This window comes from Sinocyclocheilus grahami, unplaced genomic scaffold (genome assembly GCF_001515645.1).
Source record: "Sinocyclocheilus grahami isolate Dianchi unplaced genomic scaffold, SAMN03320097.WGS_v1.1 scaffold2002.1, whole genome shotgun sequence".
NCBI classification, from domain to species: domain Eukaryota; kingdom Metazoa; phylum Chordata; class Actinopteri; order Cypriniformes; family Cyprinidae; genus Sinocyclocheilus; species Sinocyclocheilus grahami.
Window position 1 is genome coordinate 1 of NW_015507181.1, and position 68,114 is coordinate 68,114.

General features: G+C 39.0%; 2 pseudogenes; one reads left to right on the forward strand and one right to left on the reverse strand.

The window, feature by feature from the left end:
• Positions 1–16,930: 16,930 nt before the first annotated feature.
• LOC107573669 (granzyme-like protein 1) lies at positions 16,931–24,263 on the reverse strand (annotated as a pseudogene).
• Positions 24,264–36,643: 12,380 nt separating this feature from the next.
• LOC107573668 (putative nuclease HARBI1) lies at positions 36,644–40,644 on the forward strand (annotated as a pseudogene).
• The last annotated feature ends 27,470 nt before the right edge of the window (positions 40,645–68,114 follow it).

The window sequence follows — 68,114 nt, forward strand, 5'->3', positions numbered from 1 at the left end:
TGAGATAACTAAGTGGTAATATAGTGGAGTTTCATCCTCCCCATCATCTTTACCTTTGACTCCTGGCTGTGAGGCAGTTGTGTTCAATGTCGCTGTCACTGGAGAAAAAACAAACACAAAAATACACACTCAACAGTACTGCGTGCATGCCATTGGAGAGCTTACTTTTTTTTTTTTGAAGAGGTAACGTCTCAGGTTACTCACATAACCTTGGTTGCCTGAGAGGAGGGAATGAGACATTACGTCATACTTGACACTACGGGGAAATGCCCCTTTCTCTTAAATGCTGAAGCTTGATTGAGTAACGCTCTTGTGCTCGCAATAATCAATAGCGCTCAAGTGCAGGAAGGCCAGCACCTACTGTATATATGGCTGGCGTTTAGTACTATTTATTTTCTTCACAATGCTCTGAGCACTAAGGATAGGAACCAAACTGGCATCAAGCGAGGACCTTACACAAAGCTGATTATCAGCACATGCTTCCCAACCGAATGCCCCTCAATACCTTTGTGAAAAGACCACTCTGACCTTTAGCATTGAGGGCAAGCTGCCTGCATCCAGTCAGTCTTGCAAAAGTGACAGGATCACCGGTATGTCACAAGTATCTGGGACTTCATTCTCGGCTGTACACAATGCTGAGAACACTCTGCATTTGAAAGCATACAAAGCTGCTCACTCTTCTCTGATTTTCTGAAGTACTAGCAGCAGAATCTTGGCTGGAGGAAAATCTTCTTTTTTTTTCTTCTCGGTCCTGCTGCTTCACAGCACATCTCTCTCCACGGGAACGCTTGAGAGAGAAAAGAACAGAGGGAAGCGAAAATTGCTGTATCATATGAGGATGCAGTGTCCACTCCCCATGAACTACAGCATCTCTGGACAGCATGTCCGCTCCACAGTTCAACCTGCCCGGCACATGAACAGTTTGTATAGAAAGCAGCTGTTGGTCCACCCATAGAAGCAAACACTCAGGTTAGCTTCGGCAGCATGTGTGAACACACACCTCCCTGACGATTGATGTAAGCCATCACCGCCGTCTTTGTCCAGTCGAATGAGAACATGATGGTCTCTCACAAACTGCAGAAAGTGCTGCAGAGCCAAGTGAACAGCCTTCATTTCCAGGTGGTTTATGTGCCACTGCTTTTGAGCTGTGGACCAATCACTGAAAACTGGTCTGCTGTTGCATAGAATTTCCCAGCCATGCAGAGATGCATCTGTAGTGACCATCTTCTTTCTGATCACTCAGCCCACATTGATCCCTTGATCATACATTGTCCTGTCTCTCCAAGGGAGCAGCCTGTCGTGACACTCACTCATCACTACGATGTGCATCCTGCCATCTTTCCACGCTCTGAACGGAACATGATCTTTCAGCCAAAGTTGCAGCAGCCTCATTTGCAGAAATCCTAAATGGCAAACAGAGGTTGCGGCTTTCATCAATCCTAGCAGTCTCATAGGTCTCACCATAGAGTGCGTGTCCAGCGTCGTCCAGGTAATTCATAATATGCATCCTGTTGAGTCTCAGGGGCGTAAGTGCTGCGTTCATGCACTTCGAGAACATGTAAGGGGTTAACGCCAGTCCAAATGGCAGAACTCTGAATTGATACACGACTACTTTGAATGCGAATCTCAGAAATTGCCTGTGACAAGGGGCTATTTGGATATGAAAATACATGTCGCCCCCTTGGAATCATAAGGTTCTATCTGCATTCTGATCGGTTTTGAGATATTGAGCTTCAAAGTTTTTGCATTCCATATAGTAAAAGTGATATGGGGAAAACGTCTTTTTCATACATGAAAATGACAGAGACCCTAAATGTATTCTAAATGTACAGTATAAAAATCCTCTCAAATTTGTAAATGGGGATTTTTGGAACAGGTTAAATGCAGATAGAAACTTCTACTTCTAAAAAGTCATTTTCCCCTTGGAATTATAAGGTTCTATCTTGCAAAGCATTAATTGAAGCAACAGTTTTCAAGAAATACAAACAGTTTACTTGTAATTTGTTTTAAAACATAAAATTAATGTTGTAACAATGTGGCGACATGTATGAGAAAGATAAATGTAATGCTTTCTATGACATTAATCTCATATTTTTGGACGAACTATTTTTTTTCTTGTTCAACTAAAGCATAAAAGGCAATGCAAAATATTTTTAGGCAGGAATGTGGTGGGTAATCAAACACATCACTGCAGGAACAGTTTAACAACTACTGTAATACATCTGACCAGGACTTTATTCCACAGAAATTGGGATCTGTCTCTCTAGAGACCAGTATGGCCGAGATAACATGTTAATGTTTATTGTTGTAATTAAGACCCCATCAATTAAATTATTGACCATTTGACCAAGGCTTAATAATGCAGAATTTAAGACTTTAAACTGCAAGAAAACACAATGCTTTATCAAAGTTGTTTCACAAAGTTTAACCCTTAAATGCATGAATGTTTCGCCAATCATTACATATCGGATCCTATATCGACCTGGACCTATAGCCTATATAACATGGATGGATCTTTAACTGCTGCAATAGCATAAAACTCTCCTGCTATTTTAATAACAATTACAAAATAATAAAATAAAGCATATTCCATTTCCTTTTTAAATTTGGAAGGGTTCAATTTGAGCAGATGATTTTACCTTTACTGTCATCGTCAGAGTGCACTTATTCAGCATCTGGCTCATATTCGCGATCTTAACCATATTCTCAAAACTATCGTTTTCAACATCTTCAAAAAGAACATTTTGATCACTATTCACCACATCCATCATCAAATGACAGTGACATTTATATTCCATTGCATACAGTAATTACTCTGGCAAAAATGTAACTGACTTGAATGGCTTTACTGCAAAGATATTTTGTTTTATGCCTGTGGTAATTATGAGTGAAACATCACGTCGTCATTGTCTATGAAACAGGGACACTCTGAGGGATAAAGGTGAATTGTATTTATTGAGTTATCAGATATTTAATTATTGTTGTAAAAATATATATAAAAAATATATACTTACACTAGGCTATTATGGCCTACCTCCGGTCGCTAGCGACCCTATACACTAAAATGTCAGAATCAGAAAACAGACTTTATTTTAACCTCATTTCTTGTTTGATTGTTTAATGAATAGATTGAAGAATATTAAGAAGGCTGATGTGTAACTTTAAAAAATGAATGAGGGGAGGGTATAAGGTCGCTACCAAGGTAGCCTATAAGTGCGTTCGACTTCGTGCAGCACTGCGCGGATCGATCGCAATCTGACTTGAAGCAGTGCATGCTATCACGTGTGTTTCGGGTTTATTCTAACCTTTTCAATTCCAATAATAGCCACAAATCTGTGTTTTTAGAACAGTAAAAGCTTTTTTACTGTAGTCGCAATGTTATATTGAGTCACGTTTATCATAAAACCGATGGAAGCATATACTCCCCCACTTTATTAGTATTTAAATAGTATATATTTACGTTGAACTTTATTCTTGAACAGATGGTGATGTATTAAGCAGTATATAATCATATCTGTTGCTCATGAAAACGTTTCTGAAACGTCTGTATATTTGACTATCACTTCATCTGTGATGGAGTATGCAAACACCACGTGAGCGTCACTAATGAGAGCAGAAAGTGTCCGGCTTGACAGCTCCGTTTTCAACTCCACCCCCGACTGCAAGCAGCTGCTCTCGTTGACTGCCGTCTGTAGCCGTGGTTCAAGTCGAACGCACCTTATGTGTTTAAGGGATAATAAACATTGAAAAATGTTTCACTATATATTATTAAAATATTTTACATTTAAAATATTTAACATTTAATCTTTCCTGATGTCACGGAGCAGTCCAGTGACATGACAAAGAAAGCTGATACTGCTTGGTCCTTTTGTGTGCATGCGAAGTGCCAATTGGCTCACAGATAGAACCTTGTAGAACCAAGTTAGAGTTCGACCTTTTATTTAGAAAACAAAAAGGTTCTATCTACAAAGTCCCAAAATGTACAGAATTAAAAAAACATCACATAATGTAAATAAACTTGTCACAGAATAAGAATATGTGAATAACTTAATTTTGACAAAAATTTCAGATGGAATTGGACATTTAGGAATAGGAATTATATCACTATAAACCAGTCCTTAGGTTGAATACGCACAAGGATCTATTTTACAGTTGTTGTTTTTTGAACGAGCATTTCTCTAGGGTGTGATTCAGCAGTCTCAGTTCCAAAATTGGACGTATGCTGCCGTCCTTTTTGGGGACGAGGAAATAGCGGCTGTACTGCCTGCGTTTTGCTCTGACACCTCCGACATAACCACACCATTGAAAAGGGGCGGACTGCATGAAAATTGCAGTGAAGAACTGGTAGAACAGCACACAAACACATACTGTATCTTTTCCCACCTCAACTGGCAAAGGGGCTTGAGGCACAACTCAAACTCTTTTTAGGTTTGCTGTTTCAGTGGTTCCTCTGCACATGAACTAAATGGCAGCCTCGTTCTCTGCACCTGGTTGTCAGGAGCTCAGCTTGGCCTCCGCTGGGCACCTGGGCAGACAGGGAACTTGCTTAATGGGGAAACATTATTTCCTGGTGAATTTCTGCTGCTCCAGTGGCTCTGGATTGTGGCACGTCGCTGCAGACGGAGAAAAAGGATGGCTGGGACGCCTGGCTGGTCTCTGAGCTGATGACCACCTTGAATGAAGATGGTCTCGGATTGCTTCGGCAAAAAGTGCGTCATCATTTTTGACTGTTTTTGGGCTTCCGTGAACTTTTCGAAGAAAGCACCAACAGCATCACCAAAAAGACCTTTAGGACTCACCGGAGCATCGAACAGTGGGGATTTGTCAGAATTGCGCATATCTGTAGGGTAAGCCAAAGTTGACGTTGGAGCGCAACTAAACTGGCCATAGATCAACCAACTATGTAATTTTCAGCAGATTTAAAGATTTAAACACCATACAAATAAGGAAAAACAAAATGGGAGGACTTTGCTATAAAATTAACTGCAACCAGGGGTGTTAAAGGGTCATATGATGCTGCTAAAAAGAACATTATTTTGTGTATTTGGTGTAATTAAATGTATTTATGCGGTTTAAAGTTTAAAAAACACATTATTTTCCACATACTGTACATTATTATTTCTCCGCTATGCCCCGCCTTTCTGAAACGCGTAGATTTTTACAAAGGTCATCGGTCTGAAAAGCGAAGTGTGCTGTGATTGGCCAGCTATCCAGTGCGTTGTGATTGGCCGAATACCTCAAGCATGTGGCAGAAATGTTACGCCCCTCACCATACTGTTGATGCCGGAGCGACGAGACAAAACATTAAAACCCATTACAAACGAGGCATTTGTTGCATCCAGTGGGGACATAATTACTGATTATAATGACTTATACTGTCTTTTTACGCGTTGAATTGCATTGCATCGCGCCGTGTAAACATAAAACCCTGTCTGCATTTGTGATTGGAGAAATGACAAACAACAAATGCTACTCTACACTGCCCATGTCCTCTTTTGGAAGACCAAACAAAGTAGTTTCGCTTTCACAATTAAAAACACTGCGGCCTAGCGTGAGTGAAAGCCGCGGCTTAGCGTGAGCTGAGGCCGGGCTAGAGTGAGTAAAGGCGGCGGGGTCGAGAACGGCGCGCCCGGCGGATTCGACGAATGAGCGGCAACCACATGTGACGACCCCGGGCTTCGTCCACGGTGAAAGCCGATCCGGCGATCCACGGCACTAAGTTGATGTATTCCCTCAGCGACCAGCACAGATCAGCTCTAGGCATGACGAAGCGGATATCGTCCTCTTTTGGAAGACCAAACAAAGTAGTTTCACTTTCACAATGAAGCACACAGTCTCTCCACGGCATGGCGGCAGCGGCAACAATACTACAGTGAGAATAAAAGTTACACCTTCTTTCTTTGCGTGAACATTTGGGCGGTGTTATGCAAATCTTCCCACATAGTGAGGTAGACATGTGGGGGCATGTTAGAACGAGCTGTTTTAGGTAGGTGTGGCTAACTCTTAACTTTTATAAAGAATATATCTTTGGATTTGAGACTTTAGTCTTTGCAACTTTACAGATCTTCTTTATGCAGCAAGAGCTTGTAACACTCCAAAGAGAAAGGAAAAATTGAAATCGCATCATATGACTTTGCAAGCCTGGCAAAAAGGAAGGGCACTGCAGAGGATGGCAATTAAAAAAACAGGTGGTTGGTCCAATGACTCTCCTCTTCTCACAGCAGAGGAAGAAAAGGCCTTGTCATGGAGGTATTGTATTGTATTGAACTCCATGGAGGAGTAGGGATGCCTCAACCTGAGCCTGAGTCAGGTCCCTTATGCTCAGAGGAACTACCAGTTTCACCTGCCATCTCCCAGCACCAACCATCACCTAGTCCTCCAAACAGACCTCTCAGAACTCAGCCTCCATTTTCAGTTGTCCAGACCGCAGCCACAACACCTCAGCAGTTTGAGAATATCTGTGGTTGTAGTCAGGACTTAGTGCAGCAGGAGAGATCTCTTGAAAGACATTCGACAATGTCTTAAAGAGGCTAATAAGAGGAACAACAATTTTCAACAGCAGCTCATTCCATAAATCAATAAAACCATGTTGATTCAATGTTTTTGATGTCCATGTGTTTGTTGAAACACCCAAGGCCTAAGGCCCTATGAATCACTATAAGAATTCTTATGAGTTCGTCCAAGTGTTTCTGAAGTGAATTACATAAATTCATTTAAACAATAAAATAGTAATAAAGTAAAGTACAATCAAAACCTTATATTATATTATAACCTTATATCACATTGCACTTGAGTAAAGTTAAAGGTGCAATCTGCCGGTTGTCCTGCAGGTGTCTTCTTACGATGCATTTAGGGATTTACGATTACTCCAGAGCACTCGTAAATCTACGATGATTTTCAAGTGCTTCTTAAGTTACGATGCTTTTGGGAAACGGACTGTTATACTAAGATCAGTCATACAATCGTTTTTATGATCTACTTAGGCTTGATGCTTTTAGGAAATGCAGCTCAGGACCGGGTTTCCCGATAACGATGTATCTTAGCGCTTAAGAGCTCTCTCTGCGCGCAAGGTTACGAACGCTCGCCACAATTCCATGTGTGTTTCCCAAAAATGCACTTAACTTGAACACATGAGAACGCATTCTACGTGCTACTTAAGAGTTGCTGTCCATTTGCAAAGTGCTAAAATATAACCTTATATGGAGATATGTTGGACCAATGACTCTCCCCTTCTCACAGCAGAAGAAGAAAAGGCCTGGTTAATACTTGGCACAAGTGCTTCAGATGGCATTAGTGATGGTATTGACATTCATTGGAGGAGTAGGGGTAACTCAACCTGAGCCTGAGTCAGGTCCTTCATGTTCAGAGGAACTATCAGTTTCACCTGCCATCTCCCAGCACCTACCATCTCCTAGTCCTCCAAACAACCCTCCCAGGCCTCAGCCTCCATCTTCTGTTGTCCAGACTGCAGCCACAACACCTCAGCAGTTTGATAATGTCTGTACTTGTAGTCAGGACTTAGTGTAGCTGGAGAGGGAGAAACTAGATGCCTTAAAAGACATTAGACAATGCCTTAAAGAAGCCAACCAGAGGGACAACAATTTTTAAGAGAAGCTAATTGAGCTCAAGAAGGCCAAGCTGGCCTTAGAAGAGAGGAGACTTGCACTAAAGGAGATGACATTTGCAAGGCCCTCCATTTCTGTGCCAATTATCTTGCCAGAAGAGTCAGGTAATAGGATTATTTTTCAATGGGGGATTCATTAAGTTTCTGTAATTTCTTGTGCAATATGAAATGTTTTCTATATGTAGTTATGACTCAGCCCACTGTACAATGTCTTTTGTAGGTCCTGGGGAACTGAATAACCAAAATTAATAAAACTATGTAGTGGCAATGTTTTTGATGTCCATGTGTTTGGTGAACCACACAAGGCTTATACCCCTATGAAATACTATTAAAAAATCTTATGAGTTCTTCCAAGTGTTTCTGAAGTAAATGGCCAATGAATGATTCATTATTTTCAGACATAAGCATTTAAGTTTTAATATTATTAATATATAAATCTATATATTGAGGGTGACAGTAGCACACATAAATGTACTTCATCTAACCAATACATTTCTACAGGTACAGAAAAAAAGTTTATTGCAGACATGTTTTACCAGCACTGTTCTATGTATACATTTTAATAAGACGCACATTTTTTTTATCATTATGAACATTACAAATATAGGATAGATTCAACGAAGATGTAATCTATACAATTTCTAAGCATGTAACGCCTTCACTTTCTTCAAGGCAGGGCCTAATGTGATTACTGAAATTGATAATAGGCAGCGGGATATGTGAACATTATCGCAACCTGATAACCTTCTCATGGTTCCTTCAAGTAAGTTAGGATAGTATATAGAGTTTACACCTCACTAGACTTGCAAAGGAAATCATGGCTGCACTACAGTGTGTTCTTCAGTTGAGGGTCAGAGAAAGACAAAGACAGCGACAACCACAAAGTAGATTGGTGACTTAAATGCCTTCATAAAACAGCATCAAAACCCCTTGGATACCTTTTATGACATGGGTATAATAGGGAGATACCGTCTGCTAAGAGGACAATAGTCCAACTGCTGAATAGCATTGGACCTCAACTGATGCGTGCCACCAGGAGAAATTTTGCTTTGTCACCTAAAGTCCAACTGCTAGCAGCCTTGAGATTTTATGCAAAAGGCAGTTTTCTCCAGGTACTTGGTGATGGGCTTGGACTAAGTAAGGCAACAGTGTCAAGAGCTGTTCAAGCGGTCACCAATGCATTAGTTCCACTTGCTGCAGAACACATTAAATTTCCAGCATCAAGACAGGTCATCACAGAAATACAACAACATTTATTATCGCATCGTCACATCCCATCCCATCCCAGATGGCATGCGGATGTGGGCCACTTAAGGCACTGAAACGGCACTGGTGGCCTTCTTATTGCCCGTACAAAATGCATGTAAGCCTGAAGTGGCCCTCATGTAAAATAGCAAAAATGACCCAAATTGATCAAATCACATGTGGACCTCTGTAGGCAAAGATGTGGTGTTCACGGCAATGTGTAATTAGGGGTGCGCCGATCCGATATTCAGGATCGGTATTGCTCCGATACTGGCATTTTCTGCTGGATCGGGGTATCGGTCAGACGAGACCGATTCAAATCCGATATAGTGCGTATTCTGTGTTCTTGTTAAGCCCCACGAAAGGCACAAAAACATTATAAAGCACCATAAAGTTTCCGTGCATTATACACTGAACAAAATTATGAACGCAACACTTTCGTTTTTGCCCCCATTTTTCATGAGCTGAACTCAAAGATCTAAGACTTTTTCTATGTACTGTGGCGTGTATCCCGAGTCCAGATTAGCGTCGCCCTGGAAACGCCGCTGCCACACTGATCACCGACGCACAACACCTGTGCGCGATGAGTGGCGCACCTGGAGCTCGTTCCCGCTGGCCTTAAAAGCCAGGAGAAGAGACACCAGCGGGAGAGCACCCCAGAGCTCCAGGCGGCATTAACTATTGCTCTCCTTATTTCACAGAGTCTGAAGGCACCCAGGGAGAGGGATCTGCACCATGGCACTTCACCCCACGAGCACCACTCTGAGACGGGCACCGAGCACCAGTCATCAAGGGCACGTGTGATCACCCTCCGTTTCTATGTACACAAAAGGCCTATTTCTCTCAAATATTGTTCACAAATCTGTCTAAATCTGTGTTAGTGAGCACTTCTCCTTTGCCGAGATAATCCATCCACCTCACAGTTGTGGCATATCAAGATGCTGATTAGACAGCATGATTATTGCACAGGTGTGCCTTAGGCTGGCCACAATAAAAGGCCACTCTAAAATGTGCAGTTTTACTGTCCTGGGGGGTCTGAAAACCAGTCAGTATCTGGTGTGACCACCATAACGCAGTACAACACATCTCCTTCACATAGAGTTGATCAGGTTGTTGATTGTGGCCTGTGGAATGTTGGTCCACTCCTCTTCAATGGCTGTGCGAAGCTGCTGGATATTGGCAGGAACTGGAACACACTGTCGTATACGCCGATCCAGAGCATCCCAAACATGCTCAATTGGTGACATGTCCAGTGAGTATGCTGGCCATGCAAGAACTGGGATGTTTTCAGCTTCCAGGAATTGTGTACAGATCCTTGCAACATGGGGCCGTGCATTAGCATGCCAGAGCGAATTGTAGAGGTTATGAAGAACACGGGGGTTAAAGCAAAAAAAAAAAGAACTGAACTTTTTTCCGGGGGCGGGGCAGCACATGCAAAGCATGCAATGACTGTGGCAACTTTAATATTTGAAAGCATACTATGGCAAAGTTATTGCTTTCTTTATTCAAACTGATTTTTTTTTTATGAATATATGGTTGACCTGAAGAATGAACTTGGAAAATTATGAGCTATATCACCGCTTATCGACACTAGGGGTGTGACAATACACTTAGCTCACGAGATGAGACAAAATACAGATGCTTGGTTCACTAGAACGTGACAATATTTTAATACTATTTTAAATTAATTTTCAATGACAAAATATTTGTCTTTTAATTACAAAAAGTAAAACCATGCTAATCTAGGGCTGTAACTAATGATTATTTTGGTAATCAAGTAATCTACTGATTATTTTGACAATTGAATAATCTGATATTTTTTTTAGTAACAAACAGACTTAAGTGAAAGCCAGGCTTTAGTATGAATATTTATATATAAACTAACGATGAGGCAATAATAATTGGCTCAAATAAAATATCTAAACCAAGAAATTGAACAACACTGTTAAAATACATAATATAATATGCCTATACATAATATGAACATAACCAACTTAAGTACATTATGTATTAAAACAAATACCTGCAGAGGGCGCCAACGGCCTGGTGACGTTTCACTTTACAGCGTGTTTAAATTATGTTTAAATCCATTTAATTTTAATATTTGACCACATGCAGAAACTTTTATTTTGAAATCGCGATGTACAATACATGGCATATTTAGACACAGGTTGATGTATTCTCCTGTGTTGGCAAAGGTTTATAAATGATTTACGTTCACAATGTTTTTTTTGTAAATGTAGGACTATTTTTTTCTGCAGCCAAACACTGCACGCCGGAGATCCGGCATGGTGCCGGAGAACTTTAAGCCCTGAGAACAAGGGTCAACACTGTAAATATTGACTCATTATATATATATTTTTGCCAATAAAAGCCTTTAAAGCTTATGATATGCTTATCATTGTTTTTCAATATACCATAGAAACATGTGGAAAAATAATCTACAAATACTGAAGTAGCAAACTTTGCAAAACACAAAATTTATGTCACCGACAAAACTTTTGGCCATGACTGTACATGACTGTTACATATGTTTACTGAATATTTTTCAATTTTGATGGAAATGACAAAGCCATTTAATTTGATTCATACCACAACTTAAAATTAAGTCAACTGAACTTGTATTGAACCTTGAAAATTTTTTTGGTGTAGCCATTTAAGAAAATTTGGATCACTTTGGATTTATATGACTGATTGTGGAGCAAATCATTTCATGGACTTTATGGAAACTCAACGGATATATGCTTCATGCTTCACCGTGAGTAATGGGATTTGAATGAAAGACGCTGTTGCTCTCAATGCTTTGCTTGTTGAAGATTAGTTTGTTTAAAGACTTGTAAGACAAGTAAAAGAAAGAAAGAAAGAAAGAAAGAAAAAAAAGGGTGTGGTACTGAATTGGACGGCAGAAATGGAGTGGGTCAGACATAATTTGACAATTTGACCAGTTTTGTTTTGTGGAAAGTATTTTTATTATATATATATATTTATTTATTTATTTATTTATTTTGAATGAATGAATGAATGAATGAATTTCGTTTTGTATAATTTGTATCTTAATTTGAATTGATGTTTTTTTGATCAATTATTGAATCAAATAAATAAATAAATAAGACGAGAACGCATTGTGGAATGAAGTGCGTGACGAAATGCAAACCCAATACATGCTTCCACAGCCTTGAGAAAAGGCCAAAACAGGATCATTCCTCCTGAACAAATCTGCCGAAATTTGAATGGACTGAACACACTCTGGGAGCAACAATATTAAGACATTTTTAGGAATTGCTAGAGGTGTGCAGTGCAAAACACGGGAGGAAGATAATAGATTATAATAATTAATGATATAGTGGAGAACTTACCTGGTGTTTGTCCATTGATTATTTCACCTGCCAAATACAGAATATACACATAATGCTTTAATAACTGGAAAGCATAGTTAGTTTACTTATTTAAATGTTTGATTCTAATGTCAAATTCTTGGTCACAATTCTGTATTGCTAGAGCTATAAACCCCTCACCATTAATGAGCAGCAGTAAAGACACGCACAATGAGATTAAAAACCTCATTATGAGAAACTGCCCCTCCTGCACCTGCACATTTATAAGAACACACATACGCACACACACACACACACACACACACACACACACACACACACATGTATAGACATTATAAATAAACTTTACAATAAAAGATAAAAAGTCAATTAAGAAGCAAACATATTATAGAATAAATATTATAAAAAAACATAAAACATTAATGTACACACACATTTTTGCTAAAAGTGCAAATACAATCTTCGGAACAAGCATTGGTGTATTTACACAAAGAGAATTGCTATTTTAGAAACATTAAAAGCAGGTGGTTTGAATAACAGAAAAGTTTTTTTTACCTGAGAAAAATGCAGAGCAGAGCAAACTCAGGGAGATTCTCTCTTCAGCGGCTTTACCAGAATACAGGGATGCTGAACTGCAGGTGTCATAATCTGATCAGCACCTCAGCACCTTTATTTATACATGTGGGCAGACCATGACTGAAACTAAACGTATCACTCAACAATACCTTAAAACCAGTTTTTCCTTTCCACACCTATATGTTTGTCATTTAATCAGTGTCACCTTTAGTCACTTGTGTTTACATAGCATGTTATACAATACAGATTGTTTCAAAGCAGCTTTACAGGAATAAACAGGAAAGTCATGATTCAGTGATGCAATCAGAGATGAATTCTGCTGTAAAGCAGCTCTAAAAAGGAAATACTGTCATTGAATCAACACTGAACTGACCTCAGCTGAACAGTTTATTTTAATAACTGTGTAAAGATCACCAAATATGAAATTACTTCAATTCACAGAAATTATAAAGCAGCTCTGTAGAGAAAACCTTGGGAGAAACTAGGCTCAGTTGGGGGGGCCAGAGTTTCCTCTGGCCAAACAAACCAACATGGTATGGTGACTTAAAGATCCCATATTTTACACCTTTCTGGAGTTTTATTTTAGGTTTTGATGTCCTTAAGAATATATATTTGCAGTATAAGTACCAAAACCACCTCAATATATTTTTACAGCTCCTCTCTCAGGAGCTCTGCTGAGAACAGGTCGTTTTTGGCCTGTGTACTTAAAGAATGCAGAATTGAATCATTAATCGAATCGCATCAAATTTAATTGTGAATCGCATCGAATCAAATCATTCTGAATTTGCAAAAATCGTTCTTGTATTTGCAGAAAGGGGTTTCCCAAGGTTGCTGATTGGCTGGAAGTTCAGTGGTCATTCATAGTGAAGTATTGGGCGTTGACTGAAGTTGCGGTGTTGTGGGCTGGTTGAAGTTTAAGACGGGCACTCGAGGTCGGACTCGGAGACACGGCGTTGTGGCAAAACTTAACTCAGAACATGAAACGGAATTTTCAAATTCAAGAATTTAAGTGATTAGAACATTATAGACTAATGTGTGGGTTACATACATGCTATGAAGTTATACAATGAACTGAAATTCATTTATAAGTCCTTTTAAGATGATTTTAGATGCATCTGCATATGTAAATGACAGTATGTCATTCTGTGAACGCGAGGGTGTGCTTTATGAGGAATAAAAATGTAAAAAGGTCTAGAAGGAGCCTGGTCTTTGCCCTGGGTGGGGGAAACCAGTCCGAGGAAGTATGTAGCTCATGATTTCTACCATGGATTTACATGTGATGGTCAGGCTGTGCATCTCTTTGTCCATCAGTCTTGGTTACTTGCCCCAAAATTTACAATCTCCTTCCTGAGTCGGGATTATCAATAAGTGTTCTTTTGTGTTAATGCTGCAAGCTGTCCAAACTGTGGAGTTGGTTGGTTAGGCTTGCTTCAGACTGGCTGGCGCTAGGATCTGGGAAGATTTATGATGCTGTCTTGTTATTCAGGCAAGTGAAAACAATACTAAGACCATCTTTCTTGATTGAGCGTAATTTTTTTCGGTGGGAGTCAGAGCTCTTGAAGTGAAGGCAACAGGCTGTCCTTTTTGCTTAAGACGGCACCCAAGACCACTTTGGCTAGAGTCACTTTGTACTGTGACAGGCTTAGTAACATCATAATTAGGGCTGCACGATAAATCGCATGCGATATTTAAAGGGGTCATATGATGCGATTTCAAGTTTTCCTTTCTCTTTGGAGTGTTACAAGCTGATTGTGCATAGGTAAGATTCCTGAAGTTGCAAAGACTAAAGTCTCAAAACCAAAGAGATATTCTTTATCAAAGGTTGTTCACTGACAAGCTGCGCAAAACCACAATCATATTTTGCACAGCTTGTCAGTGAACAACGGCTCTGTGTAGTTAATGCTGCTCCATGTGAAAGCCCGCAGGTGATGGAGATTTACCGCTGATTACAGAATGTCTTTACTGACAAGATGCGTTAAATATCGCATGCGATTTATCGTGCAGCCCTAATCATAATAACACAACACAGGCATTGATGTGGCCAAGGATTAAAGCTTGCCTACTGCAGTCTCATGTTTGGGCAGCCAGTGCCAAGGGGTGTCTTTGTCTAGCAAGCGCCACAGTGGCTCGCAAACACTCGAAAAGTGAGGAATGAGCGTGGCTAAATAATTAGCAAACCTGATGAGACGCTGTACAACTTTTGCATCCATAGGTTTGGGCATGTCCATGATAGCCCTTTCTTTCTCTGGGTTGGGCTTCATGCCAGTAAATGAAAGAATATGACCATGGAAGTGAACTTCAGTGACCTTTAATTGCAATTATTTTAATATAAGTTGTGGCTTGACCTCTGCAATGCTCCAACAGGGCCTGAAGTTTGAAATCATGATCATTCTTAACTTGCTGGTCCATGTCACCACATCCAACAACAAAAATATTATCTGCAATGGGCTCAATTCCCTTTAGACCTGGTAATAGTTCATGCTGCTTCTGTTGATACAGCTTTAGCCACCGTTTCCTACTCCACAGGGTCTAGAATGTGGTCATGAAGCTGCTCTCCTGGTCCAGCTTGCACTGTAAGAAGGCATGTTTGGCATCACCCAAGGTGAAAATCCTTGCTTTAGGAAGTTTGTATATCACAACTTCCAAAGGTGGCATTGTATGGTGAGAGTGTTTCAGATCTTTGTTCAGGAACTTTAAGTCCAAACAAATTCAAGGTAAATTTTTTCTTTTCAATTTGTTGCTGATCCAATCAGCTCTGTAACAAGATGCAAGACCCTCTGCCTGATACACAGCATTCAGTTGGGCTTTGATAGCTGCTTTCATAGGAACATTCTGGAGGGCACACTGTACTGGTGAAACATTGGGATCCAGCTCAAAATAGACCTCACCAGGCAGAGATTCCACAGGCAAGCTGAACACATCACTGTATTTGTCAATTAATTATGAAACAAAAATATTTCCCTCTTATGTGCACTGTGCTGAATGTCTCTGTGAAACTTCATAGACACATTCTGGGGACACCCAAAACCAATATTACATATTGTAAAAAGGGGCATAATAGGTGCCCTTTAAATCTGTCACAGGGGTGGTTGGATTTATTCATGCACGTTAAAAATATTTATCAAAAGTTTCTTTCTTTTCACATTCTTATTTACAGTATTATCATAATAGGCTGTATATTAACGTATTGGGAGAAAACCGGTAGTTGAAATCAGACATTGAGCAGTCCTGTATAGCCAAAATGGCATGATCCTCGTTTAGTAACACCTCTGAAAATATTCAACTGTGAGATTGGTAGTCAAATCAGGCTCATCCTATCAAATCTTTGACTTCGACAAGTGTGCATATTGTAAAACATTACTTTAATAATATTGTTTACAATGTTCAGCCCTGGTCCTTTGTCTGGTCATGTTCATGCTCTGGCTGTTACATGTTTGGTTTCCTTCTGTTCATAGTTTCTGTCGTTTTGGTTCCTGTTAATTCCTTCAATAAAGCTCATCTGCATTTAGATCCTCTCGCCTTCATTTTCGAATACCATCAAGCATCAACGAAATTTCACTGACATGACCGCCCCTTTACCAACTGTAGCTGTTTTCACATTCAGTGACCCAGTTAAAAAAAAATGCATATTAATGTCTTTGCATTATGTAACAAAATACCAAACCAAGAGGATGTCATGCTTACTTGCCTATATTGTTTATTTATGTATTTATTTGAGCCCAAAAACACTTTATTACACAAAACTAAATTTTCGGTTATCATTTTATAGGTATATTGTCCAAAAGAAAGACAAATATGTCTGGACACTTTCTTGTGTAGAAATGTTAGGCCTAGTGTCATTGCAAATGCTACTTGGTGTGATATTCTGCATCTAATGCAATGACATTCATTCAGTTTTAAACACTTCAGTGTCAGAAAGTCTCCAAACACATTTTACACATTTTATGAACACTGTAGAAAGAAAAGCATTGATAAGTTTAGACATTTCACTTCAGTTTCTATGCTGACAATCATGATTATCATTATCAAGCATTTATTTGACTTCTATACTATTGTGGCCACTTCAATTTTAGTTACTTGAATCCTTATCAGTAGACTACTATTATTTTATAGTGCTGCAATAATAAGCACCACTTACAATTGATGCGTGACACATAGTTTGTTTATTGAACATTTAAACAAATACTTCATTCTGTTTCATTGCAAACATCACTCAACATTTGCAATAATGGAACAGATCCATTGAATATGGAGAAATCTTTATATAAACTACAGGTCGTTCATGACTATTGCAGATTTTTGGGTCACCAAAGGAAGTGACACCGACTGCAGTGTCTTTACAAACCAAAGGACCTCCTCCATCCTCCTGTGAAGGAACACAGATCAACACATGAATGAAATGATACAGTACTTCTCACTAACGATTGTCTCAATTCAATAATGTTTTTACATACACTGCAGCTTCCTCCATTGTCGTCGACACAAATCATCTCTGAGGCTGAGAATTTGTCTTTCCATTTATTTTTGCATTCAGTGTTTTTCATGATCTTCACATCTGCTTCCATGAGACGAAAACTCTTTTTCCCTTTAAAACTCAGTCTTGCCCAGCCGGCAACACTGCAAACAGTATCGGCTTCAATGTCTTTCTTTGTTCGTAAAGGATATTTTCATGACATACTTGGTTTGTTCGACTTCTTTCTCTAGCTGTAATACAAAAACATTATCATCATTAAAAGACAGTCTGACTAATCGTTTAATAACAGTGATTTGAACTGCTGTTACCCTCAAAAGCATAATTTCGTTCTGCAAAGTGTACATGTTGAAGTTTGGATGCATGTGGTAGGACTTCACACCAATGCGGACAGACCCTTTATTCTGTCTTAGGTCATGTGCACCAACCACAGCTGTTAGTTTCTCATTCCTGTGTAAGAAAGTCATATTAGTATAATGAACAATACCATCATTATAGAAGTTTTTTTTTGAATTACGATATTATTATTAATAACTTTAATAATTGCAGTTCAGACTAAATTGAAGTCTTACTTCCAGCAATGTGCAGCGGTCATAACAAATCTATCAGAAATGAGGAATCCACTACAGATATGTCGCCAGTTCTTCTGAAGTGAAACCATGAAAGGTCTGGAATGGGGTTTTGCTTCTGTGCCGTTCACTATACCAACATCCACATGAGCTGAAAAAGAGAGACTGCTGTCAGTCAGCTTATTCAGCAGATACCAATTAATATAATATGCTGTTATATAGTCAGTCTCACCAGTGAAGGTCAGGTGTGGCAGCAGAGAGGCCAGCAGGAGCAGAAAGATGGTCATCATGAAGACAATCAGTGAGCTCTTACTGGCGAACACTATATAAATATAAGGATGGGTGGAGAATTTGAGCTGCCTGTAAGCCTTTTTTTCTCAGCTTGTGGTGTCAATAACACTGATAGTAAGAAGATATTATTTGTGTTACTTGTCATCTGCATCAACTGTTATGTGAAACTACAAAATATAAGATTTTTAAAATCTTTAAAATATTTTGCATCATTAAAATCGTTTGCATCTTGGCCAGGTCACTTTTGTAAAATAGATTTTTAATCTCAGAAAGTTTTACCTGATTAAATAAAGGACAAATAAATAAGAGATGCATGTGTATGTAGATTTCGCTGTCAGAATATGAAAATTGAGACTTTGTGTATTGATTTGTTTAATTTGGAAATTAATTTGGTTGTGATCAACGTTATGCTGCTGACTGAGCTCAACTTGAACCCTAACCCTGAGCTACATTATAAGTAAACTATAGGTCAGGAATAGGCTATGTTGTTCCTGCCGCTGTCCTGCAGAGTTTAGCTCAAACCCCAAAAAAAGAACATGAGAAAAAAAAACTCACTTGCCTGTAGCCTTAGTAATCCTGAAGACATTGATTAGCTTGTTCAGGTGTGTTTGATTAGGGTTGGAGCTAAACTCTGCAGGACAGCGGCACTCCAGGAACAACATTGCCTATCTCTGCTATAGGTAATACACAATGGACATTTTTGCCCACAAAATGACACTGAGCGCAGGTTCGGCTACACAAGGAGCTTAAAATATCATCTTGTTGTGATGTTGGGTGCCAGAATTTACGTAATACAGCCTCAAATTAGAAATTTGATCGCATATCTGCTGCCACCGCCAGACAAAAAACCGACAACAGCTGTGGTTAAACGCCATAAAACGAACAGACTGGACAGAACCGATCGTGCTCTCATTTGCAGTGCACACTTCTTATCAGAAAAGGTTCAATAAAGTATTGTCTTGTTGTTATGGGTGCGTCTACGGATTTCTTGCCATATGTTTCTTGCATCTCACGATTATGTCGTGTATGAAATAATGTCTGTGCGCATGTGTGTAAAACAACAAACTGACGATTTATATATAATCATTTGTAATTGTATATACATTGTTGTGATTAATTGTGGCTGGAACAATAATGTAGCTGTAAAAATAGTTTCCTGCTGAATTGAAGTGTGTATATACACATCTTCATCATGACTAGATAGACACGGTGAGTTTGTCTTTACTATACACGTTAGATGTGATCCACCTCATAGTAACAATCCTGTCAGATCGTCCATCCTTTGAGTATAACGTGTAACATTACAGGTCGGCCGATCTGGTTTCGTGGTTAAAGTTAACCTTTTCGACATGTTTCCGTGTTGTTGTTGCTCAGCAATGGCATGGACGCAATGTTGTCTGGGGGTTTGGCAAAAGGAGAGTGGGACGGTGAGCAGTGCTCGGGGTGGTGACTAAAGGCGGTGACTGGGTAGTTCTGACGTCAACTTTTTACGGAAGTCACAATGGTTCGTGAAAAATCACAGCTACTTTATGCAAGCTGTGTGAATTTTACTGTGGACTGACTGTTTTGAAACCTATATGGTAGTTACATAGTACCTAGACCTCAGTTATCATGAAAAAAGCCAGGAAATTTCAGTTTTGACAATATGGAACCTTAAATAAAGTAATAAAATAATTGTGAAGACTGAGAATGAAAAACTAAACAGAGATTTGTCTTTGTTTTGCTTCAATTCTCTGCAGAGAATGATCTGGTTTACGCACAGCTTGAGCCTGTGTGCAAAGATAACACAGACTCACAGCCCACTTTTTATAATATGCAAAAAGATACATTGAAGGACAGATAAGACTCTAAGCCAATCATGTTACTCAGTGCACATCGCCCCATATTACATGTTACTGAACATAGATGTCTTGTTATTGTCAGACTTGCTTCCTGGTACACAGTTTCCCCTTAAATTTTGTTTTTCAGCCTAAAGCAGTTATGTGCACAAGTTACATAAAAGAACTCAATGTCCCTATGGACTATATACTACCTTGATCATTGTATGTTTAAAAAGATACATTCAACAGTCATATGCTGTGTAATATGTACTTAAATGAGATTAAAGCAATCAATGCAAAATTAACAAAATGAAAAATTTCCATAACAGGTGTTAAGTCGCAACACCAGTTACGTCACTTGCCCACCATGAGTCGAGTTTACTGACAAGTGTGAGATGAGAAAGACAAGATGGCGGAAGATTTAGTTTCAAAACTAAATGCAAAAACTATATATTTGATTTTGAAAAAAAACCTGTTGACTAATACGGTTTATCAAAGGTGATTTTGGAAGATTTTTGTATTTGGTTCCACAGTGCTTGCTGATTTTTACTTTATTTAAACTTTGTGTAATTTATTTTATTTTACATCAAGGTGTATGCCATGCCTCCAAGCTTTTGTTCGTTTTGCTAATAAACGTTCTATGTTTCTTATTTATTTGGTTTCATAGTGTTTGCTGATTTTCAGTAGTTTTATTTTTTATAATTTAACTTTGTATAAGTTATTTGTTATTTTATATTGGATCTATAGCATGGTGTCTTTTTATTCCAGTATTACTGGTGTTGTCACACGACGACGGGAAAATTTCCTCACCATCACAACCCTTGTGTGGTTATGATTCCAGGCTGCATCACAAGTCAGATTATAGATTGGTGTCATCCATTCATTGTATTACTGCCATTTAGCCAGAAATGTTTTCACTTTACTCCTGAAAAGATGTGCATGAAGATGAAATGAATATTGCATAATCAAGGAAATTAGAATCATAGAGACTCATTCTCACTTACAAACTTATTTTCATCCTTTGATCTGACTCTTATATTCCTCCATGTAAGTGTTCAGTTGTTTTACAGTTCTTCAGTATTATGAAACTACAGCAAACAAAGCAGCAAGACCTCAAGTTTTTTTAATTTTACTGTTCGCGTCGCGCTGAGAGGAATAAGACAGAATTCACCTCAAGAAGCTTTGGATCACCTCATTATACCTGTGTCTTAAGGAGTAATGATGCTGAAATGTTTGAAACAGTTTTAATTTTCGTTTGGGACTGTGGCTGCATCACCGGCATCTTGCACAAGAAAGGCACATGCATATCGTTCAGTTTTGAGTTCGCTGGAAAATCCTACTGAGTAAGTGCACAGTATAGTAATTGTAATATTCCTGGAATATGTGGTAATATTATTTGTGGTTGATAGTGTTAAAATGTAAGAATTGGCTTTCTGTTTTCTCATGAAGTATGCATACTATACTAAGGTACTGTGGGGAATACACCACTCTTGCTTTCACCTGCATCTCTCATAGGACTGTAACTCCATTCAGAATCTTTGAGTAAGTGTGCATTCACTATTTTACAGATGCTACTTACATTTGATTTAGTTACTGCATGGTAAAATATGCTTGCTATGTGGTAATTGTGTTCTTTGTTTCGAATAAATTAGTACTAGTCTCAGTGAACATCACAATAATGTTAATAATGTAGTTTGTGTAAACCGCATGCTTGCTTTTTTTATTTCAGATGTGAAAATAACAGTGCAAAATAACCTGTTGCAAAGAGAGCCAAAGCAAATAAGCAGCCCACTTGGTCATGGAAACCAGACTGAAGTTGACATGTTCCACAGGCTCTGAGATTCCTGCCCCGCACAAGAACCTGGACCACAGCTAAGACCATGTGATGCACACACTCCCAAAATGATGTGGCAGTTATATATATTCTAAATAAACTACTAACAAAAAATAGATACATTTATTTTTCCTCATTGTTTCTTGTAGCAATTCCCTCAGTCACACACCTGACTGAAAGGCTCATTATGCAGCTCATTATGCACTCAGGTGTAAATCCCATTGTTATCCATGACCTTACACGCCCCCTCGCATATTCCTTTTCTACACAAAATGTGTCTTATGTGTAGAAAAGGAATATGCGAGGGGGCGTGAATGGTCATGTATAATGAGTGATTCACACCGTCACACACCTGACTGAAAGGCTCATTATGCAGGCCTTTGTCTTCTCAGGTGTGAACCACAGCATTATCCATGACCATTCAGGCCCCCTCGCATATTTCTTTTCTACACAAAATGTCTTAGAAAATGTAAATCAATATATTGTTTTCTGTGAGTGAGTAAACAAGATGATTTTCACATCATTCTGAAGCAAAAACTCTAGACTTCAAGATCTGTTCTCAATAGTCCTGTGAACAAATGTTCTGTATGTGTTTTATTGCCTTATTTCAGTAACGTTAAAATTTTTGTTTTTCACTAAGCACGCATAAATGTTGTTTTCTCAAAAACACAATCACGTACATACATGCTGCTCACATATTATTGTAGCCCAGTTTGTGCTGATTATGGTGCTACTAAACTTAGCCATTAAAATGTTTATTAGCAACTGAAAAAAGCACAAATGTCAGGACATGTCAAGACTTCTACGGGGCCAAAAACACCATCTTGAATGACTAAGCTAGCTGCATCCCATTGAATGCACCCTCTGTTCTACACAGCATTTCTCTCCTTCTATTACTGGATTTAAACACTATTGTCATACAAGAAGAACAACATTCCACCCTGAATGAAATGACATCATCAGTAATCATTCAAACGACTGCCGCTGGGGTGATAAAGGAAACACCAGTCTGATTACAATAGAATGAACATAGAACGCATTCACTTGGGCCAGTCTTTAAGAACTGCATTCACAAAACCCAATTGCATGTTAAATGACCAACAAGTATTGATGAGGTTCGCTATTCACTAGCCACTCACTAGCAAATTAGTTACAGTACTGGACATTTTTGCTTTGTGTAATATACTTAATTAGAGGAGACTTCCTGCAAAACTACACTAACCTGTAATAAAAAAAAAAATCTATTGTTTAATATTTGAGGTCATTTTCCTTATCGGGAAGTATTTAACCCTTAACAAAAATGCATAAAGCATGAAAAAATACCCATGTCCTTATATCTGTTCTAAATCAAGGGATGTGCTGTCTTCTCTCCGTGCTGCATGATTTAAGTACTAGTGCTAAAGGAATCAATTCATCTTAAGAAAAATACATTCTAAATACATAACTCACACTTATGGCTGTGTAAAAATACTGCCTTTGGCCAGAGCTGTGGTATGAATGGTAGTATGTTGCTTACAACAAGCTGATGTGCTCACAGGGATAGATGTTTGAATGTGGCCTGGGCCATGTCTCAATCCCTTTCCCCCTCTATCTCCTTCCACTTTCCTGTCAACTCTCTACTGTCCTGTCTTATGCACATTAATGTAATAAATAAAGGAAATAAATAAAATGAATGGAAAGTGTGCATTTTAACAGTAAACGTTACATAATAATCTAATTCTCCATTCCCATGCAATGACATTTTCTGATTAGTTTAATGTGCATTCAAATTTAAACCTTACTGAGCATTTCTCTCCTTCTATTACAGGAACTAACACTATTGTCATACAAGAAAAACAATATTCTGTAACACTTCAGAATAATGGTCCATTGTTAACAATGCAGGAAACTATGCAGGAAGTAATAGTAGTATTAAGTTCAGTGTTAATGTAGTACTACCTAACTAATATGGAATCAAGATTAATTAAGCAGTAAGTAATAAGAACTTTAGGACACAGGTAGTACCTTATTAGGCATTGAATAATTCCTAAATAAAAATATCCTCATTGAGAACTTGTTTACGGTCACACCCCTGGACTGTTTGTTGTTATTTCTTTCCCCATGTGCTCTGTGTGACCTAGTTTCTGTCTCCCGTTCATTATGTCATTTGGTTTAGGTGTGTCTAGTTAATTATCTTCATTTGCCAGCCTACTTAATTTGTGTTCTGTTCACTGTTTTCTGTCCGGTATTGTGGATGTTACCCTGTGTGTTATAACCTCTTCTTCGTGTGGATTACAATTAAAAGGATTTGTTATAATCTTCGTTGTACCTTTGGCTCAGCTCGAGGGCCATCTTCAGACGATGGCGCTCTGCACGCGGTGTTGAGGCTGGCGTCATAGAACGCGCAGATCGCGTCGTCCGGATAGGTGTAGACAGCCAGAAACAGTCTGGTATGACCCTCGAGCGAATTTTCCCCCTGCTCCAGCTCGAGGCGAAGGAGGGGATCCACAGGGCACACAACGGACACAAACACTGAGAGAAAAATCACAGAAAACAAACGGCGGGGAAAACATGGAGGTACATGTTTAGGTCGGGTCTTCTGTCACAATTCACTCGGGGAGTGAACAAGAACTGGAAGGACTAGGGCTTTTAAACTTAGGATAATAAGGGAGGAACGAGACACACCTGGGATCAAATTAACAATCAACATGAGGAAGAAACTGGGTCACAGGGAGCAAAAACACACATAAACAGGTCCATAATCCGACAGGCACACGCTCGCGTTATGGTACTGTCGTGAACGCGCGTCCACAAGTTACGCAGTAGAGACGAAAATGTGAAATAAAGTCATTATTTTTGTTTCTTTGCGCAAAAATATATTCTCGTAGCTTCCTAACTTTACAATGAAACCACTGATGTCACACGGACTACTTTGTAGATCATCTTGGTACCTTTCTGGACCTTGAACGTGGTAGTTACCTTGCTGTCTATGGGAGCGTCAGAGAGCCTTCAGATTTCATAAAAAATATCTTAAATTGTGTTCCGAAGATGAATGAAGGTCTTACGGAGTTCGAACAACACGAGGGTGAGTAATTAATGACAGAACATTTTTGGGTGAACTAACCCTTTAAGGAGGATGGCACGCCTAGCTAACAAAGTGGTAAAGGCAATGATGCAGTGCACTGTAGATGGTACAACTGACGTTGGGGGAAGGCCAAACAGGACAGTCAGAGTGTTAGGGGCAATGTTGGTTTTAAGGGCCTGTGAAAGTGTTCTAAAAATATCCAACCAGTAGTCTATTCGCATCGAGCAAGACCAGAACCTATGAAGATGATGGGATGGAGATTGTTTGCAATCTGTTGCATCACTTCTGTTAGGGAATATTTTAGCCAGTTTAGCATAAGTGAAGTGAGCTCTGTGGAGCACTTTGCATTGTATTAGAGCGTGTCTAGCACAGATAGATGAAGAGTGAATTAAACTAAATCCCTATTTGCACGGGATTAGTATTATCTGGGGACCTTGTGGGATTTTGAAATTACCCCCCCACATCTGAATTTCGTGTGGTGCATTCGCACGGGATAAGCGAAGCCTGTGATTTTACTCGAATTTACTGACTTGTCTCCCGGATGTCAAGGCTTTGAGAGTCCCGTTCTATGGTCCAGATGGATTTAAAAAAAAAAAAAGAAACCAATATAGTTTCGTGCACCGTGTCATTTACATTTCATCAGATTAAAATAATATCTCAAGCTTTATGCTTGATTTATTTGTAACACATTAACCTCAAAACCTTTTCAGCTTTTTTCTTTCTGCAAATTGTATGGTGTAGCGATATGATGACAGCACCCAAAATACTATCAAACACTCCAACGCAGCTCCATTCTTCGCGAAAGATGGATAAAAAGGCCCAAAATTATATACAAAAAATTATATACGACCCGCCAAATGCTGATTCACACGGGACTAAAATTATCACAGGACCTCAGTGTTCGACGAAATATGGTAGTTCATTTACGGATGAATTTTTACTTTACAAATTACAGACATGGCCGATTCGCACGGGATTAAGATCACAGACAACCTCCACAATTATTACAAATGACTGGAGGTCACCAGGTAATACTAATCCCGTGCGAATAGGGTTTAAGACTGTTTTTCCACTGGTCTTCAGATTTATCGATACCCAAATCTGCTCTCAGGTTAGTTTAACTAAAGTCAACTAAACATGGGGTTAGGGAGATTATTTTAACATAGATAGTGGATATCAGCTGTCTTTGACCAGGGTCGAGGTTGAGAATTAAATCAAGTTCTAAATCAGTGGGCCGATTGGGAAAATTGGGAAATAACTTTTGAATAAAGTGCTTCACTTGAAGAAAAAAAAAAGATGGCTATTAGGAAGACAGTTAAGAATTTAACTGAGAAAGAAGAGAATATTTATTTTTCATGCAAGTAATTCAAAGTAGAAAGGCCCTTACTTGCCCAAATATTGAAGACACGGTATGAAAGGGGCAGGAGAAATAAGTGATTATTTGAAATTGGCATGTAAATTGGGAGCTTTGTGCAAACCGAATTGTTTCCTAAATTGAAGCCAAATCTTAATAGTGTTAATAACTACTGGGTTGCTCAAAATTTTGTGTACCTCAAGAAGAAGCTGAGAACAAATATTCGAAAGTAAGGAATGCTAAACCCCCATCCGATATGGGAAGCTGGAGAACTTATTTTCTTATACGAGCTGGCTTGTTACTCCAAAGGAACCCATTCAATTGCTGGTCTAAATTAATTAAAAAATAATTTATTAATGCAGACTGGGACATGCTGAAAAAGATACAAGAATTGTGGCAGGATAACCATTTTAATAAGATTCGAGCGACATGTTAAAAATGGGGAGAGGGAGCTCCATCTTGCAAAATCGAATTTATATTTGTCCAAAAGTGGTATAAAATTCTTAAAAAACAAGTCTTTAAACGAATTAGTTATAAAAATGCCCAGATATTTAAACCCATCCAAGGCTAACTTGAAAGCTAAATTTTGCCATTTGATTAATTAAAAATAACTAACTTTTTTTGAAAATTTTACTTATAACCTGGTAGGCAGCCAAACTGCAATTTATTATCGATCAAACAACCCAATTGTGGCCTCAAAGATATCCCTCAAAGAGCAAACATTTTCTGAGCAAAACAGCTCAACACTTTCAAGACTTCCAACGTCTTATTTCCACCACTTACATGAAGGTCAACCCCCCTTCTTGTAATTTAAATAATAATTGGACAAAGAGTAAGTACAAGGGTAAGTGGATAAACAAAATGTACATTTACCAAAGAAAAAAAGGGAAAAGTATAAGTATAAAGAATACATAACATTACATCTTGCTGAGTGTCCCAACTCCAAAGTCTTACAGTCAATGGGTGTATGCAGCGGCAGAAAAAGAAATCCAGCCTCTGACTCATGAATTAAATTAAATAAATAGAAACAGAATAAATGTAAAAACCATAAGTACTACCTACTACAATGGAGGGAAGAAAACGTAATAAAATAAAAATTCTAATAATAATATTGATAATAATATAAATAAAATAATAATAAGAGCACATTCAAACATAACACAATAAACAATAAAAGCAAAAATATGTACACATACCCATATACAATATGCATTCACTGAATATACCAATAATATAAACATAAAGGGTACAGAACGAATCTAAAATATTATGACAACACATACTATAGGCATCACAGCAAAGCCTAAAGAGCGGGTGAGTATAGCGACCAAGAAATTGCAAAAACTAAAATATAAAATGAACAGGGGGGTTGCACACAGCCCATCCATAATAACAAGTGGCATCTTATAAATCTAGAATAAACAGAACATAGGCATATTCAGATGCAACAACCAAGCAATAATCAGTCAACCACTTAAGTCTGTATAGGAATCAAAACATTATACAAACACTCCTCAATCTTGACTCACCAAACCGAATCAGCCACAAATTACTGCATCAGATGCTATGGATTTAGTTCTCAGCAGAAGGTAAAGATGCAATGTAGTCCTTAGCTTCAGTGACCGATGCAAGTTTTCTCCTATCTCCCTCCTTCGTTACGATAGTAAGCTTGGCCGGGAACAACAGCACTGGTTTTAGGCCCAGTTTGTAAAGTTCACGCAACACTTCTTTGTACTTGGAACGTTGTTCCAGTAGCTCCGGAGCATAATCCTCGTAGATAGCAATAGGAGTGCTGCGATAGTAAAGCTTTCCCCTCTGCTCTCTAGCCTCGCAGATGATATTTTCTTTCTGCTGTGAAGCTGGATGATAACAGGCCTAGGCCTCTGCCCTGGCCTCGGTTTGTCAGAGAGTGACAGATACGCTCTATCACATTCTGGTGGAGATTCTAGGACTCCGTCCCCAAACACTTCTGCGAGTAGCTCCAAGAAGAAGACAGAGGGCCAAGGTCATTCAATGGATTCAGGTAGTCCAATTATTTTTATGTTATTATGCCGACTACAAGATTTTATGTCTTTGGCAGTTTAGCGTTGCTCTCTGTTAACATGGCACATGTAGTTTCTCAGGCATGTATGCGCTCATCCTGTGAATTTGTGTGGGTCTCGAACGAAGCAATCTTCGAGGTGTGTTCCGTCACGGTAACTTGAATTTGGTCCAGCACTGTCGAAACAGTGGTTTTAAAGTCTGCAGAGAGAGCAGACCGGTGTTCCTCCAGAAGGTTAGCAATAGCTGCCATGCTAACATCTTTACCGTTATCTCCGCACACCTCAACTTTCTGATCCTTTTTGCCTTGTTTTGCTGATTTAGCTGCCATAATTTGATACAGATATGTGTATGATGACAATATTATCCAATTAGTAGTAAAATAGAAATAAGTCGTGGGTGTCAGGGAAACACCTCAGTCACTCACGTCGCCGCCGTCACCTACCTCGACCCACACCAATCACCCAAGTTCTAATTACCCGCACATGCAGTCACTCATCAAGCTAGCTATATCACCACACTCCACTCAGTCCCACGCTGTCTGGTCTACAGTTCACTTGCTTGAACTATGCCTGACTCCTAATCTGATACTTACCTGTTGCTTACTTACCCCTAGAAGCTCCTGTTCGCCGCAGATCCCGTTCTTCCCCCCGGATACCTGCAAAGGACGAACCAGCAATTACCCAGAGCTAAGAACCCAAGAAATCTCTATATCTTCTCATATGGAACACCTATAGTACCATAATCAACTCATATGATGCTTTCACTGATCATTTCTAGGAAGTGTTTGGTTCTGCTACAGGAATCTTATCCGTCTCAGACCAACTACTGTGGCTGTGTCAAGGCTCCTCTACCATCAGCGACTTTACCCTGCAATTTTGGACGCTAGCGGCGACTAGTGGCTGGAACAAAGCTGCCGTCCTTTGTGCCTACCAGCAGGGATTGGACCCTTGCATTCGCGCTCAAATGGCCATCTACGATGATACGATGGGTTTAGAAAGCTTTGTGTAGAGAGCCATATGCATCTCCCAACATTTGTCAGCCTGTCAGCCCGACGAAGCCATCCACCAGGTGCCTGGAGCTTCTTCTTCGTGGGCAAGAAGGACGGGGGCTTGAGGCTATGTATAGATTATCGCACGCTGAACTCCCAGACGGTGAAGCTGCCCTACCTACTTCCCCTGGTCCCAGCCGCCCCCGAGGAACTCCGTGGAGCCCGCATCTTCTCCAAGTTGGACCTGCGAAGAGCTTACAACCTCCTTCTAATCCGGGAAGGCGACGAGTAGAAGACGGCATTCATCACTCCCACAGGCCACTATGAATAACGGGTCATGCCGTATGGCCTAGCTAACTCACCGTCCGTCTTCCAAGGCTTCATGAACGAGGTGTTCCTGGAGTTCCTTCACCGCTTCGTGATCATCTACATTGATGATATCCTCATATACTTCCGGAACCTGGCTAAACATCGCCACCACGTGAAGCAGGTCCTCCAGAGGCACCGACAACATCACCTTTTACCTTAAACTGAAGAAGTGCGAATTCCATCGCTCTACAGTTCAGTTCCTCGGTTACATCAACGGTTACATCATCTCGGTTACCCTCCTCTGAGGTAAGCCCAAGTCCCTGTCCTGAATCTCCAACATCCATGAAGCATTTGAACAGCTCAAGGAAGTCTTCAGCACGGCCCCTATCCTTCGTCATCCCGATCACCAAAGCTCCCTTTGTGGTGGAAGTGGACGCCTCCACCACCGGAGTCAGGGCCGTGCTGTCGCAGCAGTATGGTGAGCCTCCCAGCCTCCATCCTTGCGCTTACTACTTCAGAAAACTGACCCCAGCGGAGCAGTACTACGACATCGGCAACTGGGAACTGCTCGCCATCAAATTAGCTCTGGAAGAGTGACGTCACTGGCTGGAGGGAGCCCACCATCCTTCCATTGTCATCACCGACCATAAGAATCTACAATATCTCACAAATGCTAAAAGACTCAACCCTCGTCAAGGCAGATGGACATTGTTCTTCACCTACAGACTTTATTAAAGAATGTGCTGATTTTATATCCGAGTTAGTGCTGGCTGCAGATAAAGTTTTAATTGTTGGTGATTTTAATATCCATATTGATAATGAAAAAGATGCATTGGGATCAGCATTCATAGACATTCTGAACTCTATTGGGGTTAGACAACACGTCTCAGGACCTACTCACTGTAGAAATCGTACTCTAGATTTAATACTGTCACATGGAATTGATGTTGATGGTGTTGAAATTATGCAGCCAAGCGATGATATCTCAGATCATTATTTAGTCTTGTGCAAACTTCATATAGCTAAAACTGTAAATTCTACTCCTTGTTACAAGTATGGTAGAACCATCACTTCTACCACAAAAGACTGCTTTGTAAGTAATCTTCCTGATTTATCCCAATTCCTTAGCATATCCAAAACCTCAGAACAACTTGATGATGTAACAGAAACTTGTTGGCATTAATGGAAGTGCATTAGCATGGTTCAAATCGTATTAATATGACCACCATCAATTCGTAGCAGTGAATGAAGAGGTATCATATCGATCACAAGTGCAGTATGAAGTACCCCAAGGCTCAGTACTAGGGCCGTTACTCTTCACGCATTACATGTTACCCTTGGGAGATATCATCAGGAAACACGGTGTTAGCTTTCACTGTTATGCTGATGATACTCAGCTCTATATTTTTTCGTGACCCCGCGAAACATACCAATTTGAAAAACTTGCGGAATGCATAGTCGATATAAAAAGCTGGATGATGAGTAATTTCTTACTGCTAAATTCTGAAAAAGCAGAGGTGTTAATTATAGGACCTAAAAACTCTGCATATAATAACCTAGAACACTCTCTAAGACTTGATGGCTGCTCTGTCAATTCTTCGTCATCAGTTAGGAACCTAGGTGTGCTATTTAATAGCAATATTTCCTTGGAATGCCACGTTTCTAGCATTTGTAAAACTGCATTTTTCCATCTAAAAAATATATCTAAATTATGACCTATTCACTCAATGTCAAATCCAGAAATGTTAATCCATGCGTTTATGACCTTAATGTTAGATTATTGTAATGCTTTATTGGGTGGTTGTTCTGCATGCTTAATAAACAAACTCCAGCTGGTCCAAAATGCAGCAGCTAGAGTTCTTACTAGAACCAGGAAATATGACCATATTAGCCCGGTTCTGTCAACACTGCACTGGCTACCTATTAAACATCGTATAGATTTTACAATCTTGCTTATTACTTATAAAGCCCTGAATGGTTTAGCACCTCAGTATTTAAACGAGCTCTTGTTACATTATAGTCCTCCACGTCCGCTGTGTTCTCAAAACTCTGGCCATTTGATAATACCTAGAATATCAAAATCAACTGCGGGCGGCAGATCCTTTTCCTATTTAGCGCCCAAACTCTGGAATAACCTACCTAACATTGTTCGGGAGGCAGACACACTCTTGCAGTTTAAATCTAGATTAAAGACCCATCTCTTTAACCTGGTTTACACATAAACACACTAATACACTTTTAATATTCAAATCCGTTAAAGGATTTTTAGGCTGCATTACTTAGGTCAACCGGAACCGGGAACACTTCTCATAACACCCGATGTACTTGCTACATCGTTAGAAGAATGGCATTTACGCTAATATTAGTCTGTTTCTCTCTTATTCCGAGGTCACCATAGCCACCAGATCCAGTCTGTATCCAGATCAGATGTTCACTGCAGTCACCCGGATCCAGTACGTATTCAGACCCGATGGTGGATCAGCACCTAGAAAGGACCTCTACAGCTCTGAAAGACAGCGAAGACCAGGACAACTAGATGAGCCCCAGATACAGATCCCCTGTAAAGACCTGGTCTCAGACGACCACCGGGACAAGACCACAGGAACCAGATGAGTCCTCTGCACAATGTGACTTTGCTGCAGCCTGAAATTTAACTGCTGGTAACTGAAAAATGAGTGTTTACTATTGTCATTTTGCATTATTGACACACTATTTTCCTAATTAATGCTGTTCAGTTGCTTTGACACAATCTGTATTGTTAAAAACGCTATATAAATAAAGGTGACTTGACTTGACTTGCCACATAAGGGCGTCAGGAGCCGCCCCTGGAGGAGGGGGTAATGTCAGGGAAACAGCTCAGTCACTCACGTCACCACTGTCACCTACCTCGACACACACCAGATCCCAATCACCCGTGTTCTAATTACCCGCACCTGTAGTAACTCATCAAGGCTATATCACCACACGCTGTCTGGTCTACAGTTTACTTGCTTGAACTATGCCTGACTCCTTATCTGATACTTACCTGTTGTTTAATTACCCCTAGAAGCTCCATCAATCCTGTTCTCTGCCTATTCCATTCTTCCCCCCCCGGACACCTGCAAAGGATGAACCAGCAATTACCCAGAGGTAAGAACCCAAGAACTCTCTATATCTTCTCGTACTCTCCAGCCGTCTGTTTACTCACCTCCTCGGTGTCAATAAACCCTCCTGTTTGCATCCATACATTGAGTCTCTGGCTTGTAGTGTGACCGTGGGTTTTTAAGGCAGTTATAGAATAAAAAGTTGCAGGAGCAAGACTCAACACGTCTCTACGCCATGAGATCAAAGCCTCAAAACTGGACCATTATTTTAAGGTGAAAAACTAGTTAACCCTTCAGTAATTACTCAAGCGTTACCTCATCAGCCTGCAAAAACTACTAGTGATTTCGATCATTATTTTAAAGTGAAAAATATGTTAACAAGATAAACAATTTAACCCCTCACTAATACTCAAGCATTACATTGTTACAGTTGTTGTTACAGGATGTTGGTGATGGAAGTCTGTCAAGAGAGTGGGATCTAAGTTGTCATCAAGTGGTACCTAAGATCTCTCCTGGGCGCATACCCTTCCCAGTCGATTAGGTATTCAAGAAGGCCACCACAGGTAGTCCAGAATCTCAATTCACAGAATAGATGGATTCCTCATCAACTACCATCGGCACTGGGGGGGGGGGGTCGTCACTGGGGTCAGGCTCTGTGAATGCATCAGAGACAGGTGGGTAGTATGGTTTGAGGTGGGAGACATGAAAGGCTGGGTAAATACGATAATGTGCAGGGAGCTGTAATTCGTAAGTGACTGCACTGATTTGTCATACAACCTGAAAGTGACCAATGTACTTTGGACACGGCAGATGCAGTCTGATGTCCCTGGTTGAGAGCCAAACTTCTGCCCAGACTGATAGGTGAGGGTATCAATTCTTTGGACATCTCTGTGGCTCTCATGATAGCACACTGCCCACTAAAGGTGGTTGAGAGCTTTGTCTCAAACCCTCTCACTCTTCTGAAACCAGTAATTGACCGATAGTACATATGATGGTTAGCCTGATGAAGTGAAATGTGGTGGCTGGAAACTGAGTATACATTGGAAGAGAGTAATACTGGTTGCAGACTGATGGAGAGAGTTGTGCATACTTGGCCCAGTCAAGAATGTCCTCAGGAAGCGACTAATCTCCTTATTTTTCCTCTGTGTCTGATATTCAGATGTTAGAATTGCAGTAACTCCAAGGAGAGAGAAAAAGGCTTTCCATACAAGCAAGATCAATTGTGGACTGCAGTCTGAAACAGTGTCTTCTGGGAGACCAAAATTATGAAATACCTGGTTGAACATGGCCTCTGCTGTCTCCATGGCGTTCAGAAGTCCGTTGGTTGGAACTAGTTTACATGTCTTTGAGAATCTGTTCACAATCACAAGTATGCAGGTAAATCCAACCGAGGCAGGGAGATCCGTTGTGAAGTCCACTCCTAGGTGTGACTATGGATGTCGAGGAACAGGCACAGGAAGGAGTTTCCCGGATGGAAGGTGAAGTGGAATAGATGTTAGAATTGCGGTAACTCCTAGGAGGGAGAAAAAGGCTTTCCATAAATGCTAGATAAATTGTGGACTGTGGTCTGAAACAAAGTCTTCTGGGAGACCAAAATGATGAAATACCTGGTTGAACATGGTTTCTGCTGTCTCCATGGCGTTCAGAAGTCCGTTGGTTGGAACTAGTTTACATGTCTTTGAGAATCTGTTCACAATCACAAGTATGCAGGTAAATCCAACCGAGGCAGGGAGATCCGTTGTGAAGTCCACTCCTAGGTGTGACTATGGATGTCGAGGAACAGGCACAGGAAGGAGTTTCCCGGATGGAAGGTGATGTAGAACCTAGGAGACGTGCAATACTGTCACCCCTGGACATAGCACCTTTGTTCATCGATATTCTACTAAATGGGACTGATTATAAGGGAGGAGGGAAGCACTGGTTCTGGTTGGTCGTCTTGGAGACAGGATAGAGCATTTGCTCTAACATTCTTGGAACTGGGTCAATATGAAATAAAGTTTTAAGAAGTTAAGTATAGTGCCAATCTTGCTTGTCTTTGATTTATTTGCTTAGCTTCTCTGAGATATTGGAGGTTCTTATGATCAGTCAGAACTAGGGATTCTCATTTCGGTTACGTTTCAGTACCGACAACCGTTACTTGTTATCTGAACATTAATCGTTAACTGATAAGATTAGAATAATAAACTAGCATTAAATAAAAATAGAATGGAGGAGTGTCTGTAACCCATTAAAAATACAAACAATTTTTTATTTTAACGTGCAAACAGCAGCATACAGAATAACAGAGCAAAAACAGAACCTGGATTCACACCTGCAGCGCTTCTGAGAACACAAAAAAAACTAATAAAAAGATCAAATAAATTGGCCTACACTAAAAAATTTCAATGAAATAATTAACATTAAGATAACACACTGAATCCTTTTTTTTGTCAGACATAAAAATAAATAGCAGGTCTACCTAGCCTAAAATTTCAACGTGCTGTGCGGATAGTCTGGAGTAGAGCTCTGTGCGGAACTGTTTCGTAATGCTGCTCCCGCTGAATTTCTGACCATTACCACCACTCCCGCAACGTGTGTGTTCCGCTCCCATGAATTTTGTGCCCGCTCCCGCAAACATTCTTATATTTTTTATAATTTCCGCACTATCAATGTGTGGGTATTGAAATCGCTTTTGAACGAGCACTCGCTGTACATTTTTGTTATGACCTCGAATTTAGGTTAGAATGCCAATTAGTTATCTGACTCCATTTTTATAAATTATCTAGACATATCATTATTCTATTTTACTCTTTACTCTTATTGCACTCTTTCATACGGTTCTCACTGTCGCATAGGGTCCTCGCATCTCACATCTGCGGATCACAAACTTGTCCAGTCTGATCGATAATCAGAGGTTATGGCTAAAGCAATTTAACAATGCCGTCCATGCTTGCTAGCATTAAAAGGTACCCATTTAGCCCCATACAGTCACCTATATAACAAATTAATTACAGCCAAAACAATAATCAGAGGTTATGGCTAGTAGTTCCCTTTGTCTAGCCCCCTATAGTAATTGTGGTTGCATAACAACTTAATTACAATCAAGCAGTTAATCAGAAATCTAGATTCTCGCCTGATGTGCCTCATACAATTCGAGGTCTAGTATGTTTTAACCCTGGATGCAGATTTGCAGTAACAAAGGATACATGAAGTAAATAATTTCAGAGTAAGTCAGAAAATAATCAAATGTAACAATTTATTATCAGTCCGGTAAATATGTATTATGCCAACTATTATGCATTCATTTTTATTTCTATTATGACAAGTGCTGCAGTCCCTGCTGCAGAGAAACACCCCCATAACAGGATATTACCACCTCCATGCTTTACTGTAGGAATGGTGTTATTTGGATGGTGAGCTGTATTGGATTTCCGCCAGACATATCGTTTGGTTTTGAGGCCATATAATTAAATTTTCATCTCATCTGACCATAACACCTTTTTCCATGTGGCTTCAGAATCTTCAAGGTGTGTTTTGGCAAAGCTCAGTCATGACTGAATGTGGCCTTTCTTGAGGAGTGGTCATTTTTAATCCAAACAGCAGTTCAAAGCAATGCAAAGGCTTTTTTCTTGCAACATTTGTGGAGAATTTGTGATATTGTTGTCGCATGCAAACAATGACCACTCTTTGTCATAAATTCCTGCAACTGCTTCAGAGTTGCTGTAGGCCTCTTGGAAGCCTCTCTGATCAGTTTCCTTTGAAATGCCTTTTATAGCCTTTGAAATTTTTTTCTATCCATCTCCTGTGGCCTGTATCACGAAGCCGGTTTCAGTTTTTACCCAGGTGAGTTTGCATTCAGTTTGAGCAAACTAAACTCAAGAAGATGGGTTGGTTTTGAGCATGTTTCATCGCCATGGTAACTTACACTACACAGTTACCCTGCTCCGGAGAAGGTTTTATTCTGGGTTGGAACTGGCAAACCCAAACTGGACCAATCAGCTGTAAGCAAAGTGATGTAAATATGACGCATCACAGTTAACCCTTTACTGTTTGTAGGGATGGTTTCACCGTTTTTGGAGAACCCCATTGAGATCGGGGTGAAGGGCACTTCGACAGGAAAGAATTTTTAGGGACAGGTAAAATCCGTTAGCTTTTCCCAATGACTGTCTGTACGAAAGGTATAATTTTTCAGCAGATGGTATAGTTTATCTATGCTGGCTTCTTGAGCCGCACATTAACAATATGACACGCCGAAGCCACGTGCTGACTGTACCGCAAATTGTATGCATTGCTTTGCGGTACTTTGCAAGTGGTACATATTTGCATGAGGTGGGTGATGCTGAGAACATCAGCAAGAACACCACCAGCCGAACGATCAGAAAAGTGGTCTCTGCACTGCAGGAATACATTGATGTATTCATTGTTTTTCCTTGCCATGTAGACGCGCTGTGTATTAAAGAGGGCTTGGTGAGATTATTTCAAATACAGAATACCTATTAAGAATAGTCTTATGATAAAAATCTTAAAGTTAACCAATGTTTTTAAAAGGATTCCCAAGGGTCATAGGTGCCATAGATTGCACACATATTGCAATTTCTGTAGGCCTATGTGAGCATGAGGCTGATTTTGTGAATAGGAAGTCTACTCACTCCCTCAATGTTCAGGTACAATCTGTTTAATGCACATTTTTGTATGCTTTTAACAATATACAGTCAAACCAAAATTTATTCAGACACCTTAAACATTTAGCACATTATCACAGTTTATTCAGTATATTTTATAGTTTTGAAAATGATAATAAAATATGACAAGAACTCAGAGTTAAACTGTCAGAACGAATTCATCTTGATAATGTCAGATAACACTTAAGCAAAACATGGTCTGGTCAAAGTGTCTGAATAATTTTTGGTCCCCAATTTGTATTAATTTTACTGGTAGTCTACTGTATGAAGAATTTTTGGGTATAATATGTCACTGTTTACTATATTTTGCTATCCTCACTTAAATGAACTATATCCACACGTAAATGAACTATAGTGTCCTGCACCCACTAGTAAAAAAATATCAACAATTATATCTGGTGTCCGAATAATTTTTGGTTTGACTGTATGTGTAGTCAAATCTGATATAATTTTAATTATGGTCAACCTGTTACACTGACATACCCATTAATTGCAGATGACTTGTGACCATCAGTACATGATTACAAGCATGGATGTTAGATGCCCTGGGTCTGTGCACGAGTCTACATTAAGTCAGCACTTTGAGGAAGGTATTGGAAGAACAAAACCCCAGCAAGCTTACAATAATGGAATTATATTGTAAACTTGTATATTTGTTTTATGCTTATTAACAGGGCTGTTTGATGGCCTCTTGGTTGGAGACAGCGGTCAGCGATCCTTGTCAGCGATTTTTATCCCGAGACAAGGTCCAAACAGCAGTTCAATGCAGCCAACAGCAGAACCAGGGTCAGAATTGAAAACACTTTTGGGATCCTAAAGGATCCCAAAATTAATTCAATTGTCTGTATTCAATTGTCCGTATATTGTGTGCTGGATACTAACCCCTCTAGAAGATTCTATATATGTGTGTGGTGGCTCCAACAAGGTAACTGAATTTCCCCCAGCTGAAAAACACATTAGGTTTCTGCATGTTATATTATAGTTTTAAAAAGGATTAATCTAAGGCTGCATTTACACTGGCACAAAAAATCTGATCTTTCGCTCACACCTGACACAGAATCGGAATTTGTTGCACACGTGTAAACACAAAAACCTGCACAAGAGCTGATTTTTTTGCATCAGATCTGAGCCACTTCCAAATGTGGATTTTAATCGGATACACATCTGATATCTGGACAGCCGACCTACGTCTAAACACACATATCCGTTTCCTCAAAGATTTTTAATGGCGTTTTAATGCCCGCATGCTGTATGCGCTTGCATTTTATTGATATGGAAACTTTTTATAGGTAAGAAATTGCACATTCAGGAGCTGGTTTTCAACCCCCGCCCAGTGAATTTTGAAAATACAACAGCTAAAAGCTACATGTATTTCTCAGCAATGATGTGATAACTTAACAGTTTTTGTAATTAACCCGACAAGCTTGTTTGCAATGCTTCACAATAATTTTATAGGTAAGAAATTGCACATTCAGGAGCTGGTTTTCAACCCCCGCCAAGCTAAACAGCTAACAAGCTAAAAGCTACATATATTTCTCATCAATGAGGTGATAAGCAGTTTTTGTAATTAAACCGACAAGCTTGTTTGCAATGCTTCACAATTGCTCGCTCGCACGTGGGTGCATGCGTTCGTTCGTTCTCTCTCTCTCTCATAAATTCGAATTCATTTCAATAAATATCATCTTTTTTTCACTAAAGAATTCTACCTCTAACGAGCTGTAGATAAAATAGTCTAACAAATTAAAATTACCGTTATTTTCCGGTCTTTATCCGTTCAGTCAGATTTTGTGCTGCAAAACATCCATGACAGCCGTTGTCCATGCTGGCAAATAATAATGGCCATTCGACGTGAATTATATAAATAATTTTAAAAGCACGGCTATTTAAAACCTGATGGTCTAACATGTGCATAGTAAAGCGATTACTGCAGACAATCCTTTTGGGTCGGAATTAGGCTAATGTAAACACAACTGGTATCCGATATCTGTGTCTAAAGTGAATGTAAACAGACGTGCCAAAAAATCGGATATGGTCAAAAGATCGGATCTGTGCATTAAGACTTGCAGTGTAAACGCAGCCTAAGTTGTGTTCACATACCCTGTATAAATGTAGCCTGTTTGGAGGAGCCAGCACCTGGATCTGAAAAAACACCACCAGTAATACCATCCATGATGGGTTGCCCCTGCTTGCGGGAAACAGCCTACTCCTCTGCCACTGTATATCCTTGAGGCCCTTGTTGGGGCGGTGGAAATCTTGTTTATTCTTGAAAAATATTATCTATCCCTATTAAGTGCACTTATTTTTTTTTATAAAATCACATTACATCAAATCTGCTTGGGTTATGGGTTCAATCAGTTTTATTGTATTTGGAAAACTATAAAGTAATTGTCACGGTCTGTAAGAGGCGAAGACTCAAGTGCAGGCAGATGGGGTGTCTTTATTTATAACTCACAAAAATAAACAAAAACACAACTGACACCCCCCCGAAGGGGAAAAAGGCAGAGTAACATAAATGCTCACCACGAGACATAAACAGAGCACAGGGCAGTCACAAATCAAAGGCATGAACCGATACCTATGTGAGACAAATGAACAGAAAACACAGGGAGCTTATAAGGAAGAGGCAATCAGGTAAACAGCTGGGACAAATTAATCAATGAATAAGGTAATGAGAGAACAGGTGAGTGGAGTGAAGGTAAAGGAGTCTGAGAGGATGGGAAATAGTGACCTCTGGTGGTGAGAGGGAGAAACACCAGACCCAGACCCCTGATAGGACCCTTCCTCTAAGGATGGTGAGAGGGAGAAACACCAGACCCAGACCCCTGATAGGACCCTTCCTCTAAGGAACGGCTTCCAGACGTTCCCGAGCGCCCAACCAGGGGGACGGCAGAGTGGGGGTGGAGAAGAGGGAGGGATGGGGGGCCCAGGTCTGTGTGAAAGAGGGGGACCTGGGGACTGGGGCAGAGCCGGCGGGATGGGGACCCGGGGCAGAACCAGCGGCCACCACAGTGGTGTGTGTGGAGCTGCAGCCTTGGAATGGGCAATGGCATTTGGGAGAACTGAGCGGACCCCGCTGCCTCGGGGGGAACTGTGAGCGGACACCTCCGCTTCAGGGGCACTGTGAGCGGACACCACCACTTCTAGAGCCTTTTGAGCAGACACCGCCGCTTCTAGAGCCTTGTGAGTGGACACGCCACCTCGGGGGCACTGTGAGCAGAAACCTCCGCTTCGGGGGCACTGTGAGCGGACACCCCCGCTTCTGGACGCCTCGGGGGATCTGTGAGCGGACACCTCCGCCTCAGGCGCACTGTGAGCGGACACCACCACTTCTAGAGCCTTTTGAGCAGACATCGCTGCTTCTAGAGCCTTGTGAGTGAACACGCCACCTCGAGGGCACTGTGAGCAGAAACCTCTGCCTCGGGGATTTTGTGAGCAGACACCGCCGCCTTGGGGGAACTGTGAGCGGACACCGCCGCCTTGGGAGACCTGTGAGCGGAAACCTCCGCCTCGGGGGAACTGTGAGTGGACACCGCCGCCTCGGGGGAACTGTGAGTGGACACCGCCGCCTCGGGGGAACTGTGAGTGGACACCGCCGCCTCGGGGACTTTGTGAGTGGACACCGCCGCCTCGGGGACTTTGTGAGGCATCTACAGCCTTGCATGAGCGGCCACCCCCGCTTCTGGAGCCACGCTGCGTCTCAGCCCGGGATGCCCAGAGAATGACACCAGAACCTGGAAGTGGCCGGCACGACCTGAGGAAGTTCTGGAACGGCAGCCCAGACTGGGAGGGGGGCACCCTCCAGCAGTTCCACCTCCCTTAAATAGATGATGTGGTCGACCATCTCCCAATAGAACCACGTTTCTAGCTCCCCCAGCTCCTCCCAGTTGACGGGCTCGTCCATGCCCGCTGGAAACAGGTGGATGAGGGTGTTCTCCTCAAGCCCTAGCCCCTGGCCTGCATCGAAGAGGTCCTCGACGTAAAGCCCAAAGGGGTGATTGTCTTGTGGGCAGGGATGCGGCCCATTGGCAAGGGTATGGATCCTCGGTTGACCGGGAGCTGGGTATAAATAAAATCCCCATTGCCACTGAGTCTTCAAGTGGCTCATTTGTATTGTCACGGTCTGTAAGAGGCGAAGACTCAAGTGCAGGCAGATGGGGTGTCTTTATTTATAATTCACAAAAATAAACAATATACACCACTGAAACCACCCCGAAGGGGAAAAAGTCAGAGTAACATAAATGCTCACCATGAGACATAAACTGAGCACAGGGCAGCCACAAATCAAAGGCATGAACCGATACCTATGTGAGACAAACGAGCCCAGAACAGAAAACACAGGGAGCTTATAAGGAAGAGGCAATCAGGTAAACAGCTGGGACAAATTAATCAATGAATAAGGTAATGAGAGAACAGGTGAGTGGAGTGAAGGTAAAGGAGTCCGGGAGGATGGGAAATGGCGACCTCTGGTGGTGAGAGGGAGAAATACCAGACCCAGACCCCTGACAGTAATGTATAAATGGGTAACACTTTATAATAACTTTCATTAATAAATCATTAACAAACATATAATGCTTAATGAATCATTAGTTAATATATATTCAAAGAGTTAGAAATGTGAGATAATGTGCTTATTATTGTTTTCTAATAAACTTATTAAACATTAGATAATGTTCAAGAAAATCATTATTTCATGTAAGTTAAATGCTTACAGATGTCATTAAACTTTTAATTCATATGATCAAGCACTTGTTGAAAATCTACAAATGATTTTAACAGATGATATAAAATGATTAAAAGCTTGTGTTAATGCACGCTGCTATTTGCTGCTATTGAGGTGTGATATGGGTAAGTTTAGGGACAGGTTTGGTGGTATGGGTAGGTTTAAGGGTTGGTTAAAGGGTCAACAGTGTACAGGGGTCAATTTGATTACTGTTAGAAAACACTCTCGGTCTTGTTAAGAGAATGTTTCAGATATGCCTCACCCCTCCTTTTTTCCCCTCTCTCTAACTCTTCTATATACAACGCATTCTCTCTGAATCCCCCCTTCTGTATCCATCTCTCTCTCTTGATATTATGTTTTAAATATGTCTTACTCATATGCGAGGTATGCATGCTTAAATGTATACATTAGCTTCTCTTGGTTTAAATGTCCCAAATAAGGACATGATCAAACTGTTTATATTATATTGTTTTGATAAATTAACAAGTATTTTCTTTTAAAACATGATTTGTTTTTTCATGTTTATTTATGATTCAAGGAATATCCTGTTTAAAGCTGCAGTCCGTAACTTTTTTTTTGGTTAAAAATGATCCGAAATCAATATTTGAGCAAGTACATAACCAGCCAGTGTTCAAAACTATCGCCTTACTTTAGCCCGATTCACAACGGTTAACTTATAATAATGTGTTCTAATTTGAGTGGTACGGGTAGGTTTTCGCGGGAAATTCGAGCATGGCACTGTGTCATTACGTCACGTCTGTAAACATAAAGAAGTTGTCCCGGCTACTAGGCTATCGCATGTGAGGATCCTGCAGGTGGCGGATCATTTATAGCCTTTTCTCACAGCAGCCAGAATAATTAAATGGATCATTTTGATGGCAGATTGTAATCCAGAAAGGATTATGTGTTTATGAGACACATGTGAATGAAATTAAATTATATTCCAGTTATAAATATGCTTCTGATTACAGATAGCCTGGGATTACAAAGATTTGTATTTTAAAGAAAACCAGTTCGAAGGGAACATAATTAGATTTTTGGGTTAAAAGAATTTCTTAATATGAAATTCGAAGAGTATGACAATTAGATTAGACTGTGCAGAAATTGAAATCTACACGCTAATACACACTATACTCATTGTAAGGCCTCTGTGAACAGACACAAATGAACGATTGAATCTCCGCATTCCACCGGAAAAACTAAGGTCTCCTCCCAACCGTGTGAGAGTCATAAAACTGAACCACGGTCAGCCCAGGCGCCAATTGTCTCAAATAAGTTTCTGTCCCTCTCAGCTTATCTTTACGAGAAACACAAGGAGAGAGTGATTTACAAAACCACCTCCTGGGTCGGCAAGCACTAAGACGGCAATAACTGACCCCTGCATCTGGACTCATTTAAGCAACAGAACGTCAGTGTTGTCTCGTGACTGGCTTCAGCATAAAGAAACTATCTAATAAACAACAGAACAAAGAACCTGGTATCTGGAAATGTTCCAGCGACAGACACTCCTGGACCCCATGACCGTTTACCGTTTACCGCATAAATTGATAATCTGATTAAAAGAAAGCGACAGATTAATAGCTCCATATCCGAGCAAGAAGAATGGCAGATCTCCCCGTGACATTGTCATGACCTCATGACCTCTCCCCTTTTCTCCCTGCATTCCAAAAGGGACGCACCCTTTTCTCTCCTTCGGTCAGACAAAGGGACATAAAACTTACAACAGACAATTTCAAAAGACAATCATTTAAGTTTAAAAAGGGCAACTATATCCACAAATAATATGTTTACTGTCTTATATACGCTTGTTGTGTTTATTGTAACCTATGACGTTTAGTCAATGTTTTATAACCCCTTTTAGTAGATAAAAGTATTAATGTGTATGCAAACTACCCAATATTTTAGTTTGAATGAAAGCTTGCTTTATTCGCCGAACATTGGTGTGAATGAAAAATTGGTATCCGGCATCATTTTCTGGTGATAATATTGTTTATAAGAAGTTATTAAAACTTGCAGGAATACTCCCCACGGGAAACATGTGACCCATGCCTGATCAGGGAACAGTGTGGGGCGTGGCTAAGCCTGGCAAGTAATGTCTGATTGGAACAACGATCTGGGGGATGGACTTATGCCGCGGATCAAAAACCCAATGCAAGACAGAATCAGGGCCTTTTGCCTTTGTGTTAATCGCACTCCAACTTGCGCTCACAAGCTGCACCATCAAAGCGATCGGTCATCCAGAACTCAAACACTCCGTTGAAGCTTTGTGAATGCCAGAGATCTTCGAAAGCCTTAAGTCTTGCAAACTTAAGGCCCGTTCACACCAAGCACGATAACTATAAAGATAACGATAAAGATATAGTTCTAAAAATCGTTCTCAATATTAAAGAATAGCATAGTTCACACCACAACTATATCGATAACGATACAGAGGAACGATATCGTTGTGATCACTTTCAAAACGATTTTTTTCCAGCTGATGAACGATAAAACACTGACAGCCAATCAGAATCCATCCTGCTGTAACAAGCTCAAGAATATAAAGCGGCAGACGCGCGTGCGCTTCGAAGGAACAGACGATATCGTTCGCTGGTGTGGACGCTAATATCGTTATCTTTATAGTTATCGTTCTTGGTGTGAACGGGGCTTTAGACTCTCTCAGAAGAACTGCTCAAGCCTCTGCATCACCAAGAAACCAACCAATCTCCGGAGGGCATTTCCAGAAACTACGTCATCCAGACGCCCAATCAGCAACCAATTAAAAGCTGGGATTCCCTCAAGCAGCCAACTAGGAAGCTTTTCAGCAAAACGCAAGTAACAGGCAAAATCTTTTCATCTCTTGCTGAACTGGTGAATTGAGTTTAAGCATTAAACGTAAGATAAATCTCTGCTTTGTGATTCTCTCAGGTTGAATTTAAAGAACTCGTGGAAAACAAGTGTTAGAACTTTGGGAACTTCATGCAAACTCAGTTAACTCATTTTCCTGAACCTGTTGTGTGTATGTTTGTGTGTGTGTGTGTGTTTTAGCTTAGTTTAATGTAATCTAGAATAGCCAATAAATTCTTGTTTCATTTATAAAGAAGTGTTGTCTTGTGTCGTGAATTTTTAAAGTTAAACCTTGCCCAGATCTTAAGCCCTATTCGCACAGGATTAGTATTATCTGGGGACCTTGTGTGATTTTGAAATTAACCCCCCACCTCTGAATTTCGTGTGGTGCATTCGCACGGGATAAGCGAAGCCTGTGATTTTAATCGAATTTACCGACTTATCTACCGGATACCCGGATATCAAGGCTTTGAGAGTCCCGTTCTATGGTCCAGATGGATTTTAAAAAAGAAAATAAACTAATATAGTTTTGTGCCCTGTGACATTTACATTTCACCAGGTTAAAATAGTATCTCAAGCTTTATGCTTGATTTATTTGTAACACATTAACCTCGAAACCTTTTCAGCCTTTTCTTTCTACAAATTGTATGGTGTAGCGATATAACAGCACACAAAATACTATCAAACACTCCAACGCAGCTCCATTCTTCGCGAAAGATGGATAAAAAAGCGCACAGGAAACAAAAACCTCGAAAAATTATATATGACCCGCCAAATGCAGGCCAAATCACAGAGATCTCGATTCGCACGGGACTAATATTAGCACAGGACCTCGGCGTTCTGCGAAATATGGTAGGTCTTTTGCGGGGGAATTTTTACTTTACAAATTACAGACATGGCCGATTCGCACGGGATTAAGATCACAGACAACCTCCGCAATTATTACAAATGACTGGAGGTCACCAGGTAATACTATTCCCGTGCAAATAGGGCTTTAGTTACCTAGCTCGTAGCTTATAACTTATCAAAAGCATGTATTAACCTGTGGCCAGGGAAAATACAAATATTCAAATTGTTAAGATACATGGACGTTAACGTCTCGCTGGAAGAACCCACGCAAGCTAGATAATTCTGCACACAGCTGCAATTCCAGGTTTTCAAACAGAGATGGCGAAAAAGAGGCAAAACTTACAGACTGCAGTTTTAATGATACACTGAAGAGTAGTATACTAGTGTAGAGGCAATAAAAACATTTTTTGCACCAAAATTACAATCTGTTATGTTTTAGCAAGCATTTAGCTAAATTTAACCAGCCACCCCTTACACAAACCTTGTTACATTAGCTAAAAGTCCAATGCCCATTAAGATACTAAATGATTAGTAATAATTGATAAACATTTAGATGATGAATAGTTTTAACTTAAGTTTGGCTACTGCAAAAACATGAACACATGATTAATAAATAGTAAAGATGTGTGAATAGAGTAAATTCAGGTCTCTCGGGACACTTTTTGCCATTGAGATGACTTCTCATAAAGGTATAAATGACTAGTAAACATTTATAAACATTTGCAAATGATAAATAGTTTCCACTTTAGATTAGATACTGCAAAAACATGAACAAATAATTAATAGATTATTTTTAAGATGTGTAAATAGAGGTCTACACAACAAACAAAGACCAACAAATGAAGATATGAACTGAAAGTTTTCTGACATTTGTAAGCATTTCAATTTACATTAAATAATAATATGCAAATCATTAGGTAATGTTTAGTAAGTTCATTAGTAAACATTAACAAGAACATTATCTCATATTTCTAGCTATGTGAATATATATTAACTAATGATCTGTTAAGCATTATATAATGTTTGTTAATGATTTATAAATGAAAGTTATTATAAAGTGTTACCTATAAAGGTAATGTGTACTTACGCATTTACACACAATCAGCAATTTTTGCCAGCAGTTCTCCCAAGCTTTGGCCACTGCAACGGTGTTGCTTTTTGCATTTAATAGGTTTTAAAATTAATCAAACTTACACATTATAATGTCTTGCTACTCAACAGAGAAATGAGCGCACCTACTTTTTTGCATGTTAAACATGATTGGCTATTCGCTACAAACATCAGCCTTGTATGTGCATGAGGCTTAATCATTGATTCATGGTTTCAACCCGAGTTGAGAGAGAAAGTTGATAAGTAGTGTCATGAGACAGATTAATTCGAGTTGGCTTTATCGGGTTTTGTCAACTGAAAACATACTCTGCAACTCTGAGTTTGTTCATCTTGCTTCGTGCTACAGCCCACTGACTTGTGTCGGTCCACAATTTTATCCCAGAGATCGTTTGACAGTGTCTTGCCACCCATAGTTGATTGTTTGCTTCAGTTGCACTACCAAGGACTGAAATGCTCCAGGAAAGCTAGTTAGGTTTATAAACCTGGTTGATTTTACAAGTCATTTTTAGGATAAGTTTGATCCTTTATCCAACTCAGATATTGTTTTTTTTGTTGTTGTTTTTTTTACTTTTTTCTGACATGTTGGTGTTATATCTTTCACTTGAATGTTATAAGTTGCACTGAGTAAATACATCTGGATAAAACAAACAATGTGTCCGTCTTCATTTCAGGCTGCAAAGCAACAAAATGTCATTATTTTAAAGGAGGGGTGGTTCTTTTCTATACCCATTGTATATAGTAGGAGAAAACAGAATATGAAGAGAGTAGAAAGTCAGAAACCTCAGTATTCATAAAAGTGTAGGCGTGATATCCCCGGATATCCTTCTGCTTCAGCCCAGATTCTGAAGTGTGCATCCGATGGACATGTTTCTATCCCAGAAGGCCACAGGAGAGGATACATTATATTCGAACAGGGCAGAGAACAGCAATGTGGGTGTCTTGAAATGTGAGTATTACAAACCAAAACACGGTTCCTTGTGTTAAAATTGCATTTGTTAAACTACTGTACAGTAAACGGTTGAATTGTTTAACCCTTTAAGCCCGAGGTGTACCACCGACAGGACAACTCTTGATCAACTCTTAACGAGTGCTGAGTAGTCCCTCTAAAATGGAGTGTTCTGCTGATGAATAAAAGTTATTTGCTGATAAATTAAAAAAAATAGTTTTCATAATTTACAAAATGTTTTTTGTACTATGTACTGTAATATGTCAGAAACATCATACTGCTCAGATAGTCAGGTCATATGTCATTTGAAGGGTTTCACCAAGTAGAATAAAACATGTATAATTGTTTGGGGCTTTGACTAAACTTGAGCGAGTTTTTGTACAAGAAGTCGCGCCCGGACCCATATGAAAATAATATTTGGATTTTGTATTTGGAAATACACATCATTACTTAGAGCAGATTCTCCTGATTAAAAAAAGCCCAAATTATAATATTGTCACGGAAACGGGTGTGTGGAGGCAGGCAGGACGACGAGGACGACAAGGATTCCAATAATGACATTTATTGTAGACACAACAAGGCAGGTTCAGGTAGGTGAGACACACACTCGGGGTAACATTAACAATAACCGACACTAATGCTCAGACAGACAGGAACTAATATGGGGTGAATAATTAGAGGCAGACAGGTGAGCACAATGACGGTGATTAACTAATGATTAGACGGGCTAAACCAACACAAAGGGAAGAAACCACAACAAACAGTCCACAGGAGCGTTACAGTACTCCCCCCTCCAGGAAGGTGCGTCCTCGCACCGTAGAAACAGAGGGAGGGGCGGAGCGGGACTAGGAGGAGGATCGTCCAACGGCGGCGGAGCAGGTGGTGGAGGAACCCGAGGCGGAGATTCAGGAGGCCATGGCGGAACAGGGGACTCGGGTTGCCATGGCGGATCAGGGGGCCATGGCGGAACAGGGGACTCGGGTTGCCATGGCGGAACAGGGGACTCGGGTTGCCATGGCGGATAAAGGGGCTCAGGAGGCCATGGCGGAACAGGGGGCTCAGGTTGCCATGGTGGAGCCGGGGACTCGGGAGACCATGGCAGAACAGGGGACTCAGGTTGCCATGGCGGATCAAGGGGCTCAGGAGGCCATGGCGGAACAGGGAGCTCAGGTTGCCATGGTGGAGCCGGGGACTCAGAAGCCCTCCGTGGGCTTAACGGGGAAACAGGAGCCCTCCCTGGGCTATACTCGGGAACAGGAGCCCTCCGTGGGCTGAACTCGGGATCAGGAGCCCTTCCTGGGCTGAACTCGGGAACAGGAGCCCTTCCTGGGCTGAACTCAGGAACAGGAGCCCTTCCTGGGCTGAACTCGGAATCAGGAGCCCTTCCTGGGCTGAACTGGGGATCAAGAACCCTCCGTGGGCTTAACTCGGGAACAGGGTAGCGCTTACGTGGTGCTGGCATTGGAGGGTGCTCTGGAGGATCAGGCACATCAAAGCGCTTTCGAGGAGCTGGCACTGGAGGGTGCTCTGGAGAAGCAGGCACAGCAAAGCGCTTTCGAGGAGCTGGCACTGGAGGGTGCTCTGGAGGAGCAGGCACAGCAAAGCGCTTTCGAGGAGCTGGGAGTGGAGTGAGTTTTGGGGCTGGAGCCGACACTGGAGCGAGTTCTGGAAGGCGCTTACGAGGAGCGGGCACTGGGGCTGGAACCAACACTGGGGTGAGGATAGGAGCTGTGAACTCCAGGGGTAGCGCCATGTTCAGCAATGCTGAGAGGCCAGCGGCCGGCGGGCACACTGGTGAGAGCTCTGGGCTTGCCACATTATCATCCTTCGGGCTTGCCACATTAACGTCCTTCGGGCTTGCCACATTGACATCTTTCGGGCTTGCCACATTGACGTCCTTCAGGCTTGCCACATTGACGTCCTTCGGGCTTGAGTGAGCCGCGGACGGCGGCGAACTGGTTCTGGCTCGGGACCGGACACTCCCCAGAAACCGGAAGACACCTTCCCTCCAACTTAGTCCAGTGGTGTCTGGGAGGTCCACGGGGCGATGGTAGTTGGCCCCGAGCCAGAACAGCTGATTAAGGATGGCGTCCTCGCTGCGAACTTGCAGAACTCCCCGGCGTACTCGTAGAAGGGTAGATCCCGGCGGGATATGGTGAGGAAATGAGCAGCGATCTCCATGTTGTTGTTTTAGGTCGGTTATTCTGTCACGGACACGGGTGTGTGGAGGCAGGCAGGACGACGAGGATGACAAGGATTCCAATAATGACATTTATTGTAGACACAACAAGACAGGTTCAGGTAGGTGAGACACACACTCGGGGTAACATTAACAATAACCGACACCAATGCTCAGACAGACAGGAACTAATATGGGGTGAATAATTAGAGGCAGACAGGTGAGCACAATGACGGTGATTAACTAATGATTAGACGGGCTAAACCAACAAAAACGGAAGAAACCACAACAAACAGTCCATAGGGGCGTTACAAATATAAAATATAATCCATCATTTATTTCTAAAGATATTCCTCATGAATTAATAACACACATAAAACTGCACAGGCGACATGTAGCTTAGCAAAAAAAAATCTAAGGTAGCTGTCATGTGGCGTTTTCATTCGTAACTTCATGAAACATGTATATATCACATCATGGCACATCATTAAAAAAAATTATCCCGATTAAAAGAACCCAAACTCATTATAATTTGTCCATTAGATCTAAAGCTATTTCTCATCGAGTTATAACACATAAAACCCCAAAGCCGCATATGTTGTAACTTTCACATGGTTTTCACGCTTGTCATTTGTCAAAACATGCTCCGATCATGGAAAAAAAGCACATCATTATTTACAGCAGATTGCACAACAACACAATTGAAATAAGTCCAAAATCAAATAATCCATGGCATCTTTTATGTGTAAATAATACCTAACCCATGAATTGAATAAATCAGAGCTTTATTGAACACTTGGCAAGTAAAATGTAAAAGCCAGTATGTTTCTGTCTATTTTATCTTTTTTTATAACTTTAAAAAAAATATATAATTATAAATATATGTTTATATAAATATAATTAGGTACCATTTTAAAGCTTATAAATTCAGCTTATATTTAAGGTGCTTTACGCAACCGGACACAAGTCCTGTAGGTTGCAAGGTGGCGCTGCTATGGATCAAACTGGTTGGTCCAGCATATCCCACATATTCTCAACTGGATTGAGATCTGGGGAATTTGGATTTTGTCATGAAGAGGTGTAACTGGTCTGTAGTAATACTTAAGTAGGTGGCAGATCAAATTTACGTCCTAATGAATGGTCGGACCAAGGTTTATCAGCAGAACATCGCCCAGAGCATCAAACTCATTCTAGGGATGCGCCGATCCGATATTCATATCGGGTATCGGCTCCGATAGCGCTATTTTTCTCGGATCGGGTATCGGTCAGAGAGAGCCGATCCAAATCCGAGAATTTTATTTTTAATTTTATTTTTTTCGATTGTGCGAATTATTTCGTGTTACTTCTGAAGCCATACGATAGCTTAATGTGAGCTACATATGAATATTTAATTCCTTACATTAAAGTTCACACAAACTCTTTTCTCCACTGTGGCTGTCAGTCATTCGTTCAGCCTTTAACTAAATTAAGTGCATTTTACTCGAGTAAAATTATCTGCAAGTGTGGTATTAAAAATAATCTTAATGCAAATGGTAAAACAAGATTATTCGGAGTGTCTATTACTAAGTGCAAATTTACCGTAGCTCCGCCCTCCAATGTCACACAAGGTTAAATACGACACGTGTGAATAATGGCTTCAGTGGTGTAGGCAGTAACGCGTTGGGTGTGGAGAACTAGTTTTGTTATGCGATTGACCAGGTTCGAGTCCGGCTTTTGCCAAGCTCGCTCATCTCACTTTTCCCATCACATATCACATTAGAATTTATTTTCAATAAAAATGAAGAAAATGTTCTAAAAGTGGAAGTAAAGTGCCTAACGAGTGTTTAATAATGATAAAAGTATTTATAATTGTAATAAATATAATCATTTACACTGTTATTATTGCATCCTGTTAATGTACAACAATACTGAGGTGCAAATAGTAAGTATCTGCCAGTATAAAGTATAAATAGCATCTAATTATTATTTAAACTTATTGCAAAGAACTGCTACTTTTACATGGTAAATAGAATATCACTTTTTTTACTAAGTGTAAATAGCATCTAGAGCTATTTGCACTTAGCCTACTGCAAATAGGATCTATCGCTAAGAAAGTATGTTAATTCCACTTAGTGTAAATAGCCGCTGCCGTATTTTTCTTACCCTATTGGCAGATCATTTGTAAAATAAGAAAAATGCACTTAAATTACCGTATTGGCCCAAATATAAGACGACCCCCCTTTTTTCCAGATGTACCTTTTGGAAAAAGGCTTTTTAAAAACCAAATCTTGTTTTTTCTCAGTAAAACACATTTTGTCTTCAATTATTTTCATATTGCATATTTTAATTTTTGTTTTGAAAGTATGGTAAAAACTGGTCAAATGTACCAACAATCACATTAAAAAATATATACACTTTTTGATATACCATTAAAAAAAAAAAAACACAGGTAGCCCATCTGAATAAGGACATTTAGGCTATCCATCTAATAGTAGCCTACCAAAATCTTATTAACAGTAGAAGTTAAATCTTACTGTAGTCTTCAAATCTGGGTACTGTCTTATGTTTTAAAATCACAAAGGGAGTTTGGTCCCATCAGGCTAACGTTACAGTCACGACTCATGCAGCTGTAAGGTTTTCTGCTTCTTTCGTTTTTACTTGCAATCTTTACAACACACATTACGTATTTCATGGCACACTTGTTTTATGCGTATTTGGCGTATGCGTATTTTGTTGTGGGTGTATTATTGATATGTCAAAGTCTAGACCCTGAATATAAGACGACCGCGTTTTTTCAGATGTATTTCTAAGAAAAAAACATTGTCTTATATTCGGGTCAATACGGTATTATTATTATTATTTAAAAAAAAAAATTTGCCCGTGAGATACCATGAAAATGAATAGCCTATTAGTTCAATAACCTACCGTTCTGCCAGTTTTCACCTGTGATATTATGACAGTGATAAGAATTAAACTTGTATTGCATCTGAAGTATGCAGACGTCTTTTTGGCGGGAGCTGTGGCCATGGTGAATCGTAACATCTGAGCTCCATTGATCATGGCTTTTCATAGTCGAGGTGCACGCGCTAAACTCAGAGTCAACCTACTCAGAGTTGACTGAACTTACACAATTCAGCTGTTCTGAACCCGAAAACGCAAAGTTGGTTGAACCTCCTTATTGAAACGGGCCCCTGGCCACGACAATTTAGTCTCACTTCAGACATACACAGATTACCAGCGTTTGGCTTCACATGCTACAGCACTTGGCCATCCATGGCCCCACTAGCCTGTCCTTACACACAGAGCTATCACTTGTATGCAATCTTCCCGCCAAACATTAGCGGATTATACCAACTATAGGGGTACATTAACTCTCATTACAAAGAATAAACATTTAGTTCAGCATCAGTGCTATCACATACACATTTAAACACGCAATCATGATCATGAATATTATCGTTGATCAAATGCAAACAATACACATTCCAAATAATACAATTACCATTTCAAAGCATCTACAAACATCTCTGTCCTAGTAAATGGACTAACCACTAATTAACAGAGTAAATCGGGATATTCACATCATCAGAACACTCCCCTCCCAAACACAGGACCAGGGGTGTATTCCAGAAAGCACGGTTAACTTACCGTCCGCTAAACCCTGAATTTTTGCTTGATTAACCCCAAACCTTGCCTACTCGAGGTATGTGGTTCCAAAAATGCATCCGGGAGTAAGTTCATTCAACTCAGAGTATGTTCCTGGTTAAGACTCAAGACATTCTCAACAGAGCGACGAATCGACGAGTCACTATGGAAACGGATGCTAAGAAAAAGTGCTGTTTCTTTCTTCTTCTTTTGTTCAATGGTCGATTACATGCTTAGTGCATATCGCCACCTAATTGATGGTTGTGCAATCATTTTTATAATTATATATTAAGTCATACCAGATATGTATTTTGATTTAGAATTTAGACATTATAGAAAATGCCGATCCATGTGTGAGATGATAATATAAAATGTAATAAATAAATATATATAATATAATAAATTAAACATTACCTTGTCATAGTGTTTTATAATTTATACAGATAATGTAGTGCGAGAGTCAATGAATTGGAAAGTTCATGAACCGGATTCGTGACAATAACAAAGAGTGAAAAATTTAAGGGGGTCTGAATACTTTCCGTACCCACTGTATCTCCCTTTGGAGTGGACTTTGAGATTTGTAACTTTCTAGATCTTTTTTATGCCCAAACATACACACTACACACTGACTAAAATTTAAAAAAGTGAAAAAGCATAATAGGACCCCTTTAAACAATAAACATATGCACAATAAAAGAAATATGAAAACTTCAAAGTCTCTGTTGGATTCTTGTACTCAACTACAAAATACAATTTGAACACTAGACATGACATTGTCTCCATATACATCAAATCATAATCATAACAAACAGTAAATCAATATACACAATAACACTGTGAACTGATGTTCACGTGATGGTAACCAACGTGTTCATCATCACACATGTTTTTGGAGAGGGTGGATTCCTGATCTTTCCATCATTCTAGGTTGAGGCCAGCAGCAACACAAAGAAGCGCTGCGAAGTGTGTGGACCCAAGATGGACAGAAAAACACAATATACGTGCAAGAAGTACATATACAACACACACACACACACAGTAAAACTCTGCCCTTCATGTGTTGTATAGGCTGGTATGAAAAGGCAATGTGTTCAATGGGGCTGATGTGTCATCTAGACTGACATGGTAACTGTATGTGTTCAGCTTGTGTTGTGTAAACTGACCTGAATGGGTTAAATTTCTAAAGAAGTTCAAATAAATAAAAATCAATAGTTATGAAAAACTCTTGATTATAACTGAGTTTCTTATTTTATTATTACATTTTATTAAAAAACTAACAAAAAACGAGTAGCACTTTAATTCATAAATGTGATCTACCAAAGGTAAAGGGCAAATTTTAACCATATATGCTGTTTATATTGATTGTAATTAGGATAAAGTAAACATCTGTTATGAGTATTTTAACAAAAAATTGTTTGATTGTGTTGAATTAAAAACCAAAAAAATGCAGTGGGACACCAGACCCACGAACACTGGCTGAACAACAAAAATATGAACACCACACAAGGGTTAAGAGATTTTTGGCAGTATTAATACAGTTCTATGGAGCATGGAATCTGTAGTTAATATTTAGGTGCACCCTTTTTATATGGTGTAAACATTTTGGGCATTTACATTTCATAAAAATAGTGTTTTCTCACATTGTCTTCAAATAAGTGTTTACAGTATAATTTAAACAGTTAAAACTACCATAAGCCAAATGACGAGGGTGTTAGTTGTCTATGTATAATTTGTGATAATATATATTTAATGTAAGTTCAGGCCAAAGAATTTACTTTTTCCTGGGGAAGATGAGGATGATAAAACAAACCATTTATCTCAGAAGCAAATGCAAAGAAAACGTTGGTTTCAATGGCTTTTCTTTCTTTCTTTTAAATTTAATTAAATTTATTTATTTATTTTCAGATTTGAATGATTAACCATAGACCAAGACCATAAAGAGAAATAAAGTTAATTTATTGCTCTTTTCCACTTTATTAGGACACAAATAATATGAATTTATGATTTTTTTTTTTAAAACATGACTTTTATTTTTTATTTTAATATTTGTATCCCCAAGGATAAGTCGCCCATTTGGGGGTATAAATTGATTGAAAACACAATACTTATTTGGCAATGCATGTTACAACATTTTAGCTAAATTTTTTTAAACATTTTATTCTGTTGTGTTGAACAATAATTATACTGTCTGTTTATGAATATATTAGCCTACTGTATCATATCTGATACATATGTGGCATGTCTGTTTAAGATCAACTTTTTCTATATGGATCCTTATGTACTCTTTTGCTTGTACCAAATCTGATAGTCTCGCAACTTTATGACCCTTCCTAGTATATTTTCTGGAAGTTTCTGTCTTCTCAAAGATTTTTAAGAACACTTCTGTTGACTCTGATTACAACATTCAACTTCCTTAATTTCACATCCTTCTTCCTTCTGGACCTCTTGTGAATTTCTTTCACAATATAATTTATGGTAATAAGAAGTGAAACGACACAAAGCAAAAGGGGCTCAGTTCCTGAAAATGTACGAACCTTAAAATGAAAAGTAAGTTGTTGAATCAACACTACAGATGACACTGCTTTGAGATTATTTGATCTGCATTTACTTGGAATTGTTTAAAGTTAAGTGATCAAACAATTAAACAAGACTCGTGAAATCATTGTAAAAGATTAGGCAATCATTTATACAAGTTGATTTGAATTAATTCATTCTGCTTCATTGACATCACCTATTTTGATTGAGGTCCTTTCTCTTTGTTCAATTGTTCCTTTACACATTTCAAATATATATATATATTTTAATTTGGTGATTTGAGCTTCTCTGAAAATAACAGTGCTGTATTTTAGAGTGCTCAATCAAGGCTCTTATTTAAAGCTGCAGTCTGTAAGTTTTGCCTCTTTGTCGCCATCTCTGTTTGAAAACCTGGAATTGCAGTTACTTGCGGAATTATCTTCCTTGCGTGGGTTGTACTCTGGCACGGCTCCAGCGCAGATGATATATAATCCTTTATGGATTACAATCCGCCATCAAAATTAATTTTTGACATTTCATTATTCTAGCTGCTGTGAGAAAAGGCTATAAACGATCTGCCACCTGCAGCATCCTCACATGCGATAGCCTAGTACCCGGGACAACTTCTTTATGTTTACAGACGTGACGTAGTGCCATGCTCGAATTTCCCACTAAAACCTACCCGTACCACTCAAATTAGAAAACATTATTATAAACTGATCGCTGTGAATCAGGCTAAAGGCGATAGTTTTGAACACTGGCTGGTTATGTACTTGTTCAAATATTGATTTTGGATCATTTTTAACCAAAAAAAGTTACGGACTGCAGCTTTATTGAAGTATGCACAAAAAGATGTTAATATTAATTTACTAGACAACCAGTTGCCATTGGAAAATTAAGTAAATAAGCTTTCCTCCACACCAAAAAAATATAAATATACTGTACTAGTTAAAACCTAAACTTAAGTGGCATACTTAAAAGTCTATGTGTAACCCAGATATTTCATATATGCCCAACTTTTATTTAAATTTTTTTTATTTGGGGTGAAAAGTATTTACTTTTAGGCAACAGATTTCCTAACATTTTGTAAGTAGAGTCACCTAATTATATATTAAAATGTTTTGTACAGTGCAGTGTGCATACAGTAATTTTTATAGTGTTTACTCAATGCACAGGGATTTTAGCAGCACTTAATTCTGTTCTGTGCCCAGTGACCTATTGCAAAGGTAATAATGATGCATCAGTTAATAAACCATTATCACTACACTTACACTGGTGTTCTCTTTCTTAGGAAAACCGAAGCTAAGAAAAGTCAACTGGATGATATACTCCATTTAAGTGGTCATATCAGGGTAAATCTCAAGATGTCTAAGAGAGAACATGGTTTGTGCTTCAATAAATACTGTAGTTTGACCTCATGGCTGCTTTACTGCTGTATTTTCATAACTGGCCTAAACCAGGAGAGGATACCAGAGTCTTCTGGCAGAAATTGAGAGTCGCTCTGGAAACCAAAGGCAACTCAGAAATGGAGCCTCCCATTGGCTGGAATTGAGGGGTCATCTAACTGAAGAAAATATTCTGCAACTTTGTTGTTTAACTGCTTTTATCTTTGTGTATACCATTTTTTCCCTTCCTTCCTAGAGCATGATTGATTGTAATTATTTCCTCTTTTCCTAATACACATGTATTTCTGGTTAAATCAGGGATAATTGAGTTTATATAACTTTTCATTAACAGTATTTTTTTTTTGTCGTTGTTTAATGAGAATTCTTTTTTTTGACACAACCTGGGTCACCTTAAGTCATATCATAACTAATGTATTGTTAAAACTGTATAAATGACAGACGTCTTTGATGCAGAAATGCATGTTGAATTACTCTACTCAAAATCTTGCATTAAGATGCCTTACACACTGTTGTACATTCAAGCACTTAATATCTAAGCAATACACTATGATGTTGATTCTACATCATTGTTGATGAATCAATATTGAAATTAACCAAGAAAAAGGTCATGTTGTTTGATCATTTCAATGTGATGTTGATTCTTAATCACTTTTGTTGAAACACTGAAAATACAACTGAAATGTCAACATAAAACAAATGTTGCCGTCTTATGTACCAAATTAATGTTGAAACAACATGAATATTTTGATAAATTCCTGACCATTTCAAAGTTGGGGGAAAACCTTTTAAAATGAAAATCACACATTTCCAGCCGTTGAGTCACTTTATTTATTTAACACTAGAACCGCCATTTTTTTAAAACGTACATAAAATATTTTTCATAAAACATTCAAGTCTCCCAGTTACTGACTTTTACTAAAATTGTGTGATTTACAATCCCCTGTTGTTAAAAACTGTTTAGATAAAACGAGATCCAAAAACGGGGCATTTATACTTTTAAGCGCCGGCGCGGGTAAAATTTAACTGCTATATAATGCCTGTATGTTCGCGCTGTCATTTTCGTGCTGCTTATGTTTTAACATTGTACATTGCTAGGCAACGCCTTTCACTCACTGAATTAGCGGTTATCAGTTTCATAAATAAAAACAAAATGAGTAAAAGAAGGCAATTTATGAATGCTGAAGATGTATATGAAGCACTAAATGCCATGAGCGATGGAGAGTCTGATGGTGGGGAGATAAGTAAAGCGTCCTGTCGGCGATCAATATATCATATTTACACGTTACACTTAATTGTTAAAAATTTGGATTAATTATTTAATTTTTGTTTTGCCATTTCTATCGTTTATTGTTCGCTTCTGTGTTGCTATTTATTCTAGTCTGCCTGTTTCCTGAAGAAGAAAAAATCCGATCTGATGTAGGCTAATGAATAAAACCTTTTTTTTTTAATTACCCAAAGTTTATTGGTGTTCTTCTTGTATAATTCAAATTATAAATGATATAACTAAACAAATTAATAATTAATTAGGTGAAGCTGTGCGCTTGAATTCGTCATCGCATCATCCTATGCAATGTGGTGAATTATTATTGCTCATTATTGTCTATTTTAGTCATTTAAATAACATAGGTTATCTTAATATATTGATTACTGACATTGTATTATAATAGCCTGTTACACCACCTAAATATGTATTTACTTCCTTCTAATTCTCGTTGTCAGTGCAGGCTTGTTTAGCTTAATATTGACCGTTATGAAAAGTGACTAGTGTAGCTTGCATTAAAAAAAAAGTTTTGAACTTAAAACAACAGGACAAAAATAGTTGAGGACTAGACATAATCATATTTAATGACTCTAGACACCTCTCTGTGAAGACAGTAGCATAATACAGTGAAATAATATGTTCTTTAGCCATATAAATACAGTTGTCATATGCGTGGGTAAAATTTACCTGCTGGCGCTTTTAGGTATACAGCGACCCCTGGTGGTTCTAGAGTTAAACAGTTTAACACAATCAATGACAAAAAGATACAGAAGATCAGTCAAAATGTAAAAAAATAAAATAAAAAATAAAGTGGGACAAACAGGACAAAATGACAAAAGCACTGCAACCTTTAAAAAAATTTGTTTCAGGAGTCTGATGTCAGACTACAAGTGGTCCAATGGTTTAAGTTTTAAAAATCTGGCTTACATCAGACTGCCGTCTCTTTTCATTTGGGTTCTCTGAAATCTGAAAACAAAAGCATTAAGTCACCCAAGAGCAGGTCAATTCAGTTCTCATACATACAGTCACATTCAGGAATGATACTATATAATTCACTTTTAAATTACCCTACACAAAAAAAATAACTATGATTATAGTATCATTAAAATATACCCATTTAATCTATTTATCTCAAATCTATTAACACTACAATATCAACACTGCAATTAACGTTTGTAAACAGAAGCGCAATGGCAGGGGTGTTCAATCTTTTCATATCCAGTCCTAATTAAACACACCTGAACCAGCTAATTAAGGTCATTAGGATCACTGAAAACTTCTAGGCAGGTGTGTTGGAGCTCAACTCTGGATAAAGGTGGGCATTACTCACAGGAAAAAGCATGGGATGGGAACGTTAGTCTATAAACTATACCTCAGCTCATTTTTCATGAAACTACAGCAGTGTTCACTATGTCATGCTTTCACGAAATAGTATCTCCCATTGTTCTTGAAATTATACAGTTGATATTGAAATACAAATGAAATGAAGAAGTTTCCAGAGAAGAACTGAGACGAGTGATTTTCTTATACAGCCGACAACTTGCAAGTCAACAGTCCTAGAGTGCTCTCTACTTGTGAGCCACTGCACCTACCGGTAAAATGTAATGTCAGAATAATAATACAAGTAACTCATAAGCATTTCATGTAAAAATAAAGACTTAATAGTTTTGTTTAAAAATGTTACATAATTGTACATGCATAAACTCTATGGGGAAAACATGATCTCCATAATTTTGAATCAGTTTGAGATATATACATTTAAAGTTATATAGCCTAGTTATATTCATTTAAAAATAAAAAAATGTCTGTTTTGAGGTCAAAATGATGAAGCATGTGACATTATTGAGATCTTTTTACAATTTCTTAGGTTGGGGCGGAAGTGGATCCTGAAGCAATCAGAACGAGAGGCTGATAGCTTAATGCTTCAGACCAAACCACTTCCAGCTCCCTGCAGTTGTCTCCTCTTGACTCCGAACCCACACCTGATGGTGGCTGCTTCAGTTCCTGCAAATATTTTGGGAAAGGATAAGATTAAAATAAGCCACCATTTCCTGTAACAAAAGCATACAGTGTCTAGTAAGCTCCAAAAAGGAAAAATTAGTATAAAAATAGTCCATAACAATTGTGCTCACACAACACATATTTACATACCAGCATGCATGAAACAGATTTAATTGTTATTAAAGGCAGAGTAAGTGATTTTTCAAAAACACAAACTTGTAGCCAATCAGGAATAAGGTGTCTACTCGTGATGTGGAGGAGAGCGTGTTCAGTGCATGGAACGGACATTAGCCGAGCCGAGCGACAGAAAGATAGAGATGGCGGATAAAAAACAAAAGAGGAAAACGTCTGCGGAACGATAAGGCAAGAAGTAGGACCCGTGTAAATATCGGATCAGCTTTCCAGCACTGGAGAGAACTCCAGGAGCGGAGGCCTGCGATCGGACGCCGAGGTTGATTTGTTTCTTCTCAATAAGTGAGTAACACCTGTCTACAACAGCTAAAGTCTGCCTACACTGGATGCAATCAAACGACCGTTGAAAACCATTTGAAATTTGTGTCAGCACGTCATAAATAGATTTGTTGCGCTGCGCCGCTCACGTCCGTAGACACGGTGTAACATTGGTTTTGCTTTGTTTCACAGAACTAATCGTTGCCTGGGTTGCGTACGTATATGTGGGGCGGAGTAATCAAAATAGGGGCAAGACCCTTTTGGGGTAGGGGCGTGTTTGTTTTGGTGATTTCAAATATCAACATTGGCTACCAGAAATCACTTACTCTGCCTTTAAAGTGCATGCGTCACACTGAATAATTTGATCAAGCTATTTGGAGCCCGACACCAGTAGTAAAAATCACTAAAATAACCTAATGAATGACTTTTTATTTTTGTGACTAATTGAAAATACAAACCTTTTTTCAGGTTTTCCCAGCCCTCGCTGGGCTGACTTTATTATCAAGACCCATCTCTTTAAGGACAGCTCTGAAACACAAATTCAGCCCTCAAACATTGATGAAGGTTTATTTAACACATTAATTTCAAGACTTAATAAAGATACAAATAACAAAAGTACATCTGACATAAAAAATCATTGTAAAGCTGTCCTGCCGACATAATTGTGTTATGTAGTATATGAAACAAGCATAATTACTAAAATAATTATAATAATAATAATACTAAAAAAAAACACTCCCTTGCATAATTCATTGTATCAGTTTCTCATGAAGGCAATACTTGATAGCAGCACCTATTCTGAAAGTGGCATTTTGACTTAACTGTATAACTCAAAGACATACCATTTTTTCCTGCGTGTTGACAAATATAAATTTGGCGATTAAAGCTGCCTTAAGATGACAATCGTGGATATCGTTCTAAAACTAGAGTATATGGATATACTCTATTAAATATATTGCACAAATAAAATGTCTATATCCCAAAGCTATTCTTTATCATATAACTGTGTAACGTTGTTCTTTGTTCATAGACATTTTGTTAACTTTGTCAATTTTTCTTGAGCTTCTATAAACTTTGGTGACTGAAAGAGAGAAACAATAAAACAAATTATTACCTATTAATCATCGCCGTTTGTCATTGTTGTTATAAACTGATTTCATTGCCTAAAATACTTGTAATAACAGACAATAGACTTACTCCCATCCACGTTGAGCTGCGTTTCTTTTGCCGAAGAACAAGCGATTCTTCTCCGCCCTTAGATGGATTAGATTTTCCACTTCTTGGTCAGAACCTGTGATAATTATTTAACACTTGGCAAACTGTCTATTAGTAATGATACAATGTTACAACCCTTTTTAGATGGTCTAGTGTTAAAAGGAGTAACATACATTTTTGTGGCAAATGTCTATATCCCAAAGCTATTCTTTATCATATAACTGTGTAACGTTGTTCTTTGTTCATAGACATTTTGTTAACTTTGTCAATTTTTCTTGAGCTTCTGTAAACTTTGGTGACTGAAAGAGAGAAACAATAAAACAAATTATTACCTATTAATCATCGCCGTTTGTCATTGTTGTTATAAACTGATTTCATTGCCTAAAATACTTGTAATAACAGACAATAGACTTACTCCCATCCACGTTGAGCTGCGTTTCTTTTGCCGAAGAACAAGCGATTCTTCTCCGCCCTTAGATGGATTAGATTTTCCACTTCTTGGTCAGAACCTGTGATAATTATTTAACACTTGGCAAACTGACTATTAGTAATGATACAATGTTACAACCCTTTTTAGATGGTCTAGTGTTAAAAGGAGTAACATACATTTTTGTGGCAAATCTGTAAACTGATGGAGGCAGCAAGAGACAATGCAGGGACACGAACTGCCAATGAAAGTGATTTATTATACAAGGTGAAAAGAATCCATATAACTACAAAATATATTTACAAAAATATAAATTATACAGTCTAAACACATCAAGTTACCTAAATTGTTGCACAATGTAAGTCACACGACATCTTCCCTATCCACCTTCCTCTTGAGTAAAGAGTAAACGTCATAGAGCGTAAGCTCATCAAAGCTCAAAGAGCAACGCCATCCGAGTCACAAAGTAACAAAATAACCAAACGAAACGGCAAATCAAAAAGGGAAAAGGATAAAAAAAAAAAATGTCAGAACAAAAAAACACCAAGGATTTTGGCATAAATGAAATAACAAATAAAGCAAGTCAAAACGAGTAAAATGACAGCAAAAATCAGGGAGCAAACGAGGTCTCCATTCACTTCTTTCCGCGTCCTTTTATCTGCCGGTGGAAACTTTACCGGCAGCGGATAGGTCGGCGTCACGTTGCTTAATGATGACTGACAGCGTCATGAGCCAATCAGCAGTCAAGGAAGGCGGCCTAAGAGATCGACAGGGAAAGGGGAGAGAGCGAGAGCGAGAAAGAAAACACAGGCACTCCCACAAGGACATATATGGACATAAAATACAAACTATTTTGATTTCAGTCATGTATACAAACCTTACAATTTAACAATTGTAACAATTAAATAATAAATTATTTTGAAATGTACACCTATAGGATTCTGCTGTGGACGCGATCTTATGGTCAGATGTGGGAATTAATTCGGCGCACAACTTTCACAGTGCATTATGGGTATTCTCTAGCCCTTGAGTGTGCACTGGTTGTACACTCATTATTGCGGTGCATTATGGGATAGAATGAGTGCACTCGAGAACATCCACTATGGTTTCAGACACCACTACAAATGGCTGTCCCCTCAAATAGTGCCCTAATTAAGGGTAAGAAGGGTGATTTCAGATACAGCCACAGTGTTGGGAAGTCTCCAGGAATGTGGTTGGGAACCCCTGAACTATAGCATTCAAGTGACAAGTGTTCAAAGATTATTTTGTAGAATAGAAGAGTTTAGTTTTTTTCAATTATATTTTTTTAAAGCTGCAGAGTAGGAATAGGCTAAACTGAATGGTGTAATGCAGGGGAGGCGTGACACCGGAGTAGAGGATCTACATGCAAGGCTTTATTAAAAGAGAGTGGTCTAAACAGGCAGGATCCAAATACCAGAGAAACAGTACATCCAAGGCAATCCAAAAGAGTGATCAAAAAAAAAAACAGGCAATGGTCATAGCAGGCAGCAAACAATCACAAACCAGGTAACAGTCCAGGGTCAAAACAAAAAGGCAAGGACACAGGGAAACTAGGAAACACAGAAATTAGGAGTATGCAATAGGCAATCAATCATCAGCGCTGTGTTTGTGTCTGAGTGCATCTTTTATAGTCCTAATGTGAGGCAGCTGTGAACTGGTAATGAGTGCAGATGAGTCCGGGCAAAGGATTGTGGGAGGAGTCCTGGGTGAATGATAATAGTCAGGGATGGAGCACTCTCTGGTGGAGCTCATGAGCACTCCAGTGGGTGATCGTGACCAATGGAGATCGGTTACATTCACCACATTTAATACTTATTGAGGAAAATTATTGGCTGCGTCCAAAACCACATACTCTCTGAGTAAGTACTTAATATCAAAAAGTTCTTACTTAACGAGTGCTATAACAGTACATACTCCACAACCTTTGCAAAGAGACAGCAGATAAAGAACGAGACCAGTTATTTACCTCAGCAGCAGCTAATCTTGCATTCTCACATCTGTAGTACTTATTTTGATCTTTAACGTTAGATCTTTCCTATTCTTGGAACAAAAGTAATGCTTAAGGTTGATTCAACATTACTCTTAATGAAAGAAAAAAACACATCAGCAATACAACAATGTCAAAGTCGCTTATATTAAACATAAAACTTTTATGGTAACACTTTATAATAACTTTGATTAATAAATCCTTTACAAACATTATATAATGCTAAATGTAACATTAGTTCTACCCGGTCTCATGGCAAATGCGTACCCGGGGGCACATTTTTGCAAGACGCGAAATACGTACCAATAAGTACATATCACTGCAGTTTAAAAAATTAACACTAGAGGCAGTAAAACTCCGACACCTTTTAAATTAATTTCACACAGAGTATGATTTACAGAGTTTCTATGAATTTTCGCACAATTACTTGAAGAGTATTATGTTGTGACTTCAAAACATTTTTAATATGCTGGGAGATTTGAAAACTGATGCTTTTGATTGTTAGCACTGCACATATCCAGCTTCATATCAATGGGTTTTCATAGACGATAGGGTTGTTCGGTAGCTCACGGAGTACGGAGACGTACTTGAGAGGTGAGGAGCTCCGGTTCGAATCCTGTGTAGCTGCGGTTCAACAAAACAGATCAAATCTGCATATAAGGAAGTTAAAATGGCACGGTTGCATCAAAAAATTTGTTTTTATATCAGTTTTCCATTTGTTAACTCTATCGGGTAGGTTTAGGGTTGGGTTTGGTGTAGGGCATATTTCCAACATGACAGAGCATTAACTTTTAGCAACAGTCCCCGGATATTTGAATTCTGAATCGCCGTAATACGTAACTGAAGAAACGCAATAAAAACACAGCAATACGTACCTATATCAACGTAATAAAAACGTGCCAGGGTTGACGTATTGAACCCGTGTTTTAGTGCCACTCAGTGGACATTTCTCTTTGAAACTGCGGCGAAACGTGCAGTAAGGTACGTAAAAACAGTGTTGCAGAAATGTACGCAGAGGTATGTATTTTTATGAGACTGGGTTGCATTAGTTAATATATGTTCAAAGCGTTAGAAACGTGAGATAATGTGCTTGTTAATGTTTGCTAATAAACTTATTAACATTAGATAATGCTCAAACAAATCATTATTTCATGTAAGTTAAAATGCTTACAAATGTCATTAAACTTTCAATTCATATGATCAAGCAAATTATCTATAAATGATTTTAACATATGTTATAAAATGATTAAAAGCTTGTGTTAATGCACAACACTTTTGCTGCTATTGAGGTGTGATATGGGTGAGGTTAGGGACAGGTTTGTTGGTATGGGTAGGTTTAAGGGTTGGTTAAAGGGTCAACAGTGTACAGGGGTCAATTTGATTACTATAAGGGAACACGGTTCAGTCTGTTTATATTATATTGTTTTGATAAATGAACAAGTATTTTCTTTTTAAAAAATGATTAGTTTCCCCCTGTTTATTTATGATTCAAGGAATATCCTGTTTAATGATATACTGAAGAGTAGTATACTAATGTGAGTGTTGAGGCAATAAAAAAAAATTGCACCAAAATTACAATCTGTGATGTTTTTAGCAAGCATTTAGCTAAACTTAACCAGCCACCCTTTACACAAACCTTGTTACATTAGCTAAAAGTCCAATGTCCATAAATATACTAAATGTTTAGTAATTGTTTATAAACATTTACTGATGATGAATAGTTTCGACTTTAGATTGGCTACTGCAAAAACATGAACAAATTATTAATAAATGATTAGTAAAGATGTGTGAATAGGGTAAATTCAGGTCTTTCGGGACACTTTTTGCCACTGAGATGACTGCTCATAAATCTACTAATGATTAGTAAACATTTATAAACATTTGCAAATGATGAATACTTTCCACTTTAGATTAGATACTGCAAAAACATGAACAAATAATTAATAGATTATTTGTTAAGATATGTAAATAGAGGTCTACACAACAAAGACCAACAAATGAAGATCATATGAACTGAAAGTTTACTAACATTTATAAGCATTTCAATTTACATTATATAATCATATGTTTAGTATGTTCATTAATAAACATTAACAAACACATTATCTCATATTTATAGCTATATGAATATATATTAACTAATGATATGTTAAGGATTATATAATGTTAATTATTTATAAATGAAAGCTATTATAAAGTGTTACCGAATGCTTAGTTTGTGGCTCATTAGGCCTATTTTTCAAAACCTACAACATGTATGTTAGTCCCTATTCCATCTAAGCTACTAAAAGAGGTGCTTCCAGAAGTCATAGATCCTCTTCTGAATATCATTAATTCATCACTGTCTTTTGGATATGTCCCTAAAACCTTCAAATTGGCTGTTATTAAGCCTCTCATAAAAAAACACAAATCGATCCTGGAGAATTAGTTAATTACAGACCGATCTCAAATCTCCCTTTTCTGTCAAAAATACTAGAAAAGGCAGTATCCTCTCAGCTATGTTCCTTCTTGGAGAGAAATGGTATCTTCCAGTCAGGATTTATACCGTATCATAGTACTGTGACTGCTCTCATCAGAGTTACAAATTACCTGTTCTTATCGTCCGATCGTGGTTGTATTTCTCTATTAGTGCTACTGGATCTTAGCGCTGCGTTTGACACTATTGACCACATCATCCTTTTGAGAAGACTACAAAATTATGTTGGCATTAGTGGAATTGCATTGTCATGGTTCAAATATTACTTATCTGACCGTCATCAATTCGTAGCAGTGGATGATGAGATATCATATCGATCAAGTACAGTATGGAGTGTCTCAAGGCTCAGTACTAGGACCGTTGCTTTTCACACTTTACATGTTACCCTTGGGAGATATCAAGAAACATGGTGTTAGTTTTCACTGTTATCCTGATGATACTTGGCTCTATATTTCTTCGCATCCCGATGAAACCTACAAATTTGCAAAACCAATGGAATGCATAGTTGATATAAAAAACTGGATGTCTAGTAATTTCCTACTGCTAAATTCTGGAAAAAAAACTGAGGTTTTAATTATTGTACCAAAAACCTAGGCATGTAATAAAATAAAACACCGTCTATCACTTGATGGCTGCTCTGTTAATTCCTCGTCATCAGTTAGGAACCTACAGTAGGTGTGCTATTTGATAGCAATCTTTCCTTTGAAAACCATGTTTCTAGCAAAAACTGCATTTTTCCATCTTAAAAATATATCTAAATTACGACCTATGCTCTCAATGTCAAATTCAGAAACATTAATTCATGCATTCATGACCTCAAGGTTAGATTATTTTA